The following is a 72089-nucleotide window of genomic DNA, read 5'->3' as shown; positions in this document are numbered from 1 at the left end:
CTTCAGGCTGCTTTGCCAGAACTTTACACAATAGAGTGGCCTGCTCTGATAGAGGTCTCTTGGCCAACCTAGGCAGTCCAGGAGAATGCAGGTCAAAGAAAAAACTAACTACAGCTCCTGAACACTCTCCTGCTGAAGCCTGCATAAGTAACTTGTTGCTTTCTGAAGTCTTAGATTCACTTAGACTATACCAGAGATGTGATTTTTGCATGTATGTTTTTTTGTGGTTATACCCAATGGGATTCAACTATCTAGGAACCAGAGCAAGAACTTCATGCATTTCTCATGTTAACAGGCAAGTACTGATATGAAATAAAAATTATGCCATCCTTCATCCCCAACCAAATGAAGAATTCCCATCATCAGGAAACCTGTCTAGTTAACTTTTTCTCTCAACAGAATAAGCAAGACGAGATTGAATAAAACACAGAATCAACAGTATTTCGCTGTTGGTATTCTCCAGTTTCTCTAGTGAAAAGGTCCAAATGCTCACCCTCAAGGGCAGTAATAAAATCTACATTTTTGGGGCTTTTGGAGGCAAATGATAGATCTCCCCAAGGGTAGAATCTGAGGACACTTTACTTCAAAAACAAGATGAATATCCAGATTACCTTTTCTTTGTTACCTGTGATCTGGAGAGCTGACCCCAGGTGATGACCAGCCTAGCCTCCAGCACTGCCCACTGCAATGGCATCACCCTAGAGTTACTTGCCTTCACATAAATATAAACAGAAGCTCAGAAAGGAATTGCAAGCTATTAGTCATTCATTCAACTTCCTACCTCACATCTTTTTCCTTAGATTTATGATTTCCAAAAAATTAAAATAAAAAGATCAAAAAATCAGGCAAGTGGGCTTCTGCATTTAAAAAAAAATTACATTGTACTACCTTAACAGTTTACTAGATAGTTTTTACCAAACCTGCTATGCATCCTTATTGACTAGATTCATTAAAAAAAGCAACACAAACACACATACAAAGTCCTTTTTATTGTCTCTCACAAAAAGCAATAAATGTAGATAAATACTCTTACAATTGAATCTGCAATTGCTTTTGCACAGTGGGTACACATATTTTATTGGTACTAACAACTGGTACGGTGCCTGATTATTTTGCCTCAATTCAATCCTGCAAACATATATCAAACATGATACAGACAGACTGTAGTTAGCTAACAGCACTCAGGAGGTATCCTAAAATTGTATCAAAGCTGTTTTGTCCTGGTATTTTGGAATTCCCTACATATGATATTCTGGAAAGAAACAATGCTTGGCTTAGCTAATAGCACATCCACACTCTTCAGCAAACCATTTTCCTCATAATGAAAGAAAAATCACAGCTAATTCCTTCCCATTAACATCCTGATAGAGATCCAAAGTCAACTCCACCATGGTGTATTTTTCTCACATTATGTTTCACTATAAACTATCACTAGAAGCAGATTTATTAATGCGTCCCAATTCATACGTCATGGCAGGAAACAGACATACACATACTTACACTCACATGCACACACATTGTGATCAAACAATTCTCCTAATTCCCAGGTTCAGGTGAGCTCTGAACTAGGCACCTTTTCAGAGGGTGAACAGTGACACTGATCAGTTGGTCAGCTGTGTCTTGCCATTCGAGATACAGTGTCTCCTGGCAGCTAGAGTTCCTAAAAGCTCTTTGTTTTGGTCCTTTCTTTTCTTACTGTAATATACCACTCTACCCCACCTAAGACTGCAAGGCTGGCTTCCATTATGCTGCATACTTCATATGAAGAGTGAAATGGAGTGTCCCTACTTCAGGTGACTGCCCTGATATTTAGGCTTAAAGATGAATTTTCACTCTGCAACTTACACCATGTTCATAGGTTCACAGGATAATTTGAGTTAGAAATGATCTCAGTAGGCTTCTAGTCAAACTTCCAGGTCAAAGCAGGATGAGCTACAGGTCAGGTCTTTATCCAGTCCAAACTTGAAATAAACCAAGGATGGAGATGGTGCAGACTCTCTGGGCAACTTGATCCACTGCCTGATACTCCTCACAGTGAAAAACTTTTCCTTATATTCTTCCTGAAAGTTGCTTGTTTTAATTTACGCCCCCTGTCTTGTCCTCCCATTATGCAACACTACTTTGAAACTTCTGGTCCCATCTTTTTGCTGTCATAAGCATCAGATGGCCGCTTTTAGGTCCCATGATACAGTATTTCCTGTATTAAGGGGCCAAAACTGGATACAGTGTTCTAGATGTGGTCTTACACGTGCTAAGTAAAGGGAAATAGTTGCTTCCCTCCACTTACTGGCTGTTAGCACAGTGAATCATACTGTTGGGCCTTCTTTGCTGCCAGGGCACACTGATGTCTCACATTTAGCTTGGGTCTACCGAGACTCCCAAGCTGTCTTCTGCAGAACTGCGCTCCAGGAACTCAGTCTTCCAAGGCAGCCATTGCTCAGAGACTGGCTGGGCATCGGTCTGGTGATGAAGGTCAGGAGGGATTGCCTTTGCACCACTGTTGTGTAGGTTTTTTTCCCACTCTTTTCCTTCACTTATTAAACTGTCTTTATCTTGACTGGTGAGTTTTTTGACTTATGCTCTTCTTATTCTCTTCCCATCCTGATGGCGGGAGGAGGGACCTGTGAGCAAGAGATTGTGTGGTGCTTAGCTGCTGACCAGGGTCAACTCATAACACTTAGATACAGAAATTATTGTGAAGACAGCCATAAAAGTCTTGCTAAAGTTAAGGTAAATAACATCCACTGCTCTCCCTTCATCCACAAATCCAGTCTTGTCATTGCAGAAGGCACTCACATTGTTCAGGCATGATATACCTTTCTTAAATCCATGCTGACTTTCCCAGCCAACTTCTGCCCAGAAATGCATTCCAAGAAGACTTACTCCATGATTTTTCCAGAGAGCAAAGAGAGGTTAGTTAGTCAGTCTGTCACTCCTCCAGTAGTTCTTTTAGTTTGTATTGAAGCTGGTCTAACTTTTGCTTTTCTTCAGTCACTGAGGATCTTCCACAGTCTCCTCAACATGTCAATGATGACAAAGACTGAGGCAAAACAGCCACTAAGTATCTCAACCCTCTATGTTTCAAATGGTACTAGAGCACCTGCCCTACTCAGCAATGGGCCACGATTTCTTTGCTCAGCCCTTTGTTACTAATCTAGGGGGATAAGGTCTTCTTGATGCCCTCAAAATCCCTCACAAGTATTAACTCCTGATGACCTTTGGCTTTCTTGATACCATTCCAACATGAATCTGCAACATTTCTAAAATCCTCCTTTGTTGTTAGCAACATTGTTTAGAGGAAAACAACGAGAAAGAGTGAGTGGGAAGGGAAAGAGGAAAAATGTTAACCAAATAAACTCAAATGCTAAAATGCTAAGGACAGGGTCAAGTTTCCAAATGCATTCAAGACAATCAGAAGTGCTAAAAATTAAGCCCACTTGAAAAATCCTGCTAAGCTCTGATATGTGTCTGTCTTTGGGAGAGCAGAATCACCAATGTTCATAAAGTTTCCCTAAACTATAACCCAGCCAGGCCCAGAATTCCAGCTCCCCAGTTCTCTCACTGCCTGGCTTCTGAGTCATTGCAGTTGCCTAACACTTAAACACTACGGTAAAGCCATACAAAGAAGCATAGATCCAGTCTTGGAACAAAAACACCTGTTATGAAAACCAAGTTGCTGCATTAAAAATGTGTTCAAACTCATTGGTGCCTTTTTTTTTTTTTTTGACATCTTAATAACAGCAGTTTCACTATGAAAGTTTGTATCTCTTAAAAAGAAAATTAAACAGCGCATCAAGAGTGATGAATCTTTTTTGTAAGATGTGGCTTTGTGGCTACACTAGAAATTTGCCTTACCTTCTGCTGGAAATCAATCCTCCCAAGGGTCAATACAAAAGATTTCTGCTACAAGGGTTTTAAGAGGCTATTTCAGGCCTCAGCCAAAATATATTGTAAATTAAGAAGTCTATCTGTCATTGCTTCTGAAATGAAGTTAATTCTACCAGCCAAAAATGATAAATAGAAGTGCTAGAGGTTCAATTTGTTAAACGGTCTCTAGACTTAGCAATCATTTTCAGCTCTTCTAAAATTGTTCTGAATTTAAATCAATGGACAGCCTCATTTTGCTTACTCTCCTACTGTTTTCTTTTAAAGTGATCTTCTATTTACTCCTGAAAATCGCCATGATACTTTCAACTCTCCTTACAAAGGTCATCACAAGGGGTATCCCTTTATGCATGTTCTATCTGGTTGTCTTTCTGTTTGTTGGTACCAATGCTATTGAGGCATGTCCACCTGGGCAGGAATAGTACAAATAATACAGCCACAAAAATCAAAACAGTAAAACCAGCTATAGCTCTTGTATTCTTTCTCTCATCCAGTCAGTAAAAATAAAACTGTGGGAAGAAAGTAGAGGAATATATAGGTAATGGAAGGCAAGTGGAACAGACTGAATGTAAAAATTTGCAGAAATCACAGAATGGTAGGGGTTGGAAGGGACCTCTGTGGGTCATCTAGTCCAACCCCCCTGCCAAAGCAGGGACACCTACAGCAGGCTGCACAGGACCTTGTCCAGGCAGGTTTTTAATATCTCCAGAGAAGGAGAATCCACAGCCTCTCTGGGCAGCCTGTTCCAGTGCTCCGTCACCCTCAGAGTGAAGAAGTTCTTCCTCCTGTTCAGGTGGAACTCCCTTTGTTTCAGTTTGTAACGTAAATGTGACGTCAGGTATTAGCTAGACTAGAACACAAAAAACAGATGACAACGGATCATAGCAATAGTTATTCACTGTGATAAACTGAGGATGGGACACTGCAAATAATGTGTTTGATTATCTGAGATAAAGATACAATGGATTTCTTTTATGCTTCAGCCTTAATATCATGACATTTTCACTGATGATTTCACTAAATATGTGGGTTACAGAGACGTTGTGGCATCCATCCACAACCTCTAATTTAGGATGTTGGAACTCCATACTGATGCCCAAGCACAGATTTCTGCTGATTGACAGTAATATTTGCTCAGAAGTTCCATCGCTGTTCACTTCTGTATAACACCAGATTTTGCCTTATTTTAACTAGAATAACAGTTTCCTCTAAAGCAGTTAGACATTTTTTTCCCCAGAAAATCTGTGCCCTCCTTAGTCTTTTCTTTCTACAACATAAAGTCAGGCGGCTTCTTTTAACATCGCCCAGGGTGCCATTTCCAAAAGCGATTTTTTCCCTTTTCACTCTTTCCCACCTTGAGAAAGGTAGGTGTTATAAACAGTATCAAAAATATGTTCTCTGGCTCTGCAGCTGTCCAAGGCCCTGGCAACAAGTGATCAGCAACGTGGGTTTCATCTAACAGGGCAAGAGCGTTTGAGGAGCACAGGAGGCATGCAACATGGGGGGACACAGCAGGACACACTTACTCTCCTGGAAAGGTTGAAGAATTCACTGAAGGCAGATCCACAAGCCACCCTCCAACAAAACACTAACTCGCCAGGAACATAAGTTGGAGAGAAAGAACTCATCCTCCAAAGCAGATGATTGACGGTGTTAGTTCAACACATTTCCCACATTGCTGACTTTGGAGGAATTTTTATCTAACTTTAGCTGCAAATTAAAGCTGACTGCAAGACAGCAGAGTCCCCAGCAGCTGACAGTCGTGCAAGCATCCTCTACCTCCTTAGAAAGCCAGTCCACCTGTGGCAGAACTGCCTTTATTCTATTCCTCTACTATAGTTTGCTAGCTGAGATAAACTGGGCAGTCTGTCTCAGGAAAGCCACTGTGTTTACTCTGAACGATCCCAGCAATGAATCACAGGCACCCTGTCCAGAAACCTCGCTCAATCCCAGCACGCAGCAAGGAGACAAAAAACTGAGAATGAAAACCAAGTATACAGAAGATTAATACTCATGACTTTTCAAACACATTATTCCCACTTTAATGATCCTTTTCCTCTTTTCTTAAAAAAAGGCTCTTGTTTATGCCATGGGCAGATTTGCAGCAACAGAAATCTGTGCATGCTATATCGATCGTTGATTACTTATTTTCTGGCTTGCCAGGGGCTGATTTCCACACAAACACACAAAGACACTGCCTGGGTGATGATAAGAGCAGGAAAAATAGGATGCACGCTCTTTTTCTGTCATCTTAGACATGGCCAGTGTTGGAGGCATGTACATTATACATGTATAATTTTTGTTTCACTTGACAGGAGATTTTTGAACTTGGAATTAAATAAAGCCAACGGATGACATGACTATCTGCATCATATTCACTAGGAGTTCACCGGTATAGATGCTAGAGAAAACAACAATATTTCCATCTCTTTCTCTGTTTTCAATGGTCTGTCAGAGAAAAAAAAGGGCAGATCCTCTGCAGAAGACAAACCAGAACCTGTAGAAATTCCCTGTTATGAGTTCAGAGACAAACAATCAATTCATTAAGAGACCGATAAAGCATCTCTCCTATATTTCATAGGGGGATTTCATAGCAATCATATCTGAAATACAAAGCAAGAGGTAGGAAAAAAGTTCTTCCATTGCTGACTCCTGGCTTTCCACTGTTTCTATAAGCTTCTTTACACTTTATTGCAACAGAAGTCCCAGATCTCTATGAAATAAACAAACAGAATTCCAGCCTAGATGCTGCCACTGGAATTATTTCAATGAAACACAAAATTGCATGGAAAACTTGAGATACCTTCGGGGGGCGGGGGGACAGAATCAACTTTAGAAGCAGATACATACAAATGTAAACATTCAAACTACCATCAGGAGACCTTCTACCTTGAGAAACACAGCCATAAGTGTGTGCAAGGGACAGAGGAGAGGTTATCAGAGGAATAAATACCTCTGCAAGAAAAGATAAGCAGATGACAGAAGTGTATACATTAAGGTGCAAGGAAAAAGAAGCAAGGGAGAAAATAAGAAAATAGAAAGATAAATTAGCGAAATCTTCTAAAAGATTCCAGAAGGTTACATTATAGAAAAGACCTTTTTAGTCTAGCTTTCCCACACAATTAACAGCAGAAGTTGACATTAGTGTATTATATGAGAATTAAGAGGCAAGGAGGTGATTTTTGCAATCTGACGATAGAGGATTACACCACAGGAGATAAATTCTTATATTAAGATGTGCATAATACTGCAAGACATCTGAAACATCTTGAGTTATGGTGGTTCACGTTTATACTCCGAGCTACACAGAATCTGAAAAGTGGTTATTTAACCAGAATTATATATTTTTGGAGATTTTATGGATTTTAATGAAAAAATAATTTAAAGAAACTTTGTTGCCCCAAGTAACCATAACTTATCAGTGAGGAGAGTAAGAATTTCATGGAGATCTTTGGCAAAATGAACCAGAAGTCCTAGCAGTAATTTAACTGCTCTGTTATCATATACACTAAAACATGGATTGGCATGTTGCACACACAAGCTGATGACAAATAATTTGTGAAAGAGTTCACTTTGCTATTCAGCCACCACCGGGTCATAAATACAAGAATTTAAAGAGTCTCTCATTGAAAGGAGCACATGCATTCAAACTTTGAGTCCCTTATTTCAAAGTAGAGCATTGTGGGTAAGCCCTGGTAGGCTTAGCCATATATTAACATGTACTTTCTACTTGAAACTTTCAGAGGTGTCTACCCTGCACACCAACATTACAAGTAAGTACTAACCATCGTATTCAAATGCATTAGAAATTTAATTAGGACATAATCTGAAACTCACAGTTACCTGGATCTTCGTTGGGATCAAAGCTGACTATCTTCCAGTACTGCAGAGCCTCAATACATGACTCCAAAAAAACGGCAATGTAATCATTCTTTGCTCAAGTCCAACAGCAAAAATACAAACTAAAATTTGGTTTATTAGGCCAGCTGGCATGTATACTTTGTCTTACTGAAGCTTGTATGCACCCTTTTTTGCAGCCTGACTCACAGTAAATCAACCAGTTTGCCTTTAATTTAGCTCTGTTGAATAAGAACTTGCCCAAATGTACTGAATTGCAGAAGTTCATACCATGCCTTGGATATTTTCTTGTAAGAGATTAGTCTGGCTTTGGCCCGAAACAAAGCAAGAATACGAAACAAATGTAGTCACATACCAGTGCTCAACGTGCTGCTGAAAATCTTATAATGGAAAAATACTGCTAAACTTCAACATAAAGTTTTATTAGGAAACAAATGTAATCATTTGTAATGCAAACACCAGTGAAAGGGAAATGGCCCTACCAGATGGACTGCAGCACGAAAGGTCCATTAAATGCCTTCCCCCAACCTGCCCATACCAAATAAGTGTAAAATTGAACAATTCAGAAAGCTTTCAGTGTTGGGAAAACAAAATGTAGACCACAGACCATCACACAATGCTGTAGATACCAGAGGCATCAAAGAACACCTTGAACACCCTAATGTGCAAGCTTTGGCTAGTCTTTACAGGACTCTCTCTTCATTTGCAGATTTCCTTGGGGAGTATCTTTTCATTGAAGCTGAAGTCAGAAACTTTTTATCTGGGTGAAACTACATTCCATATGAGAGGTGCCAGCAGTCAAGCTGAAGGCAAACACTCGCAAAGGTCTCTTGCAAGTGAGAATTGGTAATGCATATATATATGTGCATGTGTATGAAGAAAACAAAGATGTTTTACACTCGCAAAGGTCTCTTGCAAGTGAGATTCCTGTTGGCTCGGTGCTCCAGCCTGTCAGGGCCCCTCTAAAAGGCAGCACACACATCTTGTCCATCAACCACTACTGCATCACTCCTTCTGCCTCACCTGCCAACTTGCTCAGCATGTGCTCTGCCCCATCTTCCTGGTCATTAATGAAGATGTTAAACAGGACTGGACCCAGTGCTGTCCCCTGGGGCACACCACTAGTGTCTGGTATCCAGCTGAGATAATCACAACCACTGGAGATGAGCAGTTCATCCAGTTTTCAATCCACCTCACTGTTCACTTCTTTAGTCCTTTGTCAGTAAGACAGTGTTGAAAGCCTCACTACGGCTGAGATCAAATGACATCCACTGCTCTCCCCTGATCCAGCAAGCCAGTCGTCTTATTTTAGAAGGCTACCACACTGGTCAGGCACTATTTCTTCGTCAACCATGATGAATAATCCAGGTCACCGTTTTGCCCTTAGAAATGATTTCCAGGAGGATTTGCTCCACCACTTTCCCAGGGATCAAGGTGAAGCTGACCAGTCTGTAGATCTTCCTTCTGGTCCATCTTGAAAACAGGAGTCACATTTGCTTTCCTCCAGCCCTCAGGAATCTCTCCTGGTCATCATGACCGTTCAAAGAAAATCTGGAGTGGACTCACAATCTAGATGTTGAATACATAAACAGAAACACTGAATAATAACCTATTTACAACATACACAGATTCTCTCATTCGCCTGTATTTTGACAGCAATGTCAGTTGGTAATATGAAAAAGCCTTTACAGTTAGTGAGATTAATATGAACTAGATCAGTTGTGTTTCTTCACATGTTTGAAAGCCCCTAGCATGCTACAGGCACTATAAAGAAAAATGAATGAGGGAAACAAATATTTCTATCATATCTGTACAGCAGTTTACAGATTTATGCCCTCCTTTTTATTTACTATTTGTGCACTCATGAGTTCTTTCTCTCTGCAAAATGAAACAGTAAGGAAAATCCTATATTCTTCCAATAGCACTGAATGAATAGAGGGAACTACCCAGTGACTATTTTTTTCTTGGAAGCACTCATTTGACATTTTCTGAATAGAGGTCTGCATACATTTTAATACTAACATACAGCTGTGTAAACTGAAGGACACAGTTATCCAGACAGATATTTCAAAATGTGACTAACCCGTAAGTAAGGAAAAAGGCTAAACTGACATCTTGGTAATGCATATATATATGTGCATGTGTATGAAGAAAACAAAGATGTTTTACACAGCCTGTTAAAAAAGAAAAAGGAAAACAACTACAAACTGCTGAAAGAATTATTATCCCAATTTCCTATCAATTCTGAATTGACTTCCGCAGGAAGCTTTACAGACATGAAAAATCTTTCCATTTACCTTAAAATGCAACATCTCCCTGTGCAAATCTGTAAGGCTTGCCCACTGGTAAAGAAATATAGTCATTTCTACCTAGGAATTAGCTTTTTGAGAATTTTACAAAAATAACTTAAATTAAAATCAGTGTGTTCTGCTTCTCATAGGAACAGATGTTTTAAAAACCAATTTGCATGAGATTCTGGGACATCCAATCATTTATTAAAAAAATGTTACAGGATCCCTTCTGCCCCTCCTATTTGTGTTTGCTCCAGCGGTTCCTAGTCAAGGAGAAATTAAAATTTGCTGCTATCCAGCTGTGCCTCTGGAGCTTCCATTGACATCAATGCCACCCCCTCCCAGCATGTTTAGGAACTGTGACATGAAAAAGGGAAAGACATTCTGCCCTGAAAACAGTGGCTTGCAAGAACCACAATGTGTTTATCTGACTGTAGTTTCTGTAGCTCACCTACTGCTCCTTCCTCACCCTTACAGAAAACAAAGAGGCGTGCTGGTAACATCAAGAGTGGCTCCTTCTGTAGGAATCTGTCACCACCAAAAGAAGAAGAGTGCAGTATTATCTTAGTCTCAAGAAATTGTGCTCTGTAAGAATCACAATCAGGGAGCTGTGGCTTTTAACTAGAAGACGGCGTAGTTTATACAAACCCACGGGAAGCCATGGGAAGAGCCCACAAATGCTGAGTAGCCATAGCCTCGTAATTCTGCTTCAGTTTGGTGATCACAAATCAAGGGTAGTTGACACCGTTTTCTCATAACACCTGAAAAACAATTTAAAAAATGCCATTGTCCCACCATTGAGGAGAAAGTACTGGAAACAGCCCTGCTGATCTTCTAGGAAGTTACAATAAAATGCATTTAATAAAAAAAAAAGTTAAGGAAAACCAATCGATCACCTAAGCAATAGAGTTAAAAGCAGATTAGAAATTCATAGCCCTGACTGATGGAGCCTTACAGAACTGCTGTTTTCAAGCCAGCTGTAGAACCTTTTCTTTTTTAATAAGTACAGTTAGCTTTGAGTGCTTTATCAACATGACAAAGCTTTTCCACCAGAAGTGGAGCTTTTTTCAAATGCAAAGGAAAGTGAATGTAATTTGTACTGGTGCTGAAACTACTTTTCAAGACTGTAATTTGCATTTGCATAGAACTCCAATTTTTCAATATGAAACATATTTGCATAGGGTTTTGAGACTAAACAAATTGACAGACTGGTTTTGCCGTCCATTTAAAAGTATTTTGATTTCTTTATGACAGGCAACCCTAATAATACTGAGCAGCTTTTTATATTTACACATGTTCTTCAACTGGAGAGCAGACTCTCATGATTCATTAAAATAGTCTATAACTCTTCTATTAAACCATTGTGTCAACTAGCTCAATTTTCAGATCCAAATCAATTGCTCCTACCATTCTGCCAATGTAGATTCATCTTTCAATTCACTGTAAGTGACCAGAGCTTGTAGACTATAGCTTTTAGTGATATAATATTCTTCCCATAGTCACCAGCAAGCATGCAGTGAATCTCCCATTTTTATTCCTCGACAACACCCCAAAAAACAAAACAGAATAGAAAATAATACTGAAAATATTCTGTTGTTATTTATTATATAATCACTGTCATGTCTGAATTTGGACTACTGGATTCACTTTTGGTCTTCCCAACTCTGATGCAGGTCCAGAGATGGAGGCATAAAGCTTCCATTCGAAGAGCAGGAAAGTCTGAAGCTGTCAGGCTGAGATGCAGGATGACAGAGCTACTAAAAAAAAAAATGTCCCTTTTATACAAGGGACAACCAGTGAAACTGAGAAGCTAATAACTCGGTTGTGCAAGACCATAAACATACCAAAATGCTAAATGCATAAGTTTGCAAACAGAATCTCCTTATTTATATTCTAGAAAAATAAAAGTTGCAAGCATATGTCTTCATGTGAACCATAAAGCTCAATGCTGAGCTGTAGGCAGGTAATTTCATATCTGTTTGCTACAAGTGTTCTTTCGTTCTTCTTTTTAAAAAAGACCACCTACAGAAAAATGGACTGGATATGAACGGTTATTTAAGCAGTGATGCCGTGAAAAGCCAGAATTGAAGACTCAATAGTCGGCAGACTATTAAGCAGGTATTCTTTATTGTGGCGCCGGGCACACGGGGGATCTCTCCTCCAAACGTGTGCACCGAAGAGACACAGTTACTAGGTATTTATGCTATGTTAACATACATATTAATTACATTTCCAAGAAATGTTTATCATAGTAATGTTTTTTCCGAGAACTCATTAATATATGGTAATGTCCGTCGCATATGTTTGTTTGGCGTCTCTCGGCGGGGGTCTTCAGATTATCCTGCAGCCTCCTTATCTCTGTAGTTTGCATACCTGTTTTCCTAAGGCCCAGCCGCCTAAAGGGATTATTCAGGAGTCCCTTGTCTTGCAACCGTCCCAATTATTCACAAAGAACCAAGACTTGTTTCTGACCACCTGAAGTGATAACATCCCCTACATGTTACATTTGTTACATTTACAGTTATCAGCAGAATTTAGCAGTATACACAGCTGCAGCTGAATTTATCCATTCAAGCAGAGGATTTGTGAGTCAGATACATTTAAAATTATCTATGGCACGGTGTTGACAAAGGTTTTAAAAAGCATGAAGTGTTTAGATATGGGCCTCTGATATCACATCCACCATGGGCACTACATTAGCCAAGCAGGGAACCTGACAAAGTATTTCTATCCTCAACAGCACAGAAATACTATCTTCTGGGAAGTAGTAAGGCTTAGCATTTAGATAGCATATGCAGTTTATGTTATCTGTATGGTTTATGTGACAACATGTCTTTGTCTAGTAACTGTAATTGCTATTAGGCAGCATAAAATATAAGTGCTGGGGAAGTATTTGCGTAACATTCAGGGATGGTTTCAAAAAAGTTAGGATTTTCAGAGTATTTATGATAACTAACCATGCGATAAGCCACTGGTTAACGGAGGAGTCCACATAAAACGTGTGCAGATGCCACTAACTCTTTGGCATTCTATCTCTATTGCCCTACGCAGCGATAGGAATGACTGCTAGGAATAAGCAGGAAACTGAAGAACATGTAACAAGCAGAAATGGAATTTTTTTTTTACTGAATATACCAGAATAGTGATGCTTTCACTGTCTTAATTGTATCTAACCAGCTGAATAAAAACTGAATAATATAACCTGCCTGGTAAATGCTCTTAAAGGCCTTACCGGAAACTAATTATCCCTGCAGGGCTCTATTAAAAAGAATAATCTGAAAGCACAAGAAAAATAAATTAAAATCATTACAAAAGAATGAAGGGTTAATTGAGGAAGACAATTCCACCAGAAGAAATTTCCTGCTGCGCAGATACTTCAGTTGAGCAAGGAAGAGAAAAATCCTTCTGTCCCATGAGCAGGTATGTCCTAAGAGCAGGACATACCTGAAGCCAATACATAACAGCAGATGCAGCTGACAGGTACAGTAAAAATTAGACCTTGTCAAAAAAAAAAGCAAACAACCAACCAACACCACGCGATATGATTTCACCATGTTCCTGAGTATAAGCTAAGCAGTACCTGGGCTTCAGAGGCCTCCAGTCTGGAAGGTACAAGAGGGCGTGAGGGGTATTGCCACGTCTCACGCTGGGCAGATACCTGGTATGACTGGCACAGGCAGAGGGGGAAAAAAACCCCCAAAACCTCAAATGTTTTAACTCACCACCTCATAGTGGCATGAAGAGATGGTGGCAGCAGCTCATGCGTCACTCATCAGCCATACAGCTATGCTTACCGGGACATCACGGGAGCGAAAACGGATTGTGGCTTCACCGAAATTCTGCTGAGCCCTGTACACATGCATAGTTGTTCGTGAAACCAGGGCCGGGGCAGCAAGCACAAGACCTCTGCTACACAATCTGTGTGTGGCCTCACGCGCTGAAAAACACACGTTCCCATGTGTGGGCTCATCTTCGGTTGGACTGGATACACTAAATACCGGGTGGGGAAACATTACAAAACCATTTTTTTTTTTACATGAATTTTACATTTTAAAATAAAATTTTAAAAAATTGTGTTTTTTCCAGGGATGAAATCTGAGCGTAAGAATGTTCCCTGTTACACGCACATACCCCAGTCTGTATCAGGTGCTCCCCTGAACCAGGAGTGACCCCAGATCCCACCAGCAGCGGTCCCTCCCTCCAGCTGCCCAGGCTAAAGGTCATCAGTGGAAAATCTACACGTACACAGGCGCAGCGCAGGTCCCACCAGTAGCTGGGCTCAGAGACCCAGCCAGCCCAGCTCTGAGCCCCACTCCCCCCAGCTGCCTGGTGCCCAGAGCACCACAGATGCGCACACACGGGCCTCAGCAGACCCCCAGGCCCCCCCAGCAGCTGGGCTGAGCCTCCTGGTCCCTCCAGTAGCCGACTCCTCCAGCTGCCTCACCAGAGGCAACCAGACGTACCTGTCCCACAGGACACTACCCTGCTCGCTGGCTGGTCCGGCGTGGTGCTCGCCACTCCGACACACATGCTCCCGCGCACCCATTGCCGGCACCTCCGACGCACCCGTCCCAGGGCGGAATCTGTGCAGGGCGCAGCAGGACCCAACCCTCCCCACGAAGTCTGGGGCTTAGATTTTCCATCCCACTGTACAAATGTCATTCAAACTTACTATGAAACAACACCTCTACAGTTTTGGAAAGTAACTAGATTTTCTGTGGCATCAGACAGTGCAGTTATTGAGGAAACGCATGAGAAATGCGGGTCTACGAGCTAACCAGTAGCACAGCACTCAGGGAACACCAGCTCAAGCCTCTGCTCATTTCCCTCCTTCCTCTGGGCAGTTCAGCAGCCTTTCCTTGCCTGGGTTTCCCCTTTGTATAAAATTAAGGAAAGCTTATCTAAGAGCAGCGCACAGTAATAGCTGTTAGCATCATGTACGTAGCCGACCAGTGCTCCAACAGAACAACAGAAGTACCAAAGACAGAAAGGAAGAGAGCTATGGGCATGATTCCTAATTACATTACTGATCAGACTTACTAGACTCACTTTCTCTTCAGCTAACACTCTTTTCCCGTTTCTAGTTCCAAAGTAAAACTGGAATGCTTTTAAGCCGAAAGCAGTGGCCCTGGGGCTTAACTTCCAAAGAAAACCAGCAGACAGCAATACACTACGCATTCCCCTGGAGCCATCGAAACGTTTCATCAATGTCACTGAGTGTGAACGCAAAATAGTTCACTCGGGTTACCCAGGTTGGTTGCAAGGGTTATTTCAGTTTGTTTGAACTTTGGGCTTTGCACCATGCAGTTACAAATGTAAGCGTAAGCTGCCATTGTGTTTTGTTGATCTAAAAGATCATAATAAAGCTCTTGTGCTTCACTATGGACTTACCACTACATTACTAAACAATCCAAGTGTTTTAGTTTTTTAGCTTAGTTTCGTAGAGAACTGGTAACACAAGAGGGGAAATGTCGTACATCAGACTCTGTCAAATGCAATACACGCAATCAGAAAAGGACACTCCACTCTCAATATCCCAAAAGGTGCTCTGCTATGACCTGTAGCATTACTAAAACAGTCATTGCAACTTCTGTACTGTGATATGTAACACAAAAATGAATATTTGTAAGAGACCTGGGAAAAGCTGCAACTTGCAGTCAGAAAAACATTCTTTGCTCTGTAATCTCCAAGAACTTCCAAGCGGCACTGAAAATTGTAAATCCTATCTGGGAACACACATGGTATACAAGTGCTACTTCCAAACTCCAGTTAACGGCAGGTGGTTAATGATTTATTTTTACTATTGCAATACTTGCAGATTTTTCTTTCATTAATATTTTTTAAAAACATGTAAAGATGATTGGCAGATGCAAAATGTTGATGTTTGTATCACGTTACTGATTTCCACTGAAGTTCAAAATTGCAGTACTTTTCAAAAAGAAGCACTTCGTTCCTTCTTCTGTGCCAAAGGTCAAAAAATGCACCGTTTGCAATTACTGTCAGCCATCTCTCCCTATGGAGCTGTTTTTGCAGAGATTACTTGACAGTGATTGATGTAACCACTGTGCTGAAGAATTCCTGTACAAAATTTTGGTTGATCGCTTTGAAGGATATTTAAATAATCACTACATGGGTTATATCAGAACCTTAATTCCAGGCAATTCCCTAGAATGTTTCTTCTTTAAAAACATTATTCTATTCTAGCTGAACGTCTTTTATTTTTCCATAAATTTTTTATGAATTAACAAATTAACAAACAATCACTAGACAACCACAAGACTTGTAATAAGTCATGTGGCTCTGATTATGCACAGGGCAAAAAACCCCAAGAATTCTCCCTAGAAAATAAAACAATGATGTGTCCAAAATATTCTTTCATACAAGGAACCAAGATGACAACATGGATAATTAGATAGAAAAGGCAGAGGGAAGAGAGGAGGGATCTGAAGAGACGCATCAATGACTTACACTTCCACGCTTCCACCTATTTGTACTCCAAATGGCCCTTGTTCGAAAGAAGACCAGATATTTCAACACTTTGCTTTCAATCTGATTTTTGCAGTGGATTATCATATGTAAGGACAACTGCATAATTTTCTATGTCTTCAACTTAAAAAAAAATTAGATTAGTCATCTGAGAAAGTATTTACTAAGCAGTATTTCTCCACCAACCAAATTCAATCCAACTGGTGAGTTTGCTCTTAAATTACACCACATTCTAGAGACAGAAATGAAAATAATTTCAAAAGGATTATGCAGGAAAATCTAAATAGTATTATCATGAAGTGTAGTAAAACTTTGCGATATGTTGGAATGATGGAATGAAAAAGCTAGGTATTTAAAGAAAAGTTCAGAGTTGAAATCCTGCAGTAACCTTTCTGTACAACATTCTGAACATGCCTTCCTTTTGGCAGTTACTGTTATTGTGCAAGTTGAAAAAACACAAATAGTCTCAGGAAGTATCTAGGAAGCGTTGTTCTGTGGTGAGCTGACCCTGTCTTGGACACCAGGTGCCCACCCAAGCTGCTCTATCACTCCTCCTCCTCAGCTGGACAGGGGAGAGGAAACATGATGAAAGGCTGAAGGGTTGAGACAAGGACAGGGAGAGATCTCTCACCAATTACTGTCACAGGCTGAACAGACTCAACTTCGAGAAATTAATTTATTGCCAATTAAAATCAGAGTAGGATAATGAGAAATAAAACCAAAATCTTAAAAACACGTTTCCTCACACCCCTCCCTTCTTCCTGGGATCAGCTTTGCTCCCAAATTCTCTACCTCCTCCCTCCAAGAAGCGCAGGGGGATGGGGAATGGGGGTTGCGGTCAGTTCATCGCAGGTTGTCTCTGCCACGCCTTCCTCCTCACACTCTTCCTGCTCCAGCATGGGGTCCCTCCCACAGGAGACAGTTTTCCATGAACTTCTCCAGTGTGAGTCCTTCCCACAGGCTGCAGCTCTTCATGAACTGCTCCAGCGTGGGTCTTTCCCACGGGGTGCAGACCTTCAGGAACAGGCTGCTCCAGTGTGGGTCCCCCACGGGGTCACAAGCCCTGCCAGCAAACCTGCTCCGACGTGGGCTCCTCTCTCCACAGGTCCACAGGTCCTGGCAGAAGCCTGCTCCAGCACGGGCTCCCCACAGGGTCACAGCTTCCTTCAGGCATCCACCTGCTCCAGCGTGGGGTCCCTTCCACGGGGTGCAGGTGGATATCTGCTCCACCATGGACCTCCATCGGCTGCAGGAGGACATCCTGCCTCACCATGGTCTTCTCCATGCACTGTAGGGGAATCTCTGCTCCAGCACCTGGAGCACCTTCTCCCCCTCCTTCTTCACTGCCCTTGGTGTCTGCAGAGTTGTTTCTCTCACACAGTCTCACTCCCCTCTATCCGCTGTTGTTGTTCCACTCCAGGTTTTCCTTCCCTTCTTAAGTACATTATCCCAGAGGTGCTACCACCATTGCTGATGGGCTCGGCCTTGGCCAGCAGTGGGTCCATCTTGGAGCTGGCTGGCATTGGATCTGTCAGACACAGGGGAAGCTTCTGCAGGTTCTCAAAGCAGCCACCCTGTAGCCCCCTGCCGCTGCCAAAACCTTGTCATGCAAACCGAATACATATTCAAATAAAACTTGGCAAGTCAATAATGTAGTTGATGATGCACAGGTTAGTTTGTAACACATACTTACTCTGTAGCTTCTTTATGTATACATTATAGGAAAAAATACATGATGTAATGTAAATATACAATCATACTTGTGCAAGTGCAGAAGTTGTTTTCTTTCTATGTGAAACCAATCTTAAAATGAGAGAATTGGGGCACTGAGACAGTCCATTATGTAACATCATAGAAAATACGTTTCAAAAGTCATCCTTGTTTGTTGTCATTTAAATGGTTTCATATTCGTGTCTGAGAAGTCAATAGAGAAAGTTAAAATTTGTGTGATTACAGACAGCACTTTTGACAATAACTTTTAGTCAAAAGCGTAAGCAGGAAACAAAATCTTCTGTGGTACAAAGGCACAGGAAAAGCTAATTATTTAGCTCCAAACATCCTGCAAATATTGTCTTGCTTCTCGAAGAGTGGCCAGGATTTTCATTGCTTCCAATTTGTCAACTTGCATTTCCTTGCTTAAAATGTCCACTACAGCATCACTTACACCATCAGCCATGTGCTTCTTATCTCTGCAAAAAAGTAAATAGAGGAAGAAAACGTATGACAGTGTATTTTTCCTTTCATCAGTTTCTTCACAGCCAGGATACTACAGGAAAAGAGGCATTAAAAAAATCCAAAACACAAATACAACTTGTATATTCTATGGCAAGATTCTCACTGAGTTTTCACTCTGCTAAGCATTCACAGTAACAAGGGTTTTTGTCAATCAAACATTACAAAGTTTTCAGCATGCTGTAATGTATAAGAAAAAAACACCTTGGAACTGTAGTTAAGCTGTCACAGAACAATTGGTTTCTTTTAGGAAGAATTGGATGTGCTGAGGTGTTTTTTATTGTTGTATCACCATACAGTTCCAATATACAAAAAAACCCCACCCACCAGAAACTTCACTTATTAATAATGGTATTATTAATACAACTAGCTGACAGTTATTCCTGCAGGATAAAGCATTGACATTGGGCTCTATATTCAACCAGTTTGTCCATTTATCAACAAACTTCTGAAAAACTTCAACCCTCCATGTAAGTTAGCATTCACAAATAAAAACTCCGACTTTAAAATACATTACTATCATGGAGCTTTAGCATTTTGGCCCATCCAAGCCTGGCACACAACAGAAGACAGCGGCTACCCCACATCAGTGCTTTATCACCACTTGCATTCAACTATCTCATTTTCTCAAGAGAAATCTATTAGCTTGAACCCTCCTATTAGCTTAACTGAATACTAGAGAAGAAAAAAAAGTAGTAAGTGACTAAAGCAACCCATGGAACTGTGTGGTTACAAGCTATACTTTCAAGACTATATTGGAAAAAATGCACACGGTGCTGGAATTCAAGCATTCCAGGAATGCTCTTTCAGCATCATGCTGGTCCTTTCTTTCAGACAGCTCAAAATCTTTCTAAAGCCTCAAACTTCTGCTAACTCTGTCCTCTTTCTGAGACAGTCCATCTCCACTCTACTCACCCACATAGAAAGAAGTAACCTCTCTCTTTCAGCAGGACTCTGGCAACGTCCTTAGCACAAAGCCTAATGACATCTTGTACATATTTCGGTGGGGCTACTTCTGCAGTTGAAGAGTCTCTTGAGAAACAAACCTTAAGATGAGTTAACGTGCCATTCTCAAGAAAACATCTGAGCTCATCTCTGAAAGTCAATAAAAGCAGTTAGTAATGAGATAATATGAGATAAGCATTCAATCATGAATACAAAATTAATGTTAAATAGGAAACTTGCTTGAACAAATAGTCTCGATCTTGATGCCGACAACCAAAAAACAGCCATGTCTCCCCAAACTCCCAGTCTGTATGTTCTTCTCTGAGCTTTTGCCTAAACAGACCAAAAAAAAAAAAAAAAAAAAAAAGAATCTACAGATAGCATGTAAATCCAATCCTGTTTTAGGAAGTGCAGAATCCAAAATACCTATAACCTAATCTTCATTCAAAGTAGTGCTTTAATAAACCTATGTAATGGCAGAAATGTGAAATGGCATAAGGTAAATCACAGTCAAACGCTTCTTCTCTGATTTTCTTGAGCGCTCACTTTTGGCCCAGCTCAAAATCAATCAACTTCAAAGGGATTTTTTTTGCCACAGTGCCATACTGGAATAGTCAAGACTGACACTTCCAAACACCTCACAAAACGATCCTGACTGCTGAATAAGAAGATCCCTACCCTTTAGCCATCATCACACGCCCTGTAAAAACACTTGGGAAAACTCAGCACAAAGCAGTTTTAGCATGCTTTCCATTTAGCTGTGGAAACCTGCTAGAATTTATGAATAACAATCTATTTATTACCACATCATCAGAAGAGTTATTGCATTTTCTTGAAATAATGCTGAAGGTATTACTTTAGAGGGGTTTTAGCTGCAACTTTCTAGTTATATTTTGAGAGAGAAATTTAATTTATCACTGATCAAATGCTTATGAAATGCTATGAATCCTTTAAAATAAAATGCAAAATACTTCTAAGAGATAAAGGTATATTTGGGAATTAAAATTAAGGAGTAAGGATTGCACATAAAGCTTTGGTCAAAGTGGAAGTATGGAGTCAGAAACTTCATGTCAAAATTTCACTTTTCTTTCAAATGAAATGGCTTAAAAATAATTGTTACAGGATGCAAGAAATTCCATCACCTTGCTGGAACTAATGAGTCACGTAGGAATGTGTTGGTTACCTATAAACCTTGCAACCATTCCCACATTCCACTCCTTCTGTTCTTCGTTTCCTCTGATTGATTGTATTTTTATATATTTTGGTGATGTATCTGTCATTTTTTGAACAAGCATCTCTTTGCCTTGAAAAATTATGCCGCTGGAGTTGGAGAGGAAAAGAAAGATCTACCTTCCCCCAAATACAAATCCACAAAACCCAAGACTACTGCCCCGTTGAGGGTTCATGTGCCAAGCTCCTCAACATAAAACACCAAAATGTGTAAACACACAGAAATCAGAGAACGTGAGAGAAAACTTGACATTCCTCATGCCAAGGCTTTTAATATAGATGCCACTTCTGAAGGAAATGGATTTTGAATACCAAACCTAAACCAATCAATACTGTTTCTAAAAACTACCAGCCTCTTACAGGACTTCCACTAGCAATAGACATAAAGGATTTCATTTCTTATTACCGTTTCATTCATATATCCACTATGGATATTAAATACAGTCAGATGAAAGTCTAAGTTTTACTCGTTTGAAAAACCAATAAATACATAAGTACTGCTTATTTAAAATTAATAAGACTGCTTCTAATCAGCATACCACTGCTACAAAAAGTAAAAAGAATAAATTAAAAAAGGAGAAAGAAAGATTGACTGCATTTGTACTCAAAACCTGAGGCTGCATTTTCTTCAGCATAAAAAGGCTGCTTTCCAGGTAACAACTCTGTACTTACCTATGTTGTAAGAAACCAATAAATGGCGAAATTCCTGTTCCTGGACCAACCATCATGAACGGGACAGATGGGTCTGCAGGTAAGTGGAAACTATTGTTTGGACGAGCAAAAATAGATATCTAAAATGAAATTAGACAGAATTCAGTTGAAGAATATTCTTAAGTAGTGAAAATACCATGAAATTTGTTGAGCCTTCAGGATACTGACATAGTGTATGTGTCCTCACACCCTTCCAAATCCTGCGCTTCAGAGTTTATTTTTAATGCCACACAGACATTAAGAATAAAATTTCACAAGTTTCTGAAAAAATACCACACCACATTTACAAACTTATTAATCCACCTGGAGGAAAACAAAGGAAAACCACACAAACATGAGTTTCTGAATACGAAAGTTGACTGCACCATAAATTTGGGGAATACTGTTACAGAATTCATAGGAAGTTTGGTGTTGGTACTCAAAAGGAAGTAAAGCAGATTTATTGCTATTATAGGCAACTCAACCTTTTTTTACATTGTGGACATCTAAAAATATTCCAGTGGAGATGAGGATTTGTTTATAGCGAATTGAAGCCTACTGATACTGAGATTGCTTTCTTAATTTTCATGACAATTTTACATAATCTCAAAAAATGCAAATAGGTGAGGGGAAGCACATAACTGCTTAAAGATCTTGGAAAATGGTTTATATTATTCCACCGATAAACTCTAATTCTGATCTTCAGACTGCGCCTGAAAGGAAGTCTAAATATAATTTTCATAGGAGCTCCACAACTGTTGTCTCAATCATGGCTAACACAATGCACAGAAAAAGAGAGATGACTATGCTTAATTCTTTAAAAGATTATTTAAGACTCAGCATCAGCCATAGCAGAGATTCATCCGTTAAAGTCATAAGCAAACATCTGATTCATTTTGCATATTAATTATGAAAGGATTTGAATTTACTTTCAAGTTTAAGGAAGGAGTGAAGCACTAGAACAAGATATTTAAACTTTGTTCTGCAAACCTGAGTGGTTTAGCAGTACTCACTTCTCATTTCTTTCACTACAGATACCACAGCGTTGAACAGGATTATTTTTCTGGTTTCTTGATGATAAAAAAATAGTACAATTCTTGCTGCAGGGGGGCAAAATTTGTATTTCTGTTACACTTGCTATTTCAAACCACACTTGAGTTGGGAGGCTACTTTCCCTATGAATGATTCCAAACTGGTCACTCCTTTAAAAAATACTGCAAATGGTAACCACATTTATATTGTAAAGTGTCTTCAATTAATCTAAGGTATTTTTGCATAAGATCACACTTCTCTATCTTGTATTGGTACTCCATCTATTCCTGCAATCTACGTGTATTGCTGCACATTTATCTATGCTGAATTCTAGCTTACACAGCAGATGTAAATAGTTCTGAACTTTATTCAGACTCATTTTATAATAATCCATTTTTTTTTCCTTTTTAACTCCACCTCTTTTTCTGTGTTTGATCTTTAATATACCACAAATCAATCATATTTTAAATAAAGAGCAGATGTGAATACTGGAATAAGATATATAATGCACATAGGAATCAGTTTGTGTTTTGAGTTAGGTTTTAAAAAATGAAGTCAACCTGTATGGGCTTTCCTTCCATTTTTTCAGACCAACACCTTGAATTATTGGTGTAGTTTTCTTATAACCAAATTCTATGCTTGTTTCCATTTTTCTTAATCAAATACAGATTAGACTGGCAGTCGTTCTTCTGTCATATTATTTATATAGTAGAAGTCACAATTTTTCATTATTAGCTTACACCTAATAACTTTGAGAGCAATGAATTACAGAGATTCTCTGCCATGAAAGAAAAAGAGGCTAAATAAAAAGTACCTTCTCCTAATAATACCCACCGTGCTAAATCATCTTTGATGCACATCAAAAATACCACAGACAGCTGTCCCCTGTGTCATATTCAATAAATTGCCCTTTGCAAACTATGCAAGACCTGACAAGAAGTGAGTTTTACAATTTCTCCCCTATTTCCTGCCACCCTTTCCTGGAAGTGACCAAGTGTTTCTCTCCTACAACACTAACAGTCATAACCATTTCATTGCACAGTGGTATTTTGGCTTATGGAAACATCCTCCAAGACTCGCTTAGGACTACGGTGGGGTAGAAAACAAATCTGGCCATTCACCAATGGGACATTTCACAACTCGGGTATCCACAGATAAAGCAAAATGGAAGTTTACCAACTTCATAATGAAGTTCTAGACATGTTACAGAAGGAAGGGTAAACTTACAAGGATGTTAGAACTGCAAAATGAAGGTGTATACTGCCAAAACATCGGCATTACATCAGAGCAGTGAACAAAGAAACCTGCAGTTGTTTCAAACTTGCATAAATTTAATGATTAAGGAGTTTAGATCTAATATTCATACCTTTTCAGTTGAAGAGTTTCCTCCTTTTGTGTCCAGAGTCTTTTCACTGGGATGCAGTAGAGGTGCAACTAACTCAGCGAGCCATCCTGTACACACTCCTTTCCGTGAGACTGGTCTAGCGGGACAGGCAGAGAACTCCACAATATTAAATACAAAGCACAGTTTTCCTGGCTGATATAAGTTTGAACTGCAAAGACAAAAGTATAAAAACACCCCAAAACATGAGAGAGCTGTACAATCTTACAATGGATCCATTTGCAGCCCAAACCACCTCAACTGAATCAAAATGCTCAGTTTTCAGCTAACTGTGATATTTAGATAGTTAGAAAACGTTTTAAGGTTGGACTCGGAGACCAGTGCCTACAGAAGGGAATCCAAATTCCTACTAGATTCACACGTGTATGAGCTTGTTGTTGAGAACTCTACCAAATTCTTGTCAGACTCTAAAAACAATGTTGTTTGAAATAGTTAAACCCTGCGTTTTTTTGCAACAGGGACAAAATCACTTTTTTCCTCAGGTTTTATCCTTCATTCCTCTCTTTCCTCTTTAGATTATAACATACACACACACACACACACACACACACACACAAACACACACACACTTGAGAAAAAAGCATACCTAAATTACCAAAGACATATAATTTGAATATTTCATTACCTTGACACAGAATACGATCTGGCTTGTAGTTTAGGAAGATGTTCTGGAATAAAAAAAAAGTATCGCTTATTATTTGATTCACCCCAATGTAAATGAAACTGTCGTATAATGAGCATTTACGCTACAACAGATTACAAGTATATTATAATCTAACTGTAATTTTACTCTAGTAACATTCAGTCTTTGTGGTGCAGAAATAAGCTATTAAGACTTGAACTCTATTTTGAATGTCCGTGGAACATCTGTTAGAGATCCTATTAAATGAGACCACAACAGTTAATTTATGGGCTTCTTGGTCAATTAAAAACTACTGTGAGGTGCACAGAAGAGATACCAGTAGCTAGCGGACAAGGTGAAGCTTGAAATTTAATTTTCCCCATCTTTTATCTAAGAGCTCAAAAGCTCCCGGAATTGGCATTGCTTGATTGAAAGTTTCCTATATAGAATGTCCTAGAAGCAGATGTGCCAGTTCAATTTCAAACCACTATGAGTACCAATGCCAATTTTTCAAATCACAGCTAAAAAAGCAACATCAGAGACAGGAGTCTACTGGGCATTTTTTCAGCGAGAAACCCACTATGTGTATCACACACAACATGCATTTATATCTACATATGTATGTACACATACAGAAAAGGTCAAACTCACTGGTGCCTTCAAAGGAAGGACTTGCATGCAGACTGCACATTTCAGCCGAGGAGAAGGGCATATTAAAAGGAAACAGACATATCGCTAAGTGAACAGTGAGGTGGGGAATGGTGACAATAAGCGAGCAATAGTAGAAAAATCAGGCATAGAAAATGCCATAAAACATACAGTGGAGTAACATGGTAACATGCTACTTTTTAGTTGTTTTTCCACATGTACAACCCTTTTGCAGATGTTCCAATAAGTACACAGATACCCTGACACATTTCAAAGATGCTCTGCTACATAAGACACTTGCAAGTCAGAGTCAAGAAAAGCTAGTTCAGTGAAATCACTTCAAGAAGACACTAAGCCCATTCAGCACGTCGCTTCCTTGGGAGAACACATTTAAAAAACTTTCAAAATTTCCTTTTGTTCAGTTCAGTTGCTACAAAACATTTCATACCACCTTTGAAAAGCTAAGTGTTTTTCTGTTCACTGTGAAAATTCATGTATTTGTATGAAGTGGAGCAGAGCTTGTGTTGATTTTTTTTAAATCCCCACAAACTATTAAGAAGGAGAGATTTGGGGTAGGTATGGAGAAGACAACTGGAAGAACACAAAAAGCAATTCTTTTGTTTCATATAAAAAAAAACTTATTAAGAAATTCTGGTTTTCATTCTGGAAAATAACTGCCAGCATTTTCAGATGTATTTGAGATGATTAAAGTTGGAGTCTCATTCCTTCAATATTTTATACAAGGAACCCAGTGAATGTGTTCGATATAAATACAGATATAGCGGGAAAAGCTTTTCATTTGAACAGGTAAAAGTGCAAGAAAGGAACATGTGGGCAGACAAACCAGGAGTTGTAAAAACATGTCTTTTTCAGTTGTAAGAAGTTGATGAACTGTTTCTTAAAGACCCTAATCCTGCAAACAGCTTATGCTTATTTTTTATGCACGGGAGCAATCCAGAGTTAACTGAAGCATAGGTATGCACCTACGTGTTTGCAGAACAAAGACCACAAACCAGAGAGCAGAGCTTTGTTCCCCAACAACAGTTTTAATTTGATCACTATGGATACTACAATATTTCTAAAGCAGTTAACTGAATAGTTATTCCCCTTTCTTGGGAAATTGAAAATTTAGTCTGATGTATTTTCAGAAACGAAATACAATCAAATCTAATTCAGTCACTTACCAATTAACAGGTTAAGTGAAGGCTTGCAGCTTGGAAAAGCATGAAGTAAATCCAGCAAGCAAATATTAGAATCTCTAATAAAGTGTGTGTAATCAGAGGCTCCTTGTCTGCTGCAAAGCTCTTGAAGTCTTCGTTTTTCTCCGGCATCACTGGTACATTCTACAAGAGCTCGCAAAAATGCCTGTATGGAAGAAAATGAGAGTGAATAGTAAAAAAACTTGTCCATTTGGGAACATGGTCATAAATCTGGGAAAAACTTGGGATGCTTGGGGACAGGAAGCAGTCACCTGGAATGTTAATAGATAACACAATTTACTTCCCAATGCACACCTTCACCTACTAGGAAAAATTTACATTTTTATTCGGTGGGTGTTTTTTTTATTTGGCTGCTCCTCGAACATCTGGGACAAGCCAGAAGGTCAGAAAATCCTACTTAGCCTGAGCCTGGGAGAGACAAATAAACACGGACAACTCATTCCCTGAAAAATCCCAAATTTATGAAAGGCTTTCTTATTTATATATTTGCACTTTAGTTAAGTAAACAGCTCCATAACACAAATTAATTCAAGACAAAACACGATTTGCTAAGTTACAGAAGCCAGGAAAGGAATAATAAAAAGTCTTAGAAGACTTATTACTGTAAATAAAGTATAGTCTTTAATGAGTCATGTAAATGTCACTCTGGTGTTTTATTCCATATGTTATGCCTAAATAATGGTACTGCAAGCTTTTCTTATGGGAAAATTAAACAGAGCATTGCAAGATGAAGTAAAAATCAGATTTAAATAGTTACAAGTTTTTTTCCAAAAGCAAGGTGGAAGAATAGAAGAAATATGATCCAAAATGCCAAGCGCAATCAGATGACATATTCTACACAAAACAATACTTGGGAAGTAATTTAGCGTGCTCAAACGCTGAGCTTCCAGACAGTAATTTTGAGTACAGAGTTATATAAAGCACATTCTAAGCTGAACAGGAAATAAAGCAGATCGGTTACAAAAACTGGCTTGGGCAATATTCCTCAGTGAGCACTCTCTGCCTACTCTTATTGTTGAGACAAATTTTCAAAATTGTTAAATGCAGTTTTGAAAAGGTTGAAACAATTGGAAGTTTCTTGTCTCTTCTGCTGCCAAATCCACTAAGCTGAGTGAAAAGCTCCTTCCAAAAACTGATTTCCCTCAGAGACCCAACCAACACAACTGTTTATCTTCATTCTTCATACAAAGTTATCTTTAAAATGTTTTGACAATACCAGAAATACACATGCATTTCCAGTTGCAAAATTCTGGTTTTTTGCAGGCACAGAATGAAAGGAAAATAATATTCATGTTGTGAGAACAAATACTATACAAGCAAAAATCTTTCTTAGAATACTTCCAGGTTACTCAAATGCTAAAGAAAAGCTTTAAAATAATTTAGAAGACATTATGGTAAGTTTCCATAACGCAACATGCATATTTTCAGTGACAAAACTCAACAAATATGGTTCCCTCTCACTAGAAAGAGCAATTTGTCTAAAATGCCTATGGAGCCAGGTACAGTCAGCCTTCCAGTTATCTGGCACCAAATATCTAACACTTTTCTATTTACCTCCAGATTAGTTATGAATCAAGGTACTGCAGAACGCGAATAGAGATTTCAGTATCCATAGCTTGCCAGACAAAGTACCAGAAGTGAAACTTCTCAGAATAAAGTACAAACAGCAGCATACAAACTGACAATCCTTGTTCACTAAGAAACATGGTAACTACACATGAAGAAAGGATAGATCTGTAAGTGCCCATGCAGCATAGCATTGCTAAGGATTTCTCTTTAAAAGAACAAATACATAAATACCTTTTTGGGAACTGCTCTTATTTCCAGACACCAGGTTAGAATGAATTTCAGAGTGCTTCTTATAGGGATGTGTTGTGGATGAGCTGCTCCTAGTTCAGTGGGAGAAAAAAAAACAGAACAAAATGTGCATCTATTAACATCCAAAAATGGCATCACAGAGTGCTTGTTCCTTCAAGAAATACAAGAGTGCTAAACTGCATTCAACTCTGTATGTTTGTGCCCCAGCTGGTTAGTGGAAATTATAAACTAAACAGCAAGACAGTTTTCCAACGAAGCATCAATAACAATTCTCCCATGAAAAGTCAAAACTTATCAGGAAAGCAGAAAACTAAAAGAGGAGTATAATACATGAGTGTTTGAAAAAATTTCATTGCTAAACCGCTCAAGGCTTTATTGTCACTTTCCATCTTGAAGAATTCAGAGGAACATTTACCAAGAAAAGCAACATCCACATTTTTCCCCTTCATCAACAAACACGCCTGAAAATCTGAATACTCTCCAGTTTTCTAATGATCTGACCAAAGGTGTGTGCAGCCAGTGTCAAGCTGCAAATTCCGAGGCCCAGTTGATCCAAGGTCTTTCTGTACAAGTGAATAACACCTCCTGTACTCTTTACAGGTTCCATTTCTGGGAAGAAGACTCACTGACATCCCATCTGTCCCTTTCATGGAGACAGCTTGGGTGCAGTCAGGCTTATCAGCCCATGTCATGCTAAGGCAGCTATTCCAAGTTAACCTCAAAAGCAATGTAAGAGCATTTATGTGACAAAACACCATTAATTAATAAGTTCTGTAGGTCTCGAATTGCTTCCCTACAGACCCAACTTGTATGTTGGGATTTCTTGGCTTTGACATCTAGCTACTGATTCTGACTATACTTTTTTCCATGCTGAAGAACCCTTTAATACTACAGAATTTTCGCTCCAAGAATATACATATATAACTTGCTAAATTACCTCTTCGTATCAGCATTACTTGACTGAACCCTTGTTATAAAGAACAAAATTTACTTTCAGAAGATAAGAGGATTGGCACAAATATAATGCAGGAAAGAAGCATCCATTTTCAGACTTCTGTAAACTTCCTTTTCTTGAACATGCTGACAGCATGTTACAAGAAGGACTTAATCCTCTTCCTAGGATGCTCGTACATACAATAAAAAAAACAACTACAGAAATCCTGTATTTGAACAACAGACTTTGTACCAGACTGCAAACAATTTCTGTTTTGTCCTCTCAACTGATCTCATCTACTTCATTAAAGAATTCATAGACTGAACAAAGAGAGGTTGTGAACAAAATTCAGTGGAATTCCCGGTAAATACTGAAGATGCAGCAGAAGCACAGCCTGCTGTTCACACTCTTCTCCCAGGTTTTTCAGCTGTCTTCGTTCAGTAAATCCACAACCATAATAGTTTGTAGTAACTATTACAAATTGCTCTGAAATGTGAAGCCAGTTAAGAGACAACCATCTCAAAAGGAAAGCAACTTGGGAACATTGCTAGGAATTGCAAAGCTGCATTATAGAGTTGCATTCTTTGGTACAGATGGGCAACAATGAGTAATTAAGTTATAGTAACTTAATGAGTCTCTGCTCACCACCGCAGCTCCAAAGAAATTAATTTGGGTTTGATCCTAAACAATTTAACTTTGTAACTGCAGTGGATGGAAGTCTGTGTACAATCCATCACTGGAGATGAGTGGATCAGCAGCAACTTGCTAAGTCCTGGCCAAGCATCCAAGGCAAGCGTAAAACATCCACATGATTTTCTCTGAGTCACCCAGAAGACTCAAGAGCAGAACCAAGATCTTTGATTCTCTGAGCTGCAATCCAGTGCTATGATCTTCTTTTCCATTATCATTCATCAAGATTCACAAACAGGCATGCATTTTCACATACAACATATGGCAAAATGCTGAATGAATAACGAATAATTTCAGCTTGTTTCCTCGATTAGTGCTGCATTAGGCAGCCACAGATGCAATAACCTGGATTATTTACACATAGGATTAGAGCACTGATATTCCAAGTCTCACTCAACTATTTCACCAATTTTGCCTTGAAGGACAGGTTTTTTGGTATGCAAGAACAATCAAGGGGCTAAGCTATGTTCCCTTGGCTAGACAAGCTCTGATCCATACGGAAAGTACTCTGACACTGATGAACTCGAACTGCCCTGTTAGGGCAGCTTTATGTCCTTCCTGCAACATCAGTATAGCAGAAGAAAGAGAACTACTGTAGGCAGGAAAGAGAGAATATCTCTCTGTGCCTATTCAAGGAGACCTTCACTCCGAACATGCAGCTGACGCTGTCTTTAACTTGCAGAGAGAGATTCAAATTTTATGCAGCCAGGTAGCAGGGCTCTGATTTGCACAGAAAAACCTACTAGCCTTCAGGAAGGACAAAATTTCAAGCCCACCTTCCTATGCAGATCTGATGCTTTTGGCCCTCCATTACCTTCTCCTTCTCTATACCCTTCTCTATTAATTGCCTCCTTTGTAAATGTGCTTGACTGTGTAAAATCTGTAAATAATGAAAACAGTAGAAGTAGCATACCTGTGAAATCCCCGCATGCCACCCAATCTCTTGCTGCTTGTCCGTGCAGAGTTGTTGGGCTCTGGACAGGGTGACACTGCCTTTAGTTTGAGGGTGCTCAGGACCAGCCCTGGTCCAAAGGGAGATTGTTACAAAGCTGGGACTCTCCTGGGACCTTTTTGTTTTTCTTTCTTTTTTTGGGGCAGGGAAGAAGCAGGTGTGTTTGGAGGGGGTCTGTCCCAGAGGAACAAGGACAATTGGGGTTCCACAAGAGGGGAAGGGGTTTCAGCACAGTGGGGCTGGAAAACAGCCAGACCAGCCCCGCAGACCCAGGGCTCATCCGCAGTGCAGAGACCGGGCTGTAACCGATATTGGCTCTGCACAAAATCTAACCGGTGACCCCTCCCAGCAGAGGCTAGTTACTGGAGCGTGGGTCAAGGATGGGGATCAGCTGGGCCTGGACACCCCATACATGTTACAACGTGGCCTGTCATGTAAATTCACTTCATTAATAAGTGAGTTACTCGCCATATCCAAGAACAGGGGTCCATTTACATCTCATATTTACGGGACAACTTGTGTTGCCCTCAGTGATGCAGGGAATCTCACTGTGGGAACTAATTTACCTGTAAGACTGGAACAACAGAGAGCCCTGCCATATCCTGCAGAACTAAAGGCACAACTCAGCAGCACCATGAAGACACCAATTGCAAGGCAAGAGAAGAGTAATTCTCACAGGCCCAGCTAGCAGTACACAGGTATACCTTGAACCTGCAGCTACCCTTTCTGAGGCATGGAATCATAAGATCAGCAGAAAAGATCCACACAGACCTACCATGCTGGTTTTGGCTGGAGTAGAGTTAATTTTCTTTATAGCAGTTAGTTTGAGGCTATGTTTTGGATTTGTGCTGAAAACACTGTGGGTAATGCGGAGATGTGCTGAGCAGTGCTTACACGGAGTCCTGTGTGCTTCTCACACTGCCCCACCAGTGAGTAGGCTGGGGATGCAGAAGAAGCTGGGAGGGGACACAGCCGGGACAGCTGACCCCAACAGACCAAAGGGATGTTCCATACCATATGATGTCAGCTCAGCACATAAAGCTGGTGGTAGAAGGAAGAGATGGACATTCAGAGTGATGGTGTTTGTCTTCCCCAGTAACCGTTACGCCTGATGGAGCCCTGCTTTCCTGCAGATGGCTGAACACCTGCCTGCTGATAGGAAGCAGTGAATGAATTCCTTGTTTGGCTTTGCTTGTGTGTGCAGCTTTTGCTTTTGCTCTACCTATTAAACCGTCTTTATCTCAACCCACGAATTTTCTCACTTCTACCCTTCTGATTCTCTCTCTCATCCCATGGGAGGAGGAGTAAGCAAGCAGCTGTGGGGTGCTTAGTTGCGAGCTGGGGTTAAACCACAAGCCCCTTAATAGGCACCTTGCAGCAGCACTACGTCTTCTGCTTCAGGAGTGCGGCCCTTTTTGGATGTAAAATAGATTGACGTGAAGTGCTGTGCAAGGACAAATTTTACTTTCAAGTGGGGGATTGTTAGATTATGTGATTAAAGACTCATCTCCATAAACATGAAGGAGCACAGAGGACGAATGAGATGCGTGCATGCCAATGCCAGGCTCAATTTCCCAGTCAGAAGCTAACTCATCTACAGCAAAACCAGCAGCAGCATTCTGTGTCCTCTCTTTTCTTAACACATCTCTGTGACTTCCAACCTGTCTCCATGAAATGACAGCTGTGTCCCAATACTAAAGATAAAAACATTCAAAGCTATGCGTACTAACTACTACCAACACAGAAAGAAGTAGTTGTTCACAACCAGTGCATCACACCGTACCTTTCTTTTTAGTGCCCTGCTTAACCTTTACACAAACGAAGAACTCTCCTTTTTCAGAAAGTCCCAAGATGTGAAGAAGTTCTTCCACCTCATTGGCGTTGTTGGGACATATCACAAAGAAGGCATCTCCAGGCTGGTAGTCAAAGACTGTATCCTGTTTTAAAATATGAGCTCTTTTCTATTAAATTGTGTCATAAACCAAGGCCAACAGCACCCCCATTTCTAACAACAATCTTCCTACTATCACAGTCACATGAAACCATATGTTCTTTTACTCTGTACTAACACTTCACTGTTTGAAGCACATCAGAAACTAAATACTCATGTTTTCTTTTCAAGTTTAACCTTACTAAGTAGAAAAATCTTTCCTTATCTGGTTTAAATATTTGGAAATTCTTTAACAAAAACTGCTGAGTAGCCTAAACAGAAGGAAAATAAAAATTTATTAAGAGGATGTGTTACATAATCAGCCCAGATCGTTAATTACTGATACACTTTGTTTTCTGGTTTGAGAAGAGCAAAGAAATGAAGTCCTCATAATTAATGCAATTTTGTATCTCTACACATTATCACTAAAAGAAAATCTGCTGGTTAAACTAATTGATGAACTGTGAAAAGAAAATCTGCTGGTTAAACTAACTGATGAACTGTGACTGAAATGACCCCAACTGTTTTTTATTTTCTGGAGGAGAAAAGAAAAATGGCAAGAGAAGAACACAGTGAAAATTAAAAGGTATCTCAGATCTTAAGACCTAGATTCTACTCAGTTGGCTGAGGTTCTTGTGCGCAACTGCTGAAACCCTACTCAAGCTTCTGCCTCTTATAGGAACATACAGAATTATACTTGCACCATTACGTTTCCCTTACGCATCAGGTGAGATGACTTGCATACATAGATTGTTATTAGGCAAAAAAGGCAAAAAATGTTCAAATTTTCAGTGGGTGCTGATGACAGCATACATGTATACATACAAATACATGCAAAAAACTACATCATCTGAGAGACTCCGTTGCTCAGACCAGTAGACTCTATTTATAATTGAGATTTAAAGATGTCCCATGGATATTGACACAGATTAGGCCAATAGAGTCCAATAAAAGTTACTGACAAAATCACAATATCCCAAAAGTAATCTACAAATTTGGAAAATCACTCAAAAGCAACATATTTTCCTTTTAAAGATGTATTGTAAAGCAATACTGAGCACTCTCTGCCTTTCACCTTCAAATCAGTATACAAAATACAATTTTAAGTGAATAAACTAAACCAGATTTTACACCTGTGGTAACAGAGGTTGACAGTTTGAGTAGTATGTTAACAAGTCAGAGAAAATCAAAGCCAGAGGCAGAAACAGTGCTCAGGAGCTAATGATTCTTAACACTTGATCATACTAGTCAAATTATTACTTCTGTAAATTACCTACGACAAGGAGGAGTCACAATTTACTACACAGTTTCTGAATTTTCCCAAATTGTATACTTACAAAATGAAAGATTATTCATTTTCAATATCCCCTACCTGCCCTTATCCATTGCAAATTCCCTCCAAAAATGTATATCAGTCACTACAGTATCCATGGAACAACAAAGAAATTAATCTGATACTTTCTTTCTACTTTGACTTCCATGGAGTCCTATATTTCAGTGAACAAAATCAAGCTCTGCATTTACAAAGTGGATCAGCCTAAGCTGACATCCTGTTGTATAGCGAATTATTTTTTCTTTTTAAACAGTCAAATAAATAAATCCCCCCCCCAGTTATTACACATAACACACATGATTTTCACCCTTTATTTCAACCCACTAAAGAAAAAGCCATCGCTAACTTACTGCAATATCAAGTTCTAAGAGCAATGCAGTTTTTATCGCATCTTCTCTAGTGAGCTGAACTGCTTTTGTAACTGGCACTTCAAAGGTTGTTCCCTCTGAAATCAGTGAGGACAGATGTGGATTCTGACAGAAAGGACACAAAAATTTACACTAAAAATGCAAATCAGCTGAATGACAGCTTATTATGACACACAGGAATTAGTGCTGGCACAATTTTTTGAAACAGTCCTAGAAAACAATTCAAAACAATGAGGAAAAACATGAATTTTATATATACATACAGTGTTTTGCTCTACATTTTTAAAAATCACATCCAAGCAGTAACGGCCATATTTTCAATTATAAAAAGTCAGTAAGCTTGAACAGTCTAATGGGCCTAAACTGCTATCAAACACAGCTAGCTGTTTCCTCTTTCAAGCGCTGCCTTGAAAATAGCCAATTAGAGAATGGCATTTATGTTAAAACACAGGAAACTCCCCCCTAATTAAAGGATTACTAGGTGTGCAGAACAGACATAAGAAGTAAGAACCGAAGCTATTTAAAACCATCACTGCTGATCTACAGATTCAGACTTTGGGGTGCAGACGGGTCTATTATTACAGGCAATCTATATGAGGAATTTTAAAAACTACAGTTAAATTTACAGCTAATCGGCAAACTCCACACTACAAAACATCATTCAAAGTGAAGTCCTTACCTGACCATGTGTGTCCTGAAACTGCACCTCTAGATATTCTGGTGGCAAGGCAGGAATATTAAGAGCAGATTGAGAGAGAGGAGGGACAGAACGAACAAGTGAAGGTTCAGTGTCTCCAGCTGAATCCACAGTACTGGTGTTGACCAGCTTTTGTGTCAGAACATCGGAACTCCTCACCCCCTCATCTTCTAGCTTCAAGTTCTGTACCTCTGAGCTTAAGTTTAGTTCATGTGCAATGTGCGGGGCTGCAGAGACAGAGCTAGAAACAGCATCAATATGGCTGCTCATGCCTTCTTTTTCTCTCTGCAGTAGAAATACTTCCTTGAGGGCAAGCCAAAGGCCATCAATCCAAGGATCAACCACTAGTTCCAAACTGGGAAGAGAGGAAAAAAAAAGAAGAGAAAGAAATAGATGAATTATTGTGACTACTGGACTGTTTATTTACGGAGCACTGGAACAGGCTGCCCAGGGAGGTTGTGGAGTCTCCTCCTCTGGAGATATTCAAGACCCGCCTGGACAAGGCCCTGTGCAGCTTGCTGTAGGTGACCCTGCTTCAGCAGGAGGGTTGGACTAGATGACCCACAGAGGTCCCTTCCAACCCCTACTATTCTGTGATTCTGTGATTCTGTGAAATCATGAAAAGATAATAAAAGCTAAAAATGCTGCTAATTTTCCATTTTTAACATGCATCTGCAGCTGTTAACAAGATTACTTTTTTGTTAAAAAAGTATTTTTATTTAGTTATTACCACTACGCAAATTTATGGAGTCTAAACTGTATAACAGCCTTGCTCTTCTCCTGGTTTCTCATTTTTATTTTCTTACACGGAACTTTGTAACAGTAAGTTGAAGGGATGGTAGCAAAATATGCAACTAATCATTATGCAACTGCAACATTCATAGCTTACACTAATATTTAATTTTTATTATTTTAGAAGACAAGATATAAGGTTTATGGTTATGGCAATGTTTGTGTTCAACTGTCTCGTATTATCATGCACAGAACCAATATAATCCACAGTTCAAAATAAATTAGCCAAGGCTGCAGCCTACAGGCCAGAAAGGACAACAGAACAGGAAGGGAGCTGTTTTCTCACATAATGCCTCTACAGCAACAAAAAACCCACCTTCTTACATAATTCATATACAGTGCTAAAAAAAAATAAAAAAAATAAAGAAAAAAAGTATGTTTCATGAAGCAGAGAAAACAAATAAAAACATTGTAGGGTTTGCATAAAGCAGCTCTACTGCAAGATGTGAGCTTGGATAAAAGTATGATGCATATGTAGAAAGAGATCCTATTAGCCAGTACTACACGTACTGGGAACTGGTTTTATTTTTATTTGCTTCAGTAAACAGACTACATTTTTAAACGCCTCCAATTATTCTGAATTACTTAGTTTCTAAAACTACTAAATACTCTCCATTTTTCCAGGCATGACACATGTTTGCTCACACTTTAAAAATGCAGTTTTACTTAATGGCAATTGAGATTGAACAGGCATACTGTGCTCAGACAAGACTCATTCCTACAAGGTGCTGAGTATTCAGGTCCAACTGATTTCAAAGAGTTCAGAATGTTTAGCCAAATTCACATGCAACCATTTCATCTTGAAGAAACAAAATCCAAACTCTTTCAGCTCTTACCCTACACAATCATCTGCTAATCCTGTGTCGTAGAAGTGCTGGGCACCAAGTTCTTGAAGACGTTGGTCTACTGTCTTTCCACCATTACAAAAGAAAGTGTACTCTGAATCTCCCAGACCTAGTAAATTCAAGGAAAGAGCAATCATGTCAATCAGCCACCCACCCAGGCTACACAAAGATCTGCAAAGACAACAGAAGATTTTCTTGCAGGCAAACAGAAGAATCTGATATATCAAAGTGCATACTACCAGGACACTCTGATGACCTTAAAAAAAAAATTGTGCTTGTCCCAAAGTAGAGCTGAAAAAGTGGTTCCTCCTTGACAAACGTAAGACACAGAAATTCTCTGACAATGCTTTGCTCTCAATATTCCACATTTCAGAAAAATATTGCTTTAGTTTGAGGCTTTTAAAAAATACAAAACCACTCCTACAGGAAAAAAGTAAGGAACTGAAATAATCAGAAAATGAGTGAAACTGACAAACTGTATGTGAATCACCAAAAGATATTATCTCACCTTCTGGTTAAAATTGTTGATATATATCTACAAGGCAAGGCAGAGAGTATTAAAAGTAATTACAAAATATTGTAATTTCTTTTTTTGAAAAAAGACTTCTGCTCCCTCTCAAGTACAATACTTAGAGCGAACACTTCATTGGACAAGCTGAAATGGGTACCATGACTATATTTTAAGACTGATGACTTCTTAGACTAGAATGACAAAACATGCTACAACTTGGATACTATATCTGTTACAACAAAAATCAGTATGATACAACGCTTATCTTCCTACATGCGCATATGTGTTCAGTCTGCTATGAAAAACCCAACCATTCCACAATTTGTAAGGTATAACTAGGCAATAGCATAACATCTTCTCAAAAACATTACATTATGAGGATGCATACATTTCAGACTCCCACATTTTATATATACCCCCTATAAATTTCCTTCTAGTGGGTACCTTCCTCACTAGAAATCTAGAAGTTTCCTCATTTCTACCTATCAACTTAAACTTGTCAGGCAAAAATAACCTAGGTTCAAACAGAAGTTTCTGGAGTTTGTTTAAACACAACCTGAAAACTCAACGAACCAACCTTACCATCAGCTCAAGACATATCAGATGCATTTTGCCAAATCTGTATTTTGCATCTCAGTCTTTAACCCGAAGTTATATTCCTTCTATTGACGAGTATGACATTCAAAATTAAAAAAATTGTTGCAAATTTAAAGGTATAAGATGATCTTAAAACCTTATTTTTAAGAACATTTTACACTGCCTTCCCCTGTTTATAGAAAAATGCCCAATTACTCACAAAGTCAGGTAAACCCATCTAGTCCATAGAGACTTGACACAAAATTAAAACTTTAACAATTATAGATATCTTACACCATATTTTGTTTATGCAAAGAAAATTAAACTATAAAAAAATAAATTGGTAGCTTACATTCAGATCACTTCTGTGACACTTTTCCTTTATTGCTTATAGAGGAAATTACACAAAAAAGCTGTTCATGTTAAGCACTTAAAAAACTCCAAACAACCTATCCAGAAGTAAAAAATACAAAAATTATTCACTGACAGACAAGTTCTGCAATAATGTAGAAAATACTAAATCACCTAGCAATCCATACTGGAGATGTGCAAAATGATCAGGTGGCAAGGTCGTGTCTTGAATTTTCTTTACAAACTTGCGGGCAGTGTCCGGTGGGTCTCCCGTACCAGTAGTCGAAATAACAATAACTACAGGATCCTTTTCTGTTTCCAGGTTATACTACAAATAACAGAACAAGTAAGTTACCAGGTGCCATTTGTGGCACCTATTTGTGGCCTTAGATACTATCATCCATCCTTCCTTTTCCCAAAGGTACACAGAAGAATGTTTAATCTCATCTTACCTGTATTAAATCACACAGCCTTTCAAGTAACTACAAGTCATTTTGGGGATTCAACTTACAATCTTCGTTTGAGTTTTCAAGACCAGACTGGGTAAAGCCCTGAGGAACCTGTTCTGACCTCAGTTGACCCTGCTGTGAGATAACTCATGAATTCCCTTCCAACCTGCATTATCCTATGATCCCATACACAAATACAGAAGGGCAGCATTTTTAGCAGCACACAGGTGAAGAATACTTCACAACTGCACTCACACAGCTTAAATACACAACTCCTACAGTACCTGCTTTGTCAAGTGGAAAAAGTATTTTATATATATGACCACAACCACATAGTTAGCCATAATCCTGATAATTTCACACAGATAACTGGCGTGTGGCTGTACGAACTGTGGGCATCATTTCTAAGTTCCATTGGGGATCATTTGGTTCTGTCCAGTAACTGCCATGTTACATCTGTCTTTGCTGCTAAAAAGCCCCTGTGCTTTGGGGGAACTGAGGTAGCTCTGAACAGAGATAAACAGTCACCATACTTGACAGTCTGATTTATTTTGGCCTCTTCATCCTATCCCCAATTCATTTATCTCCCTTTTGCTAATACTGTTATTGCACATTTCCTGTGGGTTTATGGGGGCTACTCCCATTATACCAGGTTGACAAGACCTGCCTGTATTTGGGATTGTGCATCAGTTCCATAAATTCAGGTCTCATGCAACCATTTACTACTTCTCAAGTAAAAAGCATTCTGTTTCTGTGACTACCCCAGCTTTCCACTGACAGCAGGCTGCAGCACTGTGCTGGCGTGCTGTCTGTCAGCTCACCCACATGACACACTCCCTCACAGCATGCCAACGGGCTGTGGGTTTTGAATCACATGGACAGCTAGCAATCTCTGTGAAACACAGCTCCACAGAATCACAGGCACCTCGTTTGGGAGTCACCTCTGGAGGCCACCTGGTCCCACCCCACGCTCCGAGCGGGACTAACTGCAAGCGCTGCATTAGGTCACTTGTGACTCGGGCTGAATTTTGAAGACTTCTAAGGGTAGAGATGCCACTTTTCTGGGCAGCCTCTTCCATCCAGAAGAACTTCTGCGAGTGTCAAATCTGAGTTTATCAGGCTGCACTCAGTGGATTTTGCCTCCTGTTGCAGTCGTCTGCTGCCAAGAAGAGTTTGGCTCAAGTGCCCTGCTATTAGGCCTCAGCCTCTTCACCATAGTAAGCAACCTGAGCTCCTTTAACTGCTTCCCATAGGTTTCAGTTTAAACTCTCTCCCAGCATTCAAAGTTTAATAACACAGTAGAGTTAGGAGAAAACATAAATAAGGATTGCAAGTGACACTATATTTCATTTCAAGCAGTTTCAGCACTGCAATTCAAAACTTCAGTTTGAGAAGTTGTCTTCTTAACACTTCACTCCATAAATCACCCAAACCTTATCTCCTCCTCAAGGCACGTAAAAAGTTACCTTTTCCGTCTACAATCCAAAAAGGTTAGGAACACAAAGAAACAGAGTATCGAGGGGTTTTGCTGTTGTCATTTTTTCCAAAACCTTCCTGAAGAACCTAAAAACAGTTACGTGGAGCAACTTAAATTACCATCTGGAACAGTGTCCCGTGCCTGACAGTGGCCAACAGATGGTGTCTAGAGAAGTACAAGAGAAGAGAGGAAGCATGCAAGGATGTTGCCCAAGTATTAGGACAGGTTTCAGTGAGTTGTGGTCCAGTGACGTTCCAAACAGAGGTTTTGTCTTTTACAAGTTCAGGTGAACTCAAAGTACCCACAAATTCCCAAGACTTCCAAAACTGAACTACAGCTGTGCAAAAAAAGGCCTTAAGAGTCCTGCTGCAGTAACCCAGATTTTCAAAGCCACCACAGCTGATTTTATAAGTACAGACACAAGACCTCCTGCAGTGCACTGTCACAGATGACCATCGCTTTTACAAACAAAAGAAAACTCTTCCGGTAAATAATGCGAGGGTCTATTGGTATCACATAAAAAGTTATACTAAGTTAAGTTCCATTAAAAAAAAAAAAAGATACAAGCATAGAAACTAAAAGCTGGTGTATTAGAACAGAGGTATGATTAGTTCACTAAATTCTTGCTTGCTCCACTACACATTCTCCTCTGCAACCTTAAAGACCTTTTGTAAGCCAAATGTTTGTGGACAGACAGACTCCTTAAGAAGAAAAGTCCAGGCCGTCTGGTCTCTGGAAGGACAGAGGTCCTGCACTGATCTGTGTCAATTATCACTAGACCAACAAGAACCTCACACAATTACACAGTTTTTTACTCTGCCTTCCACTTCTTCCTATATCCTTGGTGTTACATCTTTGTCCCATTATTTCTCTTTCCTTCAGAAGTACTCCTCAGCTGAGGACAGCAATGGCAGAAGAGCAGCGAGCAGCCTGCTCAAGCTGTGAACGATTATTGCACGAAGAGGAGGGGATCAGACACCCAGATGCTGTCTCACCCAGAATAATACATACCGTGGCAAACGTGCTTATTCAGATAACTCATCCAAGGCTGACTACATGCACTGTGATGCAAGCTGATCTCCATTTAGCCTCGTATTTTACTGCTCCTACCTCAATTCCACTTCATTTCAGTCTTTCCTCAAGCATAAGAAGCAACCACAGTAACCAGCCAAAGATTTATGACCTTTTCTCACCTGCAAGAGTGTAGGTGAGAGACACTACCCAGACTCAGCCAGCGTTTCCAAGACTTGAGCAGTATTTGACCCCTCATTTCTGTATGGCAACAGGATCACATTACGACTATTGACTCTGTAGCCACCTGTTCCATCCATAGACCTTCACAGAAGCCCCTTGACGTGGTGACAAGGTCTGAGAAATACCCAACAGCCACATAAAGATGGGCCTTCTAATTGACAAATACAGACAAAACAGGAACTTCTTACAACCTCGCCTAAGGCACACAACCCACCTCTCTGAAACATGCATGTTGTGGAATAAACTCTCATATCTAACTTGCCCAAAGGACTTCACACGAGGCACGACCACATTCAAGTAAGCTCTTGCTCCAGCACATTATGTCAGCCTGCCTTCCCCTCCCTAATTACACCTACGCTTCCAGAAGTTCTCTTTATTTACACTAAAGGCTAAGGAAAAGCTTAAGTAATGAAATCTACAAAGCTGCAGAAATTACTTTTTTCCTCAGTGTCCAATTCTCAGAGTCTCAATTCAGTACATCTTTCTACCTCACCAATAACTTGCAGTTCTGAGTTGTCAAATTTGACAAAATAGATTTATTCAAGTGGCAGGCCAAAACCAGGGCTAGAAATACGCTGCCTGCCGCCTTCCTGAAACTAATCTCCAAACCTGTCAAACGCAGAAGAAATGAAATGGAAGAATATGAGGACAATCTTCATATTCCCTGCTGGCTGCATAGAAGTCTCTTCGTAACACTTTGCTACATACCCAGTGAACAGTCATTCAAATGCAGACGTCCAGCTACCCAACACATAGCGTATACTCAAGAAAGCAACTTGCTAAAAGGGAACTAAATAATTTTTATAAACTTGTCACATTTTCAAGTGCATGAAAAAAACTTTTTTTAGGTGGTATTTTCTGATCATCTCATATGAAATACCAGGCCATCAAGTTTGGTTTGTTTGATTTTTTAAATGGTTTTGTTTAAGGACACACAGCTGAAAGTACTTTGTGAAGGAAATTACAATCCACATTGCTTTTAGTTAGACAGAAACTAACAGTTTTCAGATCCTTATCCCTAGATAATAGCAAATAATAAAAAGACACTTCCTTGCTCCAGCCAAGCTTTTTATTTTTTTTCTGTAACGTCTTAAGTGTACCCCATGTGAACTGGAGTGAGTGCATACACTAAGTAACTCAAGAAGTCCCCACAAAAGCTCAGGGTCATGCTGGAGCCCACACTTAATAAAACACAGGACCTCAATGCAACACAAAAACAACAGAAAAGAATGCATCATTTCTACCAACAGGAGAGCTGACCATTAAATACAGAATTCATTCACCACCGCATACATAAATAGTTTTCAAGCAGTCACTATACTGTTGTTAGAAGAGATCAGAGATACATTCACTTACTGTTGTAATAAGAAAAATCACAAGATCTGCGTTTGGCAGAAGGCTACTAAGTGTCTGTGAGTACTGATCTGAATTACTGATTCATAAGAAATGAAAATTTAAAACTAGATGGCACATTTTACGTGGGTACATGTGCTCAGCCTTCATGATTATTAACAGCCACCACTCAAGAAGAAAAATGCAGCTTTCAGTACCTATTTTTCAAAACAGCATGGTGTATCTCACCTTGTCCATTTCACTTATACAGTGCATATCAGCTTCAAGTCCATGGGCACCTGCTTGCTGCCGTATTTCCTCAGCTATGGCTTTTGCCTGACCCTTTTGTGTTGCGTAGAGGAGCAAAAACCTCCTTTTTAAATCACAGCACATTTCCCAAAAACAAAGCACTGTTTCTTTTTTAAAGACACTGTAGGGGTGAAAAGAAAAAATACAAGTGAATTTATTGCATGCAGAACAGCAAGATTTTTGCTTTGCTTAATTGATAAAAAGAGACACTTTAAAGGATAGCAGTATTGGTGTTTAATCTAGAAATGAGGCATCTACTCTGAAGAGAAGCCATTTCTCACAACAAACAAAGCTTTGTAGGCCAGGTTGTGAAGGACTCGTGGTATTGGCCATATGCGCTGTACTGCCTTGATACTGCAGTAATATTGCAATATGCCCAGTATCAAGAATCTACTTGTAAACAATACAATAGAGAAACTAGTTTGAGGAAAATCAACACTACTTTTTTTAAAAGTTGTATTTTCCACTTTAAGTTAGTGACTGCTTTGGTCACTTCTCTGAGATGTATTTGAAAACAAAACAAAACATAGACCTAGTGAAGTCAAACTACAATAGCTGAGGAAAAAAAAAAAAAATCTGAAATCAGGATTTTTTTGCCTAAATGCCTTCCCGCTTTACTGTATTTTAGAACACAAACATTGTTTTTCATTTCATAATTCAAAAAGCAGCTTCTTACACAAATGGACCTACGGAACTGACTGTTTGGGGTTTTTTCTCCCAAAACCAAGAAAACACCTTAGAGAAATCTGCTGTAGTGTAAACTGCCACTCCCTCTCAAAGTCTTAGAAGCAGCAGTATGAGATGAGATGCATATCCTTATCCATTCACCTGTCCCATGAAGGTTTGAATACGAGACATTTTCTTTCACAACTTTGACACAGACAGAACACAATAGATCTAAGTACAACTTCAAGAATAAGTGAATAAAAGAGACAAGCAGAATGTCTCTTGCACCTACATTACAAATTAATCTTCTGTCAATATTTTGTCTCTGCTAGGGAGCTGCAGTAAACCTCAAATACCTAGAATCACAACTGAGTAATTTTCAGTTCCCACCTTCAGATTTTTTTCACGTGCCTGGGCCCAGTTTGCTGTACTTCACCTATTGCTCCCACATAGATTCAGCTACAGAAAGCATTCCATGTACTAGCCGCACATACTGAAGTAGGGAAACTAGCAGCTAAGTAATTTGAGGCATACCTTTTTGCTGCTTCTCTCAAGGGAAAACAAACATAGCTCAACTGCAGGGGAAGAATACTGCACTCTATTGATATGGCATGATATTTCTCGCCACAGTACTGCGAAAGGTTTCTCCAGTTAGAATTTTTTTTAAAGCATACTTGTAAATCAAGAGGGGTTAAAACTAAGTGATAGTTTCTTAAGAGTACAGTGCCTGTACTTTACACGAATTCCATGAAAAATGTAATTACTAGAAAATTTTAAGGCTTTCATTGTATTTTGTTCTATTCCATTTTCCATTATAGTTTTCACTTTAAATTGATTACATTATATTACCTAACAATATCAATAATTACCTTAGCAGTCACTTTAAATAAATTCATTTAAATAACTGGCCTGTGCACAGAAGATGCATACGCCAAAACAATCCATGAAATTATTTTTCACCCTGCTTTTCCAAAAGAAATACAGAGAAATTTGAAAACACACAAATTATGACAATTCATATGAAACACAGTCGAAATACCTTCAGATCCCTGTAACAACACAGATTAATCCTAGCTGCACGCTGTGTTTTCACCCTAATTGTTCTCTTGTCAGCAGGTGGCAATGCCTGATGATAAACAGAGCAAAACAATAAAGATGAAGCAGCCTTTCATTACTACTTTCTTTCTCATACCACAGAAAGAGAGAAGGATAATCAGTTCTCCATTGGGACTACACCATAGCACAGAAGCCTTCTACACACAAAAAGCTGAGAGGGTAAGATGACAACTGGGATTATCAACAGGCTTCAAACAAAAGAGTCAGCTTGGGAAGATGTGTAACGGAAGCATGAAAATTTGAAATAGCTGGGGCAGAGGAGAGGGTAACAGAAAGAACAGCACTCACGATGTGGTCTGACATGGCCAGATGTTGCCCTAACAGCACCATGACCTCTGCCTAGGCCAGGCACAGCACAGAAGACACTGTGAGCTGCTTCCACTCCAGCCACTACAGTAACAATAACCGGGGCAAAAAGTAGCTGCCCTCACTCTGGGTGCACATAAGTGAACTTGTGGGGAGCTTTCTCACTGGTGCGTGGACTAGCAGACTGCACAGAGACACAAAAGTTAGAGCAACCACATCTCCCACTGAAGGCATGTGTCAATGAGAAAACCCACGGGGCCAGAAGAGGGGATCGTGCTCGAGACGCCTAACTCCCGAGAGAGCGGACCACATGCATCTGTAACAGCACAGACTTGCGGGAAGGGGGGAGGCCACAGTCAGACAATTCCTTGGAATTAGATGCAGCAGGCTGTTTAAATATTTGTGAGCATTTATTAACATTTTCTAAGTGCCTCGTATCGCTTCTGTTGCGTTGTTGCCATTGATCTTGAATACATAGTTCAATTAACTGATTAAACAATAGTTTAATTAGCTGGCTGTTAATTATGTCATTAACAGATCAACGAACTCCTTTGATCTTGATTTGATCTTAACTATACAAGTTGAGGAGTTTCTCCCTGTGAGAGCATCTTCTCTCTGTCATCAACCAGAAGAGCTTCATGTCCAAACTGACTGCGTAATGCCTGCTAGAAGCAAGGAAAATTGGCCGTGCCTACCTGCAGATGAACACAGCCATAAACCAGGAGCAGACTTGCACTCAGATGAACATATTGCCCTCGCTGCTCTTGCTTTGCTGCACTAGACACTCTTCAAAGACAATATGCCGCTTCCACTTATGTGATATGAGTTCTACTGAAATAAAGAGCGGAAAAAATGGTAATTCTTGACTATTGAGCTTTCTAGAGGAATTTAACATGTTGATGAGCCTTTAACGTGTTGGTAGTCACACACCAAAAAACAACACAAAGTTTAAGCTGGAAAAACAACCCAGGATATCCAGGCTCAAACCAGGGTTTAACATGAAACTAAGGATGAAACTCCATATTACAGCTCATGTGATCCAGCACTCAGAAAAGCCAGAAAACTAACAGTCCACAAAGGATTAACAGGGAGTCCATCGGCTCCGTGCACCAACACACCGTAGGAGCCAATGAGCCACCTGAGAGTGCCAGCCACACATTTCACTGAACCAGATGTGCTGGCCCTAGCAGTCGTGTCGCAGTGCTGTGAGGCCAGACTGCCTACTTCATGTACTGGGTCTGTCAGAAACTTCACACTGGGTGGCCACGGACAGGAGAAAAACACGAGAGCCTTCCGCAGCAGCTTTACACACTTCTGTGTGGCTTTAAACCAGGTTGCAGGACTGTGCCCTCGGAGCCGTGCAGACACTCCTATGTCATTTTCCTCCTTCTACGAGGACAGGCTGAGAGAGTTGGGGCTGTTCAGCCTGGAGAAGACAAGGCTGCGGGGAGACCTTACAGCAGCCTGCCAGTACCTGAAGGGGGCCTATAGCAAAGACGGGGAAAAAATTTTCAGCAGGGCTTGCTGCGATAGGACAAGGGGTAATGGCTTTAAACCAAGGGAGGGTAGATTTAGACTAGAAACAAGGAAGAAATTTTTTACCATGAGGGTGGTGAAACACTGGAACGGGTTGCCCAGAGAGGTGGCAGAAGCCCCATCCCTGAAAACATTCAAGGCCGGGTTGGTCAGGGCTCTGAGCAGGACTCTGGTTGGAGATGTCCCTGCTCACTGCAGGGGGTTGGACTAGATCACCTCTAGAGGTCTCTTCCAACTCAAAGCGTTCTATGGTTCTATGATTTTTCCAACCGTTCCCGGCTTGCTCAGAATCACCCTCACTCTACGACCAAGACAAATACAAAGACTGCGGTGACAGCGACGGGACACCCGTGCGCGAAGCCTTCCAGGGCCCAGGGCCGCCCAGGACCTCCCGCCCAGAGGAACCCGGCCGGCGCCCCGCGGGACAGGGGAGAGCTGTCCCCGAGGGAGGACGTCGATCCGAGGGCGCCGAGGCCGGTCCCCCGCCGCACACCCGCAGGCCGCTGCGGCCACGGCACCCCCGCAGCGCCGCCGACCGCGCGCCTCGCCTCCCGCCCGGCCCCCGCCGCCCCCCAGGGCGCGCACCCGCCCCGCCCGCCGCTGAGGCCTGCGGGTTCGATCCGTACGTACGCGGGGACCCAGCGTGCTCCCGAAGCCAAGCACCGCAGCCTCCCGCCGGGAGAGCGCCGGAAGCTCCCGGCAGCCCCCGCTCTGCCCGTCATGGCGGCCGAGGTGAGGCCGTCGCGGCTCGCCGGGTGACGCTAGCGGCGGAGGGAGGCAGAGGACGGAGCGGGAGCGGCTCCCCGGCCCGCGGCAGGCAACGGTGGGCGCTGGGGCGGGAGGGACGCGCCCCGGCGCCTTCGGGCCCGGCTCTCTGCGGAGGGAGGGAGGCCTTGGGCCCGTGAGGCGGGCGGGCCGGGGAGGCCCCGCCGGTGCCGCCTCAGCTCCGCGGCCCGGCGCCCCCTCCCTCGGTTCTTGCCTGGGGAAACGTCCCCGCCGCCGCCCCGCCGCTCCCTGTCCGAGGCGCGGGGCAGAGGCGCGTCGCAGCCCCGTCGCGCTGGTCTCGCCGCTCCCGGCGGTTTCTTCTTCCCTTGGCGCTGCCTTGCGCTATGGGCCGTGGGAGTGGGATCGTCCCGCTCGTCCTCAGCCGCTGAAACGTGGATTTTTTTGGTGCGTATTAATGACACCGGTGCTGCTTTCCGAGCTACATATTTACAGGTGGTTTTCGTCCTCTAAGTGTCTTTTGAGAATGCCCTCGATCCGATATGGCTTTGATTAGCCGAAAAAGTTTCCAGTTTTACTCACCCAGCGCGCCAGCAAGCAGGTCCATTTTGATGACCCTAAGCAAAAGGCTGAGCTGCGTCAGTGGGCAGCGAAAGCCCCAAAACTGTAGCCCCGTAGCCATGAGGGTGCTGTGTTTCAAAGATAAATCTCGGTATACCTTCTGTAGAAAAAACCACGTACAGCTGCGGATGCAGTCTGTTAATGAAACCGTGCATATTTGTGGAGATACTGGGACCTGTCCTAAATCTGATAACGAGCGGATGGATGAGCAACTGTTTTTCAAAAAATTAAACAGCCTTTGCATGTCAAAAGAGATTTTTGACTTTCTTAGCTCTCCGGAAGCCATGTCTGACACTATGGCATCAGGAGCCCTGCAGAGGATTTCTGAAGTTGAGGTGGATGAAGATGGTCTGAAAAACCCTGAAGGAGTGTTAGAGAACAAAGTTTTCAGGGCGTTATGCTTCCAGTTTGAATTTGAATCCTCAAGACTGTCAGATGATGGGCTGCTGAATGCATTGCAAGCTTTGGTAAAACTGTGTATAGATCCCCAGAGCACGCTGATGGCAAGCTTGCTTTCAGAGAGCAAGGAACATCTTGGTAAAGGATGGCTGACTGCGAAAAATCTGTGTGCTCTTGGAGAGAGTTTGCTTGAGTTGGAAGGCGCAAGCTGTGCGACGCTGGAACAAATTGTGAACCGCATGCAAGAAAAAGACATTGAGAAGTGGAGTCCCAAGGAAATGGTGATGGTTTATAAGATGCTGCAGGTGACTGCCAGGGAAGGGGAACACTATCAGGACTTGCTAACAGAATGAACAGTGTCACTTTAACCATAGTTTCACAGCTGAGCCCAACGTTCACAAGCATAATACTGAATTCACTGGTTGTTCTTCATCAGACTCGGGTAGTTCCCTTAGTGACAGCGCTATGTAAGCATTCTGTGAAGCATATTCCATATTTCACAGGTGACGAACTGGTAAATGTACTGGAAGCCTTCCTATACTTTGGACATCGTGAACAGAGTTTCACAGAGGCACTGGAAATACAGGTTCTCAAGTCCATCTTTACCATGCATCCTCAAACAGTCAGCAAAGTCATACTGTATTGCTGCCGAAAGATGATCCTTTCTAAGCCCATCTTTGATGCAGCGGCAGAAGGTTTCATTTCCGATGCTGACAGATTTACCACCAACCAGACTGCTGAGTGTATTGCACCATTTGGGACTCTTAACTATCTCCCTTCAAGTGCTTATTCCTTGTTCAGGAAGCTTGAAACCGTACTGCATACTCGCTTTAGTCACTTTAAGCCTCACGCCTTGCTGAATCTGCTGCACTCATGTGTCCTTATTCAACGTTATCCAGTAAATTTTCTGCCAAAAATATTTAGTCCCTATTTTCTGCAACAGCTTCAAGGTAAGGAGCAGTGTTTCTCTTGCTACGTTCCGCATTTCCTTCTATTACATGGTGCGTCTCTTGTCAAGAACCCATTTGTTGTCAATTACATCTGTCAAATCAACAATGACCTGATTAAGGTGGCTGCAGAATAGTGATCAGGAGGTCAAAGATTGTTGCTTCCTTGTCACAGTTGCAGTTGTCTTTCAGTTTGTATCCATATTTGTGGATATTTTCCTAAGCATCAAACCCACTCTCTTCCTGAGACTCTTAAGGGCAAGGTACACGATCAACAGTTGTCAGAAAACCTGTTCATAGCCTTAAAAATTGGGACCAAATTATAATATGTAAGAAAAGTTAGTTCCACAACTTACTTGTGTTACTAGAAAGCTCACCTATTACTACAGAAGTAATTCATTGTTGTTTTTAAAAAATAATCTAAAAATCCTTATAAACTGTGGTCAAGATTAGTACAAATTCTAGATAGAAGTGAGGTGTAGCATTGAGACAGGAAGAGTTTAAATTACTGTTATTGACAAGAACGTTTTACAACTATATACACAGAATTGTAAATCTCTGGCAGTACCAAATGTGTTTTTCAAATACTGTTTTGCCTTATGATTCAAAAAAGGTCCATTGCACATTAGTGATGCTAGCACTTCATTCCTTACCTTCTGGCAGGCTGCGTCATGTCCAGCTTTTCAGGTGGGGGTAAGGTAGAACCAGGTAGAACTTCTGCTGTCATCTCTACTCTTCTGTTCTTTCAGGATAAGGATTATTGTATTATATGCTGTTTCCAACTTGGTTGTATTTTTCTCTTGTATTCTGTTATGATCAGCTTATAAAAACTTAAAAGGGTAAATGGATAAAGCTGAAAAAATTATTTTGCAGTGCATAATTGTTGGCTTAATTAAAACAGAAATGAGATCTGAACCAGTAAAATGTAACAGCATTGTAAATGTGAGCAGTTAAGGCTAGGCTGGTATGGTTTTTTAAATTACCTAGGTAAAAATGTAAATTGAATTGTAAGGCTCACATATGTTTTAACAAGGCATAAAGACTGGTGCTTCATCCTGGTTTTTAAATTACTTTTAATCTAGAAGCTGTTGTGGTTATGTGATGCTTCTTCCCATTGGCATCCTGTCTGCTGAGTACACTCCTCTGGTGGAGGCTTCCCGTGCCTATCTTTGTTTCGTGCCCTGAGCCCCTTTCCTTGCTACCTTTGAGTGAGCACTACAGTCCTGTCCTTGGCCCTGTGTCTTACCATACTGAGGAAGACATTACGAAATTTAAAAATCTACCCCATGGTTTATCCCATCTTGCTTAGGAGCTCTCAGAGTCTGCTTACCCACTGCATCCAAGACCGTCTCGTCTGCAAGGGCAGCCTTCACCTAATTGTTTTTTTTCCCCGGTCTAGTATGCTTCTAGAACATCCCCCATGTGATATGTCCTTGGCTCTAACTATTAGATAATCCAACACTTTTGGACACAAACCTGTTATGAACAACACAGTTGTAAGCTATAGATTTTAAGTAATTATGTTTTAGATTGTAAAGCATATTTAGCAGCATTATAGGGATATGTAAGGTATGCCAGAAAGATGAGGGACTTCTCTGGATCTCAAATAAGATTGCTCTGTTAATAAAACTACATAAAAAGTCAAGTTTTCAAAGTGATTAGAAACTTTGGTCACTCAATTTTTAGTTGTTCAACATAAAATATCTTAAGAGGTTGATTTTTAGGAAGCAGCCATTCCTCATATACTAAACAACAGAATGTCTTTTAAAGTTCTCAAGCTGATACTTCAAAAATGAGAAATCTCATAGTACCACTGACCCTTATATTGATTTAAAAGAATATATTAAAAGTATTCCACTTGAGTGGTGAAAGTTCAGAACAGGAACTTGCGAAGAGGACGTGGATGATTAACATCTTACACTACATGAGGTTTTTACTATTCCGTAACAATACTTTGCACATAACATGAAAGATTCTTGAAGTATACACTTGTAGACAAATGTCCTGAAATTTTTCAGTATTATCTCCTACTTTCAGATTAAAAAAAAAAAAGTGAGTGAAACAACGAAATCCTGGGATTATAACTTGGGGAGAGGGGGTTGTAGGTAGAAAGAAATGGGATATTTCTCTGAGACCTCCAGTCAAACCTATTCCTCCTGCATCTTTCAGATCCTTATTTTTTTGTGAAAGAGTACGACAGTCTTAACTAAGATCTTGCTAGTTGTATTTTTTTTTTGTGTTCATATTTCTGTAAATAATTTCCTCATTTTTCTAACTACATCATTTTGCAACTGATCTTTCTGTTCATTCAAACAATGATCAAGGATGATAATGATCAAGAAGCTTCTCTGCGCGTTACACTGAATAGCTTTTGCTAACTGCTGTATGATGGTTTGTATAAAGATACTTTGTTGAAGGTATACTTGAAAGCCTGATTATTTTTGTTTCAGCTCAGCCACCTGGTTTGGACAGAATTGTTACCTCCCAGCTAACCCAGCTTTTTCTCACTGTTACCCTGGAGTGCCCATTTTATGAGGTACGGCACATATGAAAACAGAACTGATGTTAACAAGAGGTGATAAGGTCACTAGGGCCCTGTTGATAATTAGTTGAAGATTCTTTCCCATAAAAAAATTGGAATTGGACAAAACAGCTTTTTTTTTCCTTGATGAAAATATGAAGGATTTCTACCTGTTTGATTGACTTGGTATGTTTGTATGTTTGACGGAACTGACTAGCTCTAAGTTAAAAGTGCTTTTTGAGTATTTCTGAGTACTTTTCCAGCAACAATTCCATTTTTGTATTTGACCTGTGAAATGTTGGAGCACAAAAGAGATCAGGCACGTTGGTGCTGGCCTGACTGCAGAGGAGTGGTAACAGATGTGCATTTGTCACAAGCGATACGTCCAGCGTGATAGCATGGAAGCTTGCTGAGGATATTCTGGTGGTTGTTCTTTTGTTTTGTTTTATTTAAGTTCTAGCAGATCATACATCAGACTGTAGGTCTCTCAATAGACATGGCTTTGAAATGCACACTACACATTTTGCTACGTTACTATGAGGTAATAGAAAAAATGTTTTTCTTCGCTTTGATTTGTTTTTCTGTTGTTGTGTAGGGTCCCAAACTCCTTCCAAAGTATCAAGTAAAATCCTTTCTCACACCTCACAGTTCCCTGGATGTTCACCTCCTCAAAAGGGTGAAGACTGGATTACTTTATTTACTGAAAAAAAGAACATATTTTGCGTCAGAGGTATCAACACCATATTTCTATACAGTTGGTAAGTGACATTTCTTTAGAGCAATAGTAAAATCTGTACTTATGCCGTCAAAACTTTAGGCTCAGTTATTTTCCAGAAATAAAAATGATTGGTTTTATTCCCTTGGTGTGCATTCTAAATTGTGCAAATATGGGAAAAGTGAACTGGAATACAAAACTCTGTAGAAGGTCCGAAATGAGGAAACATTATGGGAACTTCAAGTAAATGCATTTTCAAAGTGAGAAAGAAGAGCAGAGAGAGAAAAGGAACTGCAGCAGTACTTGGAATTTACAAAAGCCAGTCTGCACTGAAAATAGCTGCTAACTCTTGTGTTCTGTATTTTTACTATCAGCTCCCCTTTTACTTATCCTGTAAGCCGTTTGTATAATGTAAAGCAAAATGAGGCAATGGCACTTGTCTGATCTCTCTGCTTTGGTGGTGAGTGGAGAAAGGGAGAGCTGGAAGGTTGTCAGTCCTCTGCCCAGCTCAGCTGGGCTCTTGTCCCCTTAACAACAACTGTTGACTGTGTATAGTCAGTGGGGGTTTGTGGACCGAAAGAGAGAAGTGGGCAGAACAGAGTGTTTCATGCAGCAGGGAGGGAAACTGAGAAAAGGTAATGATGAGGAAAGATGCGTACCCAAGAGGGGTGGAGGATAAAGAAGGTATTGAGAGAAGGGTCTGTTGGACCCCACGGACATCGTGAGGATGAAAAAAAAAAAAAAAAAGGGATAACTCTAGAATTATTCTGTATTTCAGCTTCCACATGAGGTGGAAGATGGCAGGGTGTAGGTCCCAAACTCTGTTTGCAGATTGACCTAATCTGTCAAATTAGGGAATTACTGAGAAAAATAAAAAGGAAAAGGGAAGGGGGAGAGTCTCTCCCCAAAGCCCTCAAAATTCGAGAGGCCCTATCCAGCCTGCAAAGTGCCATTTAACTACATAACAGTTTTTAGTGGACTTGGAACACTACTTTGCTGTTAGCACTATGAAAGGCTGAAGTGCTACTAATTATCACTCTTTATGTTAAATAGTCTATATGAATTTTTGCAAGCTTCTGTGATTCAGCAAAAAAAAGTATTGCGACAGTATTTTAGTTATTTTGTAAAACAATTAACTGTATGAGGATGAGAATCACAGTAAACAGTTTGTTGTATGAAATGAGTTTTAATGTCACTTCTCTTTTCATCTATACTAGATATTGAGATTAAATTAGATGAAGAAGGTTTTGTATTGCCTGCTGCCCAATGTGAAGAGGTACACAGACGGTAAGAGAATAAAAGAAACCCCTGGTAAAATGTTAATGGTGACAAAGAGCATCCAGTGTGAAACTCCAGCAAAATCTAAGCTAATTGGAGTTTTGCCATCGACCTCAACAAAGCTAAGGTTTCATATTGAAACCACTGGTAAAAGGACACAAGGTTGGCAAAATGAATGATCTGCACTTTTTTCTTCATTATTTTGCCTCCTGACTATACAGTATCAGACAGTTAGTCTCTACCCAGTGACAGTCAGATCAAAGTGATCCTGATTTGGCTTGTAATAATGTATTTTGATCTTCAGTAATTCATTTTCAAATTAAAACCAAATTAATTCTAATTGAGCATGTGCGCATAGATTTAACACAGTTTAAGCCAGTGTGAGTTCACAAATTTACCTCTCTAAGGAATCCTGTGTAAGGAGGATATTTGCTACAGATGATGTTTTTACTGAAAAATGTATAGGTGTTTAAAAAATATGTTAAACGATGATTAAGTTGAGAAACCTTGGATACAAAGTTAAGCAACCTGCCTATCTGGTATTTGCAACTGCACTTCTGTGGATAAAAGTCTTTGAAAAGGTTACATTTTGTACAGCTTAACCTTCACAAGACACACAGACTAATATAGGTTCTTTAAAAAATCCCAAGCTTAAATGTTTAGGAAAGGGCTTTGATTTTTTTTTTGTTAAATGACACCTTTCATGTGTAAATAAGGTCACAGTATACTTAACATACTGAAAATTTAAGCCACTTTTTTACAGTGGATATACAAATTTTGGTTGAATTTGATGCGGTTTTTATCACCAAGGAGAAAAAATATAGTTATAGTCCATGATGCTGCCAACCCTACATACAGGTTTAACTTAAACAGAGTTAGCATGAACTTAACTTTAACATGTTCACTAATATTGAAGTTGAATAAATTCAGCTGCTGAAATGTTTTCACGCTGAGACAAGAATTTTGTATGTTTTTCCTTCTAGAAGAATTTAAAACAGCTTAACAATAGTAGCATTAAAAATATCAAACTCTTACTAACTTGTATGGTAATTTTTGTTCAGAGCATATAAATAAGCTTTCCAGATCAGTTTCACTAATCTTCAGGCTTTCCCCCTCCCACCCTTAAATTGAGTGATTTAAATGGTCCTGAACTAGGGAACTCCCATCCCACAACATCTAATTCTAGGAGGTATTAGGGAGTAAGAGTATTGTGTCATGCTTCTTAGGAACTGCTGTAGTTGTGGTTGATTATAATAGTCGATTTTTTTTTTTTTTATGCCACACTTGTGCTTGATTTTAGAATCGCCCTCTGTGTTGATGGTCAAAACAGATTTTGCGTTAACAGCCACAATCTGTTGGGAGAAGAAGCTATTAAACAGAGACATCTTCAGTTACTTGGTTATGAAGTTGTGCAGGTAAAGTCCAAAGACAGTGGTTTGCGTTTGCTCTGGCTAACAAAGCAAGTGAAAAATGATTATTTTATAATGCTTAAAACTATACCTGCAATTACTTCCTAAGGCAGATGTAGTCTTGTCCTTTCTATGTTATGTTCTCTCTGCCTAGCTTTTGCCTTTTTGAGGGTGTTACAGAATTTCCTTTTCTTCCTTGAATCAATGGGTATATTCTGCCTGTGTTTTCTGCCAAATAGTGGCTGCATGAAAGAGTACTTCTCTACAGTGATTAAGGTTCAAATCTTGACTTAAAGGAAAACATTGTCTAAGGGTTTAGTAGAATTGGGATTTTCAATTTGAATTTAGAGTTTAAAAAGAGGAGTTAAAAAAAAAAAAAGGAACTGCTTTGTATTGTAAGTAGTATTTTCACAACAGAGTATATCCTTTATTTTGCCTGTTGAATTAATAGGGGTATTTTTATTTTTAAACAAACTTTAGACCAAAAAAGTTACTTCTAGACTTTGGAATTTTCTTTCCCATTTATAATCACTTACATCATAAGCCTAACTCTGTTATTAACTTAGTTTAAATTGTAATGGATATCACTGTTTTAGAGTGATCTCTATGCAGGTGATTTACAGATCAATAATACGCTTAGGATTAAATGTTTAATTTTAAAATGGACAAATCTTTGATGCGTAGTTTTACATATGCTTAATGAGCATCAGTCTTACCCAGTTGTTTATTAAAAGGTATTTCCAGCAATCATTTTTGTTTTTTTCCCAGATTTCATTTTTTGAGATAGACAGTCTACAAAATTGCAGAAAGGTGGCAGATTATCTACACAAGAAGATCTTTCCTCATACATATGGACTCAGCTGATGACACTGGAGAACAACACTAAATCACAGGTTGACGTATGAAGTGTAAATATTGTGCATGGAAGAACAATTCTGTTTTCTAAATAACTCCATCCAAGATAATTTGAGCTTCTGAATGTGAGACATTCCAATATGTGGAACTACTGACATGTAAAGAGTAATAAAGAGCAACATGTTTTCTTAAGTTCTGTGTAAATATTTATTATAAGTTAACAGATCTAAGTGCCAGAAAGTCAGTGCTGCATTTCCTTTGTATTTTCACTGGTTCTAACTCAACTGCAAATGCACAGATGGGCTATTCAAGCATACTGGCTGGTGCTGAATGTACAGAATGTGCCATGCTACCTACCAATCAGGGCTCTTCTTGACAGTACAAAAAGAAATTGTCCAATTTACTCATAGCTGTTTGTGTGATTTCCCAAGTGTTTCATAAAACTAAAATTTGCAGTAGTTGCACAAGCAGAATTGACTTATTGCTCATACTTAAGAGATGTAGAATGCTGTTCACGAAATAGCAATGCCTTACAGAAGATGAGAGCATTCTTTAAAAAGATTCACGTTACTCTGTAAAAGAACAGCTGCTGTAGGGTAGTGGATTTGCACAGCTGTCTCTGTGGGTATGTACTATTTGTAGTTTTGTCTTTGGTGGCATTTTAGCTAACCTGGCTAAATGGGGTCACGTGTGCACTCCAGAGTTCCTTCAGTTTACAGCCTGCCATTCGAGCCTAAACTGAAACTCATTACGCTCTGAAGCTCTGAAGAACTATGTCCTGCGTAGTCCTTTTTTATGTACGGGTATAATTTCTGGCACAAGGGTGGAACTGAGAACTGGAACCAGTAACCACTTCAGCTGGAACAATCATGCCCTAACTTGGGTCAACGTGCTGCTTTACAGATGGACGAAGGGAAAATAACATAGCCTTAGTTCCGCTCACGTAACATATACTCTGAACTGCCATGTAAAACACATTTGCAGGCTCGCTTGTGCATGCTGTCCTATGTGGAATTATTATTTATGAGTAGCAAAGCAGAAATTCCAGCATGAGCTGGTTTGATTTTAGGTATTACGATTTGATAAAAAACAGGTGAAACTTTTACATCCTTGAAGTTCTGTGTGTTTCACCAGTAGATACAGAACGTGGCCATTTTTTTCCTTCCAAGGCTACTATTAATAATTTGTGAGTTGCAGATGTCGATCAATTGTTCCAACAATCCCTGGAGGTTTTGGGATGCAAAATCCAGTTCCAAAATATGATGTACATTGTGTCATGCTGTGCATTCTGTTAATGTTACTTTGTTGCATGTGTAAAACCCTTACTCATAGTGGTATGTCATCACTGACAGGTAAGGGAGCACCAGGAGGTAACAAGACACTTTCCAACAGCGTATTGGGAAGCTTACCGCACATGGTTAACCTACCAGCTGTCATCCTAGCAAAAGAAAAATGGAAGGAGAATGACTGGAATGTCTTTTCAGACATTTACAAGGAACTTCTCCCTAATACAGAAGAAATTGTCAAGGTATTCTTTCGACACTAACTGAGCACTGAAGGGAGAAATCAGCCACTCAGAACTGAATGAGAAACAAGTAATAGGAGGAACAGCCTGTGAAAAGCCTTCAAAAGTGGGGAGGGATGAGAAGGGACTGAAAGAGAAGGGGGTAACCTAAGCAAAAAAAGGAGATGGGAAAACTTCACACTGGTGTTTTGATGACTCATGCCTTTCCCCACGGTGGAAGTGAGCTGATGATGCCTGTTTCTCACAGAGGCCAGAAGGTGGTGGTGTTCTCAAACAAATGATTGCTTGTAGTTTTTCAAACACAGATGGTTTGTAAATACAGCAAGACTACTTAAAAGAAGTAATTTGTACTGACTGTCCCAAACTAAAAATAAGCTGCCTAGAATATGGCCATATTCCATGTCATTCTTCACTGTTATACACTTGACACTGATTCCTGAAAAAACATTCTGGTATTGTTAGAAAACATTTCCTTCTCACTTTGATTCCTTTTCATTTAATACTGCTGGAGTTGTTTAATGAAGTATTTATTGTTGAAAAGGAATGTAGCAGTTACTGCCCCCTTGTTGCTAGCTTATTGAATGTAAAGGAACTTACAGGTCATGCATAATGAAAGTAAGAAACCCCTCCTGGAATGGGCTGCTCTGTGTGCTCTGCTTCTCACATCATGCCAAACAAGTGGTATTGATGGCCTGATTTACTACTTATCCAGGCCACAGATTAAGCAGTTCTTTGTTTTCATTACTTTTTACTAGGAGACTCACTGTGTTCACAAATACATAGGTTTCCTATGTGTAAGTAGCTGACACAACTCCAGTGTCAGTCAAAGCTGTGGACTTACAGTCTTCGTTCTGGTATGATCAGTCCGGCTGTTGTTCCTTTCTGAGCAAGTACTGCCTTAGCTTTAAACAACAGCAGGATCAATGGCACTTGAGAACCAAACTGATGCACACTCTGCAGGAGACAGTCCTCCTGAAATTACCTTGTAACTGGAGTACTGGATTCAGTGAGAACACAAGGCACTAAATGTTTAAGCAGATTTAGACATATACTCTAATCACGCTTTTTAAATGGCTACTGCTCAAACCCTTGTGTTTTTGCCATCCTTTCTTCCATACTATTTAGTGCTTGTTATCCTAACATTACTTTTTTTTTTCAGCATTGGATACAGATGATTTTTCTTCTGACATTCTTGAACAGATCAATCACTCTGTCACCATTTGTATAGTGAAAGTCAGCAAAATGGATGTCTGAAATCAGCCAAGCCCAGATTTTGTCTGTTTAAATGCTAAGTACTCAGTTAACTTGTCTTCCACTTGAAGTCTGTGGAAACTGCTAAGCACTTCTCTTAAGTCAGATTGGTTCTTTCCTTGCCCATTTATGGGTAAGCCCATCTATTTTGGAAAATCTGTGTTGAATCCCGGTTTCAGCTGTTGTACAGACAAAATAACACCTAGCAATTTTGTAATCCCTGTACGGATTAAGAAGTCAGTAACCACTGATACCTTGAGAAGCAAGCTCACTTAAATGTTAAGTCTGTGAATAGTTATGTGGAAGCACTGCCTGAAATAGCAGGGAAGCAGCTGTTCACCCAACAGGTCTCGTTTCCAGCCTTGCTACCTATGACGTTCAGCTCTTGCTGATGCTCTTCTTTATGAGCTTTATATGAGACTGTAAAGAGAAGACATGTATTTGAAGTAGCATGAAGAAAAGTACAGTTGCTATTTCATCCTATTTTTAATACAAATCATTCTCATTAACTAAAATGTAGAGGGAAAGGCAAAAGCACCATATTGCTTTTTGATGCAAGGCGGGTTTTTTTCCACATAAATGTTGCTGGTAATGACATGTACAAGAGATTTAGCATGGATCCAGGCCGGGTTTTGCTAATAAGCAGATGATGCCATTTTTCCTGTAGAATTCTGCCTGCATGCGATTAACCCTTGCATGATCTCTGATCAGCTGCTCTATGGGCTTATTTATGCGTCTTCCATACTCCGAAGATGACAGAACAGCAACAGGTCTTGCCATTTCCTGTGAAAATACAAAATTCTCTTTGTAAGAAAATTCACAGAGCAAACACTTGGCATTTATCTGCTGGTCAATGTGCTGTGGCCAGGGGCAAAATAACAGATGGAACTGTACAGCATCTGCTATAAGGATGTATATTTATTTAGCAGTGATCTGCACTCTTACTGTTCCATCCCTGACCTAGTTTTTTATGTATACTAGTAAACCATCAATGTATCACTAGATGACAAGATGACATGGAGCTGTGTCACGAGTTACTGTGGACAGATAATTTTTTTAAACACACACACACACATGCAATTACCATGTGATTACTGGCAAACTGAATGCTGTGTTACTGGAAAGTGGCACAGATTTTATTTTCATTCTTATTTTTCTTGTGCACTGACTTGCATGATTCATTTGAAAAACAGGAGAGGTTTAATTTGTATCCCCTGTTACAGGAACACCTACCCTGCTTGCACAACTCAGTGAAACCACTAGTCCATGCAAGCTTTCCCTGAAGGACACAAAGCATATACTACTGTACTTGATACAGAAATAACTGCTCTGAAATGATGGGAAATGGACTTGATGAAAAATAATGTAACCAAGAAAAGATTATTTTAAGCTTGTTCTTGCTACACTGCACTTCAAGTGACTGTGCAATCACTATCTGCAATCTGCAGTTCCTTCCTGTGCTACAGCAACAGGGAGCTCTGGAGTCAGAAGGGAAAGAGAGGATTTGTTTTTTCTTTCCTTAGCCAAAAGTCTCAGATTTATCAGGCTGCTTGTATGTTTGCTCGCTGGCTAACACAATAAGCCTTGGTCCCCAGTGTATTTACCTAGTTTTACTGTATAAATAATATCTACAAGGAGAATCAAAGTGGGGATGCCACACCACAGTTCAAGTGCAAACCAGTGACTCCTTTGCTGCCACAGGCGCAAGTCTGAGCCATATCAGCACTTCTCATAGAGCCTGTGAAGCACACGAGCCCCTGCATTTCCTGTGAGGATGCAGATGGGAGCTCAGATCTGAGGGGCCTCATAGCAGGGCAGTCAGATGTGAGACATTTCCAGACTCATGGACAAAAGCAGACCTGAGATTATTGGGAAGATACTCCAAACCCTTTTTTCAAAAAAAACCACGGAAAAGTCCACTCTAAAAACACCATTCATCTCCAACTCTTCCCCTACCCTTCCTCCTTACCTTGCTCCACCCCATTAAAAGCTATTCAGTACACCAACTTATAACCCCACCAGGACAAAAATCAAGTCAAGAAGAGTGGCAGGCATAAATAAGACCATTTCCTCCCCTCCCCCAGTTTTGGATAAATGTTAAAAAAGGAGGAATCATAGAATCTTTGTACCATCAAGACTTTGCCAGCGATACAGAATTTACAGTGCTAATGGTGGGCAGCAATATGTAATTCAGATAGTTTGTGCTCCCTTTAAGTAAATAAGATTCAGTTTTCAGCATCCTTGGCAGCACAGCGCTGACTGTGCACAGTGGCGTTTCATCTTTGCAAGTTTGGCATTCAGCAGATTTCAGATTTTCCAAGAGTTGGCTAGGAAGCGTCCCGCTACATGCCTTCGCAGCACGCAGTTCTGGCACTGTTAATGCTTGAAATCAGTAGTGGCAGCCTTGTGCTAACACTCCGCTGCAGTCACTGCGCTTCGTGTAGCTAAACCGAGCACCTGTGACTGTACTGCTGGATCCCCTGGGTGCACCCAGGCTCTCTGCAGGAAATGAAGGGCTGCCTTGCAGTGGTTTGGGTTTTCCCGCTTCAAGGAAAGGAACGTACTGTGGTGGATTCAGCCTGTCCCCTTTCAATGTTGTACTAGAAAGATGTTGATTGCAGCCATTTTATTTATTATGTTTTATAATATAGTTTTTATTATTATATAAAGTTTGTGAGGGCCACTGAGGTAGTTAAAGAGCAGGCATTGAGTACTTGACCTGCACTTGGTCATAGATAAGTCCAGTGTTGGGTGTTATCACGTGCAGGAGGATCATGTTGTAACATTTAACGGCTCTGGGTTTGATGTGTCTCCATGCCAATGAAAGGGCTGGATTAAGGGACACCTGTTCAGGCAGAGTCCCTTGCGTGCACCGCCCACAGCAGAGCTGGTATGAATTCTGGCCTATATGCATTTGTTTTAGAAAGCAAACTAGTAGGAAAGTGAGTTTTGGTGATACTGAAATGACACAAGAGCTCAGTAAGAAACCTTAACACTGCATTGATAAACTATTTTCTACACAAATTTCCCAGCTGGAGGTTGAGCTTGGTATTGGGGAGCAGGGGTTGGCTTTGTTTTGTTTAAATAAAATGGCTCATTTTGAACTGGAGCAGTCATTTACATGGCTTTTGGCCTCAGGCAGACTTGCAGCTGAGTTCCTAGGCATGAGCAGGTGATGGTAATGGGCACTCCTGGGATTCCTCTGGGAGCACCTAACACTCCCTGCATTGTCTGGTAGAGTTGAAGGGCACCGTGGCTACGCACCGATATGTCTGGCATACATAGCTGCTAGTGAGAGGAATCACAAGCGGTGCCCTTTGTCCCCAAATCTCAACAGTTTGATTACGCAGCAATTGCAGTAATTTTAACTTTTGTCTCTTTCTCCTTTCCTCTGTCTCTATTACATATAAATCCCCAAAAGAGGCCTACCCACCTCTTTATATCCCATCAATCCATCAGGATTCTGAGGCCATGAACGCACAGAGGTTGCACTTCATTTGGTTTTTGACAGCCTCTGCCTCTCTGTGTATGTATGCGTATAAATATAAATGTATATATATACACACTTATGTATGTATGTGTATTATTCAGATGCTGCATGGGAAAATACATATTTTTATATATGTATATATACTACAGTATTTCTGTTTTCAAGTCAGCTGTTTAAAAACACGGCTGCATATTTCCTTAGCTACCAGGCAGCATACTAAACCCAGATTCTGCTGGCCTTGAATGCTTTGGCCAGCCTTTTCCAGGCATGTCCCAGGTCTTCTGATTGACTAGTCCTTTGCACTAGCACCCTACGAATTGTCTTCCTGCAGGGCAATCTGGTGTCAGTTTGCCAGTCTGGTGTAAGTCTGTGTAGCAAACTCACCAGCTTCAGAGACTCGGGCTCTGTCAGCAAATGCTGGCGTAGGGAGGGTGGATGTCACAGGGCAGTGGTTGAGTCAGGGCCCCTGAATCCAGTCCTCTCAGAGAAGAGTTTTCAAGCATCATGGAAATAGCCGCGGGATCACCTGAACTGCAAATGCTCGAGGGGCACAGGCATTTCAGAAGTCACTCTCGGTGACCCTGAAGCTCTGCAACAGAGGGTTTGCCTCTCTGTGTGTATCCCTTTCCCCACGCTTTGACTTGCATACGGCTTGTTACTTAGAAATCTACGGGACGCCAAAGAGCAGGAGCTAACTCGGGTGTCTTCAACTGGCTAATGCTTCCTCCTAAACCTCCAGGCTGAGGACAATGATGTCCTCCTTCCGATTCCTCTGCTGCCATACAGGCTGCATTATAAAGGGTAAAACAATGCCTATAGTCTCTAGCCACATCAAAATACCTTTAACAAAGATAATTATGAATTTATCAAAGGGTTACCTCCTCATTAATGTTAAGACCACGACCCTTTGCGTGTTCTCTGTCACATCGGTGAAGACTTTTGTTGTAACCCTCTGGTCTTTTAAAAATGGCATCATAAGTGGAAACACCTCCTGTCTTGAGAAAAGGGTAAAAAATGGATAATTCACAGTATTGTTTAACTTTACAAGTTACAGAATATATGCAGTCAAATCAATACTTGAACAGTGCACACAGAGCATTAGATAATGACAGCTGTAGTATTACTGAGCTACCATCAGCAAGTTTGGGTGACTCCTTTGGAACAGTCTGCAATAAAAATACCTAACAACACCTGATATCTTTTTTTAAGTCTGTTCAGCTCTGAAATTTCCATGGTGACAATTTACATCATTTTTCCCTGTAATCTGTTGTAACTTTTGGAAATGTAACTGTTTTATTTGTTTTAATTTTCTGACCTTTATATTCTCCTTCTTAAGTTTATAAATTTGTCAAATGATCTGGCACTGTAATGTAACAGGAAAACAAGCAGTTTCAAAATTCATTTGGAATGAAAAAGACAAAGGTATCCTGCAGTGAAATCATGATTTAATTTCTGATTAAAGAAGAGTTACGAAGAGTTCAGAAACATGCCACAGTGGTAATCCTGTGATCCAGTAGTATGCATGTATCGGTCGTGTATGGAAACACAGCACACCCCAAGCCAGAATATTGTTGTATTAATGATTCCTGTTAACATAGTTGCATCCAAATAAGCAACACTAAAGATCTGATATGCTAATAAATGCATTTGTGAAATCCAATCAAGAAGTCGTCTCATCACTGGAATCACGGGAATTTCAAAACAAAAAAAAGTTTTCAAGGACAGAAGAGCAAAATCCCCTGTTGAAATATGCTGTCAGTTGCAAATGAACTTCATTAAAAGGTCCATATTCTGGTCACCAATCAATGATTTTGTGCACAGCTGACTACAAATTTGAATAATTGTGCATTTTGTTGGCTTTTTTTACCTCATTTTACAGCGTGCCCACTTTAGCCTTTGAAAATCTCTTGGGTTTTGAGTCTTACAATTTACAATGCTATCCTCCAAAAATAGTCAAGTCAGGGCAGGTCAAGCAGGCTATAACAGTTCCGTTAAGAGGCACCCATAGGTAAGAATGCTAGTGAGGCACTGCTGTAATCACAGGCTTCATTTGGAAGGGCATCTCCACTACTTCGTTCTGCCAAGAGGAGAGGTGGTTTGATAGTTAACCTATCCATCCCTTCATTTCTCAGAAACCATCAAGCCTCACAGCATTTCAGGCATGTTCAAGAGCATTCTGCATCTGATTTGTCACCTCTGTTACTACCGTTATTTCTGTTCTTCCTTGCTTGTCCTTTCCACCCCACGCTACCAGTTTAATTCAGAATTTTAGTGGGCGTCTAATTCGTGCTCACCACTGGGAATGTTATTTGCTCCTTTGTTGTTATTCAGGTGGCCTTATTAGTCCATTATTTGTTACCCATGCCAGAGCAGATGTTTCATTCTTTCTGGAACTTGCAGATAGGTAGCCAGCCTGTTATGTTAAAAACTAGCCCTGTCCCAGATGATCTGTTTAAGATCTTCTGCCAGATGTGTAGAGGCAACACTATTGTGCTCAATATACTGATAACATTTTGCTGTTGCTTCTCTTTGTTGTTAAATGCTGACTTAGTTGGCCTAGGTGGTGGAGAGCTGTGTCTTAAACCCATCAGAGCAAGTGAACCATGCAGAGCAGACAATAAATTTGCACTCAGGGTGGGCATCCTCTGTGTGCTGCTACTAAAGCTAAGCACTTTGCAAACATTCATTAATATTCCAGACAACATAAAATAGGTAACAGCGTTCTTCATGTCACAGAAGAGGAAACAACATGCAGACTGGCTACAGTAACTTATGTAAAGCAATCGAGGGAGCAACTGTCAGTCAAGAGATTAAAAATCAGGAATTTCTGGCTTCTGGCCATGTGCTGAGCATATCTTCCTCTGTTTCTCTCTGCTTCAATCTCTGACACACAGTTGGTTTTATTAGGTATTTAAGCTGCAAAAATGAATGAAATTCCCTTTATCTATAAATAACCTGACCTGCCCCAGCCCGACCCTTCTGGTGCTCTCCCTACCGTGTTTTGTCAAGCGTGGCACCGACTGTGCCCGCTCGCCTTTGGCTCAGCGCACCTTCCCAAGGCGACGCTGAAACAAATGAGAGAGTCTGAAGCTACAAATCCACCTGTCTCTTAGCAGGGTCGCCCCACCAGTGGGGGAAGCCTGCTGTTCCTCCAGCGCCCAGCGCTTTGGCCTGCACCCTGCCCAGATCCCAGGGCCACAGGACCTGTCGACTCACCTGGGTTGCCAGTCATCGCTGCCCACTGCTTGCCACGTTCTGCAGCCTGTCCCTTGGGTGGGGAGGGGGGATTCACGGCACGTATCTACTGCTGTAGTTAAATATATGTTGCCGTAATACTCGACATTTCAGAACTTTTTAATGCTAGTTTTGAGGAGGGAAAAGCTGTTAAATTGAATGTCTCATATGACTCTCTTCAGGGAGAAAAAGGTTTGCTACCCAGCGAGCACAGCCGGGCTGAGGCTGAAGGTGCAAGACCGTTTTAATTTCTGATTTCAAATATGAGGCCTGAAGGGATGAGGGACAAAGGCGATACAGGGCAGCACATAGTACAGAGGGGAGGCTCCCAGCAGGCCTGCTGGAGCTACTGCACGTGAAGTGCCAGCGTAACATCTTTAGAAGCATTCAGTTATCAAGGCGTACATTGATGTTATTGTTTTGAGTAGCTCTACTGATTTTCTTTATTAAAGCTGAGCATATCGAAAAGTTGTGCGGTGCATGTGGAAAACCTCCTCCCTTGACTGCAAACAGAGCGGTTCCTTACTAAAGGCTCCCTGAGAGCGTGCGGCGTTACTAGAACAAAGCCCAGGCGACGTGTCCGAGCCTGGCGAAAGAGGACGCCTTCGCCTGTGTTCCCCCACGGGACGCCCAGCGCTTCAGCGGTGCCCCGGGGCCGCTCGCCCTCAGCAGACTGCGTCTCTCGACGCCTTCCCTCGCCGCCCAGTGACGGGCCCTGCCCTTGCTTCCCATCCGCACGCACCCAACATCCGTCACACTTCCCACAGGCCTTAAGACAAAACCAGCCATGTTGGTATGGGCTAGCCCAGCTCGCCAGCAGCGCGTAGCACTGCTGCCGGCCTTTGAAATGTCAACGCGGGTTTTCTCCCTGATCACGGTCCCTCACGCCAAGGGCCGAGCGCGATGTCACTACGCTGCGCAGAAGCCCACGGGGAAAGGCCCTGCGAGGCTCCCCAGCTCTACCCTGGCTCGCTCCTGCCCTCCCTCACCTTGGCCTCCCGGTGGAAATAGCTGAGCTCCGGCGGCCCTTCCCGCCTGGCCGGGATGTGGCTGAAGGCGGAGAGGGAGGACAGCGGAGGCTGCCCCCTCCTTCCCGTCGAGACACTGGGTTCCTCCGCTGCCCCTCCCAAGCCCGGGGCGGCCGGCGGTGCTGGTGGGGCGGAGGAGGCCATGCTGCCACCCGCCCGCCCGCCGTTACCCGGCAACGCCACGCCGCGGCCCACAGGCCTTCCGGCGGCTGAGCAGCAGGGCTGAGGCGGGCGGCGGGGCCCGCAGCGCCGCGAAACGGGCTGCCGACGTGGGGAGCACCGGGCCAAGGCCTGCCTGAGGTGGCCTGGCGGGAACTCCCCCCGGGGTGCGGCTGGGCCTCAGTGGCAGTGGCCGCGAGGAGCCCGGAGGAGCGTTTCCAGAGAGGAGTGCTCAGCCTGGGGGCGCGGGTTTGCGGGCAGCCCGAGGTGAGGCTGCGGGCCCAGCACTGATCAGTGGCCTCGGGGCTGGCTCCGCAGGCGGCCTGGCCCTGGGCTCCAGCACTGCCCTCCCTCACGGCCGGCTTCCTCACCCCGCACGTCCTCGGGAGCTGCGGGAGGAGGTTAGAGCAAAGCCTGGCCGAGCTTCTCCCGTGGCTCTTCGCACTAGTCCAGAAATCCCCTGTTAGGTGGAGAGGCTGAATAGAACCACGCCGCCGCAGGGAGTTCCCGGCAGGGCGAGGATCTCGAGTCTTGGGGAACTTGGGGCCTCTTTGGCCTCCTCGCCCGTGCGGGCGCAGGTTTCGACGAGGTGTTCGGCCATGTCAAGCCGCGCCGCTGGAAATACCTCTCGCACGCAGACACCCATGTCGGGGGCACTGAGAGCAGGCGTCTCCCCGGCGCGAATCCCTGACCACATGCTGACTCCAGCACTGCTCTGCTGTGGTGGCACCAGGCTCCTGGCTTCAGTATTCACCTCGCGGTTATCCTGTTTTGATACACGCATGTAATGATGCCTGTGCTGCTTCGTACTGTGCCGCTTGGCGGATCTGCGACCAGCTCACTTGAATTTGCTGTTCCTTTCTCCAACCACAGTATGACAGCCACAGGTAGAGCATTGCTATTCTTATTATTGTTACTGGTATCTTTTGGCAAGCATTTTCACAACAGCGCTCTTCCAGGCATCTTATTTTTCCTGAACATCCAAGAGTTATTTAAAAAACCACCCCAACATTCAGGATACCATAGATCTTCACAATCAATTCTTTTGGTCATCTCAGATCCATGCAACAATTAAGGTCTACTGACGTATGCCTATTATATAGCTGTCCCTATCCCATTGCTAACACACTGAATAATGTAAGCTTCTTGCTTCTTTGCAAGTGCTGTGTGGAGGTATTTATGCTCTACAGACTTGGGTGTGTGGTTTTTTTAATCATTCCTGACAATTTCCATCTGCTTGTCTAATAACGTCCCTCTACCAATTAGGGTCCTCTTCCTTCTGTAGCATGGGCCAAATTAGCACAGTGTAGCGAGCAGTGGAATTGAAAATCCAACAGCTGCCTTCCATCAACTTCCTACGCAGAGACACGGTTGCCACTGTGCAAGTGCTTTTTTGTAGTTTAGTCCAAGCACCAAGAGATAGCAAGCCTATTTATAAAAAGCAGCTCAGCTGAAGCTGCAGCTATAAATAGAGCTGCAAGAAACTGTTCAACAGAAATATAAACTAAGCTAGGCAAGAACTCTGAAGTCAGATCTGAAAGGTTCCTCTCCAGTTTTCTTTCTGCTGTTCACACGTAGCTGGTTTTGATTAACATATAAGATGGCATTAATTGAATTGCATAATATCTAGTTCCAGTACAGATTGTCAAAAATACTGCTGGATGCTTGTTACAGTTTTGTCCTAAACTCTCCATCTGAAATAATTTTAAATGATGCTTTTTGAGTTCATTTTTCCTTCCCAGTGAAGGTATAAATCCCTTTATAATTATTTGAATCTTACAAAGGCCTTTTCTTCCTGGTCACATTCTGCAGAATCCCCACCAGCAGGATATGAATGCCCAGGGGGTTTTGCTCCAAAGACAACCAGGCTTAGATCATATGCTACTACTCTGCTACTGTTAGAGTAGCATGGGAGGTCAACCTGTTTCCTTATTAACTTAAAAATGAACATGTACAAAATTGTGAGAGGGTGATGGAGAAATTTTAATCTATATGGCCAAAACTATACATTCAAATATAGCTGAGCTCAGCCCCCAAAGTCCTAAAAGATGCTTTGAATTTAGTGTCTTAAGGAGAAGTTCAATTGCCTGCCTTTTTAGGGAATAGCAATATCTCCCTCAGGTTCCACTGCTAAGGTCCCTGAATTTCCAAGACGTTGTGATAGAGGGGATTGTAAGAAATGTGAAACTATAACAAAAAGCCTTAATATTTTCTAGTTTTTAGTAGTCTTTAGTACTGTAACTTGTATTTCTGCATGCATAGTGATCTAACAATATAACTGTTACACTAATCCCTGTTTTCTCATTAAGGAATGTAATGGAAGGACATGGGCACAAGCTATCACTTAGTCGTTAGACAAAATAATTAAGTGAAACAAAAGTGGTCTTGATTCTCAGCAAATAATTGGGATAATTGTGGGATAAAAGAGACTCCTAAATAACTCTACTCCAGACAGCTCAGCCTTGGGAGGGCAAATGCGCTAAGCTACAGAGATAAGGAGGCACCAAGAGAGCAACAAGACTGGAGCAAAACAACCTGAAGGACATGATATACGTGATGCTAGAACTGAGTTTGCGCAGAAACAAATGTCAATCAGTGAACAGCGTGATGAAGAGGATGGGCCTTCATCTTGGGACCCCCAAAGACCACCCAAAGATACTAACAGACATGCGTGAAAGATATTTACATATGCTAATTAGTTCCTAGAAATATAATGAATAATTACCTGTGTGATTGTATTTAACCTGAAGCAACAGGGTGTCTGGCGCGCACGTTTGGAGGAGAAATCCCCCGTGTGCCCGGCGCCGCAATAAAGAATACCTGCTTAACAGTATACATTGTACTGTTAGGTTTTTCTTACCGGATCTTCGAATCAGTTGATACATAGTTTTGTAGTTATAAAGGTGTCTCAGGGGCAGGGTGGCTCTTCTGAAATATCCAACTGACTGATGGAATAACTTTGCAACAAAATTCCTAAAAGGAATTTGTGAAGCAAATGGTAATGGGGGGATGGGGAGGATGGAAACGGGGATGGAGACAACGATGACAGGGGGACGGGGACGGAACGGACAGAAGAGGACAGATGGCATATACCTGGACAGGTCATACACAGAAAACCCGCAGCAGCTGTTTTGTGACTACAAGCTGACGTATGCGATTCAGACTCATGTCACTTAGAGCTGAGATGGCCAGCCTGCTGTCAGTTTAAGGCTTCGCGATTCATCTTCTGTCCTTGCTGTTTGACCTCAACCTAGATCAGATTGCCGTGTGTTCCTGACCCTCAGCTGATCCACGCAGGAGAGACAGCCTTTGCTAACAAATGCTGCATCCGATGGCCCTTGAAAAAGAGGCTGAAACAAAAATGGCTCAAAAGCTCTGTGCCCTTTCCACTACCACACCTTGGTCCAAGCCAGTCCTTTCACACAAGTGCTGGTTTTTTCTAGACCCTGAATTAGTGACAGACTGCCCGTATCAAACAGGAATGCTCTTCAGAGGTTTTCTGAAGGAGGTGGAGACAACTGTACATCACCCACAGAAGTCAGCACTCCTGCAGTTTTCAGGGGTTTTGTTGTTCATGAGCTACTTGGGAAATTTTTGAATTTTCCTTAAATATATCTGTTGTTTCAAATAATTCTCTACACAATGACTACAAATGAGCCTCGGTCTGCAGATTGCAAACAATTCCTGGTTGGCTTGTGACTACAACTTCAGCTGCTTGACTGGAGAGTCAGACTTTTCACATAATTACACTTATTTTTATTTTAATAATTCTTAAAAATTGTAACATAGTAACTGGTTGACTGATATAATTTCAATTATTATTTGTATGCTGACTGATATCTGCTGAATGGATATTCCAGTTCACCAAGTCAGATGAATATTCTGTTCAATAACCCTCTCGGTAAGTAGAGTAATACACAATTTTATACATGAGGTGGACATTACTTTCATAACAATTATTATTTGTAACACTCTTTTGGAATGCAAACATGAACATTTCTAGCGCAGGAATGTCAGTCTTTCAAAATACTTCACCTGCATTTTTTCCTGTCAAAACTGAGATTTTCACGAAGAGCATCTCCATGGCTACAAATATATTTGAAAAATACTCCATCAAAAAATTTCAAACACTTCTTGGCAGAATCTTTGTTTTGAACAGTGGCATCCTACAACATAAAGAGGTTTATATCTTCGTAGTTGCAAATGGAATGAAAATGTCCTTCTCTTGCATTTTGACATATTGCAAACTACATTGACCTGAAAAATTCCTGCCCCTAAATTTGAAAATCTTTAAAATTAATATGTAGCAAATTTTAGGGTGAACCAGCTACAACTGATTTATACGCCACTTTTGACAAATCCACACAGATTTGAAGTACTTCAAGAAACAGAAATAATCCCTTAATTACATGTTTTATTTAAGGCACTTACATCTCATTCTACATTTGTTTCCTCCCCAGAGTCACTCCACTATTCTAGACAAGAAGGGAAAAATAAAACCAAAAATCCCTTGTCTTAAAATTGTTTGGCATCCACTTGTGAAAAGTGTCGAAGGGTAGTATCCAGGTCAGGCAAAGGAGAATCTGCTATCTGAAAATGAAAAATTAAAAGATCTGCATACAGAAGTACAACCAAAAGGAAAACTACTTATCAAAGGACGAGGTAATCATTGCTTTTAACAGTAAATCTGCTACTATATAAAGCATCCTGACAACATAGCTAATTATTTGTCTTGATGCGAGATTCTGACAACAAAACAGGGCAGACTTTCAAAGGCTCTACCTTCAGATGCGCACGGCTGTCTCTTTAGAAATGAGCAGGTTGGACTCCTGCCTGTGCCTCAGTGGAAAAAGGGAAGGTCTGCAGGTATTTTACAAAGTAGAGGAATCATGAAAGAATATAAAGAGGATGAAAAATGCTTTTCACACAGCATAAATATGATGCTAATGTCTCTCGTTAGAAACAGCACCTGAACAGGATTAATTTACAGGTAATCCCAACCACGTTTGTAGTTAACAAAAGTGTCTGCAAGTCTGATCTTTCTTCTTGTCCCTTGGTAGCCCTCCATAAACTGGAGCAAAACACTGACTTTGAAAAAGAAATCCAGCAGGTTGTCCAGGTATTCCCACTGGGATACAATTTTCCCAAACC

At 40.9% G+C, this 72089-nt stretch overlaps 3 protein-coding genes across 8 annotated transcripts; 1 reads left to right on the top strand and 2 right to left on the bottom strand.

Annotated features, from left to right (window-relative positions):
* Positions 1 to 17177: 17177 nt before the first annotated feature.
* Positions 17178 to 47498, bottom strand: MTRR (5-methyltetrahydrofolate-homocysteine methyltransferase reductase). Of its 6 annotated transcripts, none has more exons than XM_075416793.1 (17): positions 47414 to 47498; positions 45943 to 46078; positions 44865 to 44951; positions 43100 to 43280; positions 38513 to 38666; positions 36892 to 37009; positions 35246 to 35618; positions 34549 to 34671; positions 32719 to 32872; positions 28342 to 28430; positions 26506 to 26686; positions 24677 to 24719; positions 24016 to 24202; positions 21600 to 21718; positions 19938 to 20030; positions 19668 to 19847; positions 17178 to 18709 (listed from the first exon to the last, which is right to left on the bottom strand). In XM_075416793.1, the coding sequence occupies exons 4-17, from the start codon at positions 43241 to 43243 to the stop codon at positions 18565 to 18567; spliced, it is 2103 nt and encodes a 700-aa protein (XP_075272908.1). In that variant the 5' UTR covers positions 43244 to 43280; positions 44865 to 44951; positions 45943 to 46078; positions 47414 to 47498; the 3' UTR covers positions 17178 to 18564. The 6 variants fall into 6 exon arrangements, with proteins under 6 accessions (XP_075272908.1, XP_075272910.1, XP_075272909.1 ...); XM_075416795.1 differs by lacking the exon at positions 44865 to 44951 and adding an exon at positions 44695 to 44789; XM_075416794.1 differs by lacking the exon at positions 44865 to 44951 and adding an exon at positions 44695 to 44786.
* FASTKD3 (FAST kinase domains 3) lies at positions 47408 to 56443 on the top strand. The gene is given in 7 exon segments (XM_009938615.2): positions 47408 to 48865; positions 48868 to 49476; positions 51924 to 52009; positions 52590 to 52752; positions 53927 to 53996; positions 55288 to 55402; positions 56165 to 56443. Coding segments are annotated over 7 exon segments (1956 nt in total). The 5' UTR covers positions 47408 to 48048; the 3' UTR covers positions 56261 to 56443.
* Positions 56444 to 59636: 3193 nt separating this feature from the next.
* Positions 59637 to 66923, bottom strand: CFAP90 (cilia and flagella associated protein 90). The gene is made up of 3 exons (XM_009938648.2): positions 66741 to 66923; positions 63396 to 63512; positions 59637 to 59810 (listed from the first exon to the last, which is right to left on the bottom strand). The coding sequence occupies exons 1-3, from the start codon at positions 66921 to 66923 to the stop codon at positions 59637 to 59639; spliced, it is 474 nt and encodes a 157-aa protein (XP_009936950.2).
* Positions 66924 to 72089: the final 5166 nt, after the last annotated feature.

The sequence above is a fragment of the Opisthocomus hoazin genome, chromosome 3 (assembly GCF_030867145.1).
Source record: "Opisthocomus hoazin isolate bOpiHoa1 chromosome 3, bOpiHoa1.hap1, whole genome shotgun sequence".
NCBI classification, from domain to species: Eukaryota; Metazoa; Chordata; class Aves; order Opisthocomiformes; family Opisthocomidae; genus Opisthocomus; species Opisthocomus hoazin.
Note: the sequence above shows the minus strand (reverse complement) of the source record. Positions and strands in the feature narration are given on the sequence as shown.

Bases quoted from the DNA above. Each gene is read 5' to 3' on its own strand.
- MTRR (XM_075416791.1), bottom strand. From the start codon at position 45,962: ATGGCTGTGTTCATCTGCAG. The intron at 26,687-28,341 runs GTATTTATGTAT...TCTTCCATACAG, and splicing joins TAAGAGCAGTTCCCAAAAAG to GCATTTTTGCGAGCTCTTGT. The intron at 21,719-24,015 runs GTATGAATATTA...ATTTCATTTTAG, and splicing joins GAAACTCTTCAACTGAAAAG to ATATCTATTTTTGCTCGTCC.
- CFAP90 (XM_009938648.2), bottom strand. From the start codon at position 66,923: ATGGCCTCCTCCGCCCCACCAGCACCGCCGGCCGCCCCGGGCTTGGGA. The intron at 63,513-66,740 runs GTGAGGGAGGGC...CCTTTTCTCAAG, and splicing joins ATTTCCACCGGGAGGCCAAG to ACAGGAGGTGTTTCCACTTA. The intron at 59,811-63,395 runs GTAACCCTTTGA...GTATTTTCACAG, and splicing joins GTCTTAACATTAATGAGGAG to GAAATGGCAAGACCTGTTGC.